Source organism: Panicum hallii, chromosome 2, assembly GCF_002211085.1.
Source record: "Panicum hallii strain FIL2 chromosome 2, PHallii_v3.1, whole genome shotgun sequence".
NCBI classification, from domain to species: Eukaryota; Viridiplantae; Streptophyta; class Magnoliopsida; order Poales; family Poaceae; genus Panicum; species Panicum hallii.
In genome coordinates, this window is record NC_038043.1 from 1,797,356 (window position 1) to 1,864,238 (window position 66,883).

The 66,883-nt window shown below is 44.8% G+C and overlaps 6 protein-coding genes and 1 non-coding gene across 9 annotated transcripts; 2 read left to right on the plus strand and 5 right to left on the minus strand.

Moving 5' to 3' along the window:
• The first annotated feature begins 11,774 nt into the window (after positions 1-11,774).
• On the plus strand, positions 11,775-26,138 carry LOC112882593 (187-kDa microtubule-associated protein AIR9). Its single transcript, XM_025947677.1, has 38 exons — positions 11,775-11,980; positions 12,278-13,037; positions 13,130-13,195; positions 13,409-13,474; positions 13,586-13,657; positions 13,744-13,809; positions 13,900-13,962; positions 14,116-14,181; positions 14,648-14,747; positions 15,154-15,255; positions 15,682-15,905; positions 16,520-16,634; positions 16,992-17,112; positions 17,231-17,406; positions 17,952-18,084; positions 18,823-18,923; positions 19,016-19,063; positions 19,166-19,350; positions 19,477-19,594; positions 20,185-20,312; positions 20,420-20,588; positions 20,991-21,109; positions 21,274-21,442; positions 21,599-21,683; positions 21,756-21,829; positions 21,934-22,053; positions 22,317-22,503; positions 22,589-22,710; positions 22,796-23,003; positions 23,187-23,260; positions 23,410-23,548; positions 23,625-23,806; positions 24,358-24,513; positions 24,675-24,806; positions 24,919-24,977; positions 25,258-25,290; positions 25,374-25,505; positions 25,603-26,138. Exons 2-38 carry the CDS (start codon positions 12,369-12,371, stop codon positions 25,777-25,779), a joined length of 4,956 nt encoding a protein of 1,651 aa, XP_025803462.1. The 5' UTR covers positions 11,775-11,980; positions 12,278-12,368; the 3' UTR covers positions 25,780-26,138.
• A 600-nt stretch (positions 26,139-26,738) lies between these two features.
• Positions 26,739-27,458, plus strand: LOC112882594 (photosystem I reaction center subunit psaK, chloroplastic). Its single transcript, XM_025947678.1, has 2 exons — positions 26,739-26,975; positions 27,073-27,458. Exons 1-2 carry the CDS (start codon positions 26,805-26,807, stop codon positions 27,313-27,315), a joined length of 414 nt encoding a protein of 137 aa, XP_025803463.1. The 5' UTR covers positions 26,739-26,804; the 3' UTR covers positions 27,316-27,458.
• Positions 27,459-32,510: 5,052 nt separating this feature from the next.
• LOC112883644 lies at positions 32,511-32,613 on the minus strand. The gene has a single exon (XR_003226898.1). It is a non-coding gene; the product is annotated as a U6 spliceosomal RNA (small nuclear RNA).
• Positions 32,614-32,839: 226 nt separating this feature from the next.
• Positions 32,840-34,234, minus strand: LOC112879679 (major pollen allergen Ole e 10-like). Its single transcript, XM_025944043.1, has 4 exons — positions 33,805-34,234; positions 33,357-33,698; positions 33,213-33,243; positions 32,840-33,109 (listed from the first exon to the last, which is right to left on the minus strand). The coding sequence occupies exons 1-4, from the start codon at positions 33,860-33,862 to the stop codon at positions 33,019-33,021; spliced, it is 522 nt and encodes a 173-aa protein (XP_025799828.1). The 5' UTR covers positions 33,863-34,234; the 3' UTR covers positions 32,840-33,018.
• On the minus strand, positions 33,918-37,542 carry LOC112879678 (pentatricopeptide repeat-containing protein At4g21065). Of its 3 annotated transcripts, none has more exons than XM_025944042.1 (3): positions 35,468-37,542; positions 35,200-35,318; positions 33,918-33,933 (listed from the first exon to the last, which is right to left on the minus strand). In XM_025944042.1, exon 1 carries the CDS (start codon positions 37,498-37,500, stop codon positions 35,716-35,718), a length of 1,785 nt encoding a protein of 594 aa, XP_025799827.1. In that variant the 5' UTR covers positions 37,501-37,542; the 3' UTR covers positions 33,918-33,933; positions 35,200-35,318; positions 35,468-35,715. The 3 variants fall into 3 exon arrangements, with proteins under 3 accessions (XP_025799827.1, XP_025799826.1, XP_025799825.1); XM_025944041.1 differs by lacking the exon at positions 33,918-33,933 and adding an exon at positions 34,818-35,099; XM_025944040.1 differs by lacking the exon at positions 33,918-33,933 and having other exon boundaries at positions 34,818-35,318.
• A 331-nt stretch (positions 37,543-37,873) lies between these two features.
• Positions 37,874-41,837, minus strand: LOC112880643 (CSC1-like protein ERD4). Its single transcript, XM_025945370.1, has 6 exons — positions 41,321-41,837; positions 40,657-40,835; positions 40,105-40,380; positions 39,094-39,944; positions 38,731-38,986; positions 37,874-38,619 (listed from the first exon to the last, which is right to left on the minus strand). Exons 1-6 carry the CDS (start codon positions 41,592-41,594, stop codon positions 38,239-38,241), a joined length of 2,217 nt encoding a protein of 738 aa, XP_025801155.1. The 5' UTR covers positions 41,595-41,837; the 3' UTR covers positions 37,874-38,238.
• Positions 41,838-48,852: 7,015 nt separating this feature from the next.
• On the minus strand, positions 48,853-59,967 carry LOC112880048. The gene is made up of 21 exons (XM_025944513.1): positions 59,433-59,967; positions 58,699-58,761; positions 58,340-58,411; positions 58,148-58,255; positions 57,981-58,061; positions 57,756-57,809; positions 57,544-57,669; positions 57,367-57,456; positions 57,149-57,268; positions 56,947-57,063; positions 56,723-56,839; positions 56,567-56,623; positions 56,284-56,455; positions 54,952-55,201; positions 53,990-54,236; positions 53,067-53,190; positions 51,766-52,109; positions 49,926-51,657; positions 49,387-49,628; positions 49,176-49,255; positions 48,853-49,081 (listed from the first exon to the last, which is right to left on the minus strand). Exons 1-20 carry the CDS (start codon positions 59,601-59,603, stop codon positions 49,196-49,198), a joined length of 4,347 nt encoding a protein of 1,448 aa, XP_025800298.1. The 5' UTR covers positions 59,604-59,967; the 3' UTR covers positions 48,853-49,081; positions 49,176-49,195.
• Positions 59,968-66,883: the final 6,916 nt, after the last annotated feature.

Here is a 66,883-nt window from a genome sequence, read left to right on the forward strand (position 1 = left end):
GGATGATGGTGACTTGCCCATCGTCGAATTTGACGCGGTATCTGAAGATGAGGCCACAGCCAGCGTTGGCGATGAAAACAACGCCGATCGTGAGGCACGGATGACCAGGAACAGAGCTCGCGCAGCCCGCTGAAGGAGGGTCAATGAGCGCATGCGATCTATGCATCGCGAGCTTGACGCCGAATTCACTGCCGTAAGCGAGCGGGGCTTCAGGACTCCGGTGGCCAACATTGCTAGGGTAACGGCTATACTCGAGTGCAGTAACGATCCAAACGTGCGTCAAGCACTTCGTTACGCACAGAGGGCTTGGATTTAGCTTGATCAACAAAACCCGGCGTCTACCGTTAGGGAGGAGCGTGTGGGCGAAAGCCGGAGCCAGGCTCACAGTCGAACGGCAGGCGGCCATCCTCAACCTCAGCGCAACAACATCAACGACAACGCCCGCGGGAGTCAGACCCCTGGCGAGAGGCAGCAGCCACCTCCACGGGGTAACCCGCGACCGGCCAATCATCGGCCTTCTCCAGAAGACCTGCGCCAGCGAATCAATGAAGGACGCGATGCGCGGTCCGTAATCGATTCCAGGCGCCGAGAGCGCGAAGTAGCCGAGACAGAGGGTACTGACTGCAGCGACCGTTTTCCAGCTTTCTCCGCACGGTTTAGCAGTTACAAGTACCCTGAGGGCTTCAAGCCGATCGGCATCACCAAGTATGATGGCAAGCAAGCTCCTCAGCAATGGCTACGTTGCTACTCCACCGCCATTGAAGTCGCAGGGGGCTCCAACATCACCAAGGTCATCTACTTCCCGATGGCTTTGGATCCTACGCCGCTCACGTGGTTGGAGAGCCTCACCAAGGTCTTCATCGACAACTTCCAGAGGGCGATCACTCGCGCAGGTACTCATCACGATCTTGCTCAATGTAAACAGAACGTAATGAGCTCCTACGGTCCTATACACGTCGTTTCTTTGACGTCCGCGCTACTATTGCGAATATCTCGGAGAAAGACATCATCGACTGCTTCTACAACGGCATCACCGACCCAGGCATCTATAGAGACTTTGGGCGGAACAGACCGAAAACTGTCGTAGGGCTTCGTGATATGATGCACGACTGGTCCGAGTAGGAAGAAAAGATGCAGGAGCGGTTCTCGAGGCGCAATGATAGCAGCTTGAGGCGTCCAAATGACAATCGCAACGACAAGAGCCAGCGTGACTACTCGGGTCCATCCCGAAAGCGCAAGCCAGACGATCTCGTCGCGGCTGTGGATCGTCCCTCGCGAGGCAAGAATACAACGACCCAGGAGGAGTTCGAAAAGCTCCTATAGAAGAAATGCCCATGGCATCCAGTTGCCAATCATGCGGCAATTGATTGCTACCACCTCCGTAGGACATTTAGCAGTCCCGGTGGCAGCAAGAAGAACAAGCCAGTAGACAAAGAACCCGAAGATGATGACCAAGGGGACAAAACGCACAACGCAAAGTTCCAAGATGCCTTAAAGACCGTCAACGTCATCTTCGGGGGAGATGGAGATTTCAGCTCCAGGCGGGACCAGAAACTGCTTCTCCGGGAGATCATGTCCGTCGAGCTGGCGGTACCACGACCACTCCGCGTTGGTCGGAGGTCCATATCTTGTTTTCCCTCGGCGACCAGTGGACAAGCTTCTCGGAGCCCGGTAAATTCCCCCTAGTCCTGGATCCGGTGGTGGCAGAAGTCAGGCTCACCAAGGTGCTCATCGACGGCGGGAGTGGTCCCAACGTCATCTTCGCCAGCACTTTGAGAAAGATGGGTCTGGACTTCATGGACATGCTGGTTCCGAGCAAGTCTCCTTTCTACGGCATTGTCCCAGGTGATGCGGTGCACCCATTTAGCACGGTGGTTCTCCCAGTCACCTTCGGCACGAGGGAGAACTACTGCACCGAGTTCATTAAATTCGAAGTTGCTAACTTCGAATCTTCTTATCATTCCATACTGGGTCGACCGGCACTCGTCAAATTCATGCCAGTGCCGCATTATGTTTATTTGCTTGTCAAGATGTCAGGACAAAGTGGGGTACTCACTCTCCGAGATGATTTGAAGAAGTCATATGATTGCAACCAAGAGGCGATCCAGTTCGCTTCGACTACGCATATGCCAGATGCTTCAGGGGAAGTACTCGCGGCCGCGCAGCAACTCTCCCAAGCCGGGCTGGAGATCCCTACGAGAAAGGCCAGCAAGTCGAGCATCCAGTCGACCGATGACGTGGCCCTCAAATCGATCCAGCTTCAGGAGGGTGACTCATCCAAGACCGCCATTATCGGCGCAGGCCTAGATGAGAAATAGGAACTCGCGCTCGTCAGTTTCCTTCGGACCAACCGAGATATATTTGCGTGGAAACCAGCGGATATGCCAGGGGTGTCCAGGGAACTGATCGAGCATAGTCTGAATGTACGCTCACAGGCTGTGCCCAAAAAGCAACGCCTTCGAAGGTTTGCTCACGACAAATGTGAGGCAATCAAACGGGAAATAGCAAAACTCCTCGCGGCTGGTTTCATTAAAGAAGTAATCCATCTAGAGTGGGTAGTTAATCCCTTCCTTGTAAGGAAAAATAATAATGAATGGAGAAGGTGCGTTGATTACGCCGTTCTCAACAAGCATTGCCCAAAGGATCACTTCGGGCTACCGCGCATTGATCAAGTCGTCGACTCGACGGCGGGTTGTGTACTCCTCTGCTTCCTTGATTGTTATTTGGGATATCACCAGATTGCACTCAAGGAGGAAGATCAAATCAAAACCGCGTTCATCACCCCGTTCGGAACATACGCTTACAAAACTATGTCCTTCGGGTTGAGAAATGCAGAAGCGACCCATCAGCGCGCGATCCAGATGTGCTTTGCTGATCAGCTACATCGGAATGTTGAAGCCTACGTGGATGACGTGGTCATCAAGACCAGGAATCCCGATGACCTGATTGCAGACTTGGAAGAAACGTTCAGCAGCCTACGCAGATTTCGGTGAAAACTCAACCCAACTAAATGCGTTTTTGGAGTACCATCAAGGAAATTGCTCGGGTTCATCGTCAGCAACCGGGGAATTGAAGCCAATCCTGTGAAGATTACGGCCATCACTGATATGGGGGCTCCGGCCACAATCAAAGATGTGCAGAAGCTAACATGATGTGTGGCAGCCCTGAACAGATTCATCTCCCGACTCGGGGAGAGAGGACTACCTTTCTTCAAGCTCCTGAAATGCCAAGATAAGTTCTAGTGGACGGAGGAGACCGAGTGGGCCTTGCAAGATCTGAAACATCACCTTCAGTCCCCTCGAGCAATTTCCTTGATGGTACACGCACCACTGTCGAGAGAAGATCTACTACTCTATATTACGGCGACAACTCATGTTGTCAGCAGCACCATTGTAGTCGAGCGCAGCGAGGAGGACCATGCGTTTGGAGTGCAGAGGCCCGTATACTTCATCAGTGAGGTACTCTCCGAATCTAAGGTACGATACCCGGCAGTTCAAAAACTTTTACACGCTATACTGATTACATCGAGAAAGTTGCGCCATTACTTCGATGAGTACAAGATCACTGTGATTACAGATTTTCTATTGGCGGATATTCTTCACAATCAAGATGCCATGGGTGTATATCAAAGTGGGCAGTGGAACTGGGGGCTTTGTCAATCGACTTCAGGCCACGCACTGCAATCAAGTCTCAAGCTCTAGTCGATTTTATGGCTGAGTGGAGAGAGAATCAAATTTCAACTCCAGTCGACAAGCCAGAGCACTGGACCATGTACTTTGATGGATCTCTCAAGCTCGACGGCGGCGGAGGCTGGAGTTCTATTTATTTCTCCAAGAGGTGAACAACTGAAGTATGTCCTCCAGATCCTTTGGGAGGTATCCAATAATGAAGCCGAGTATGAAGCATTGCTTCACGGGCTACGTTTGGCGATATCACTAGTCATTAAGCGACTACTTGTATATGGCGATTCACTTCTTGTCGTTCAGCTAGTCAACAAAGAGTGGGACTGCAACAAGGAGACGATGGACGCTTATGTACAAGAAGTGCGCAAGCTGGAAAATAAATTTTCCGGCCTGTAGGTTCATCATGTGGTACGGGAGCATAATGTTGGCGTAGATATACTGTCCAAGCTAGGATCCACCCGCGCACAGGTTCCAGCAGGAATTTTTATCCAGGAGCTGAAACAGCCATCCATCAAGTCCTCACCTCAGGTAACCACTGATGTTGGCCTTCATCAGCCTGATCGAGAGGTTATGACTCTTGGAGAGGACTGGAGAGAAGCTTATATCGACTTCATCCGGGATCAAAGACTACCAGCGGGGTTGGACGCAAGAAGCACAGAGGCAGCTCGTGTCATGCGCAGAAGCAAAGGTTTTGTCCTAGTTGACAGTAAGCTCTACCGGCGTGGCGCACGATCAGATGTGCTCATGAAGTGCGTCACGAGAGAAGACGTCTATGACATACTGCAGGAGATACATGAGGGCGTTTGCGGCAACCACGCAGCTTTAAAAATGCTAGTGGGGAAAGCATACAGAGCTGGTTTCTGGTGGCCCACCGCAGTGTCCGATGCTGAGGACCTCGTGCAGAGTTGCCAAAACTGCCAATTCTTTAGCAAGCAATCTCATGTCCCAGCTCACAGTCTCATCACCATACCGCCATCATGGCCGTTCGCTTGCTGGAGCCTTGATATGATTGGGCCCTTCACAACGGCCCCAAGCGGTTTCACCCATGTATTGGTGGCTATCGACAAGTTTACCAAGTGGATCGAGTACAAGTCGATAGCCAAGCTCACACCAGATCGAGTCATTGGTTTCATCTCCGATATCTTGCATCGCTTCGGCTTCCCAAACACCATTATCACAGACCTAGGATCAAATTTCACGGCCAACCAGTTCTGAGAGTTCTGTGAAAATGCGTGCATCGAGGCCTCTGTTGCACACCCAAGGGCCAATGGTCAAGTCGAGAGGGCGAATGGCATGATAATTGAGGGCCTCAAGAAAACACTCTATGATGAAAACAACAAGAAAGGAGCAAAATGGATACACGAGTTGCCACATGTCATCTGGGGGCTCAGAACTCAGCCGTCCAAAGCCACAGGGTAAGCACCGTTCTTTCTTGTCTACGGCTCTGAACCTATCTTACCGGCTGACATCATGTGGAAATCCCCAAGGGTTGAAATGTACAATGAAGGCGAGGCGGACGAAGCAAGGCAGTTAGAACTTGACTCTGTCGAAGAGGCTCGTTGCACTCTCTTGTTCAGTCAGCACGATACCTGCAATGGATCCGGTGATATCACGATCGCAACTTGAGGGAACGGTCGTTCAGTATAGGCGATTTGGTCCTACGCCACATCCAAGACGAGTCCGGCTTACACAAGCTCAACTCGAGGTGGGAAGGACCGTTCGTTGTCAAGCAGGTTACAAGACCGGGGTCGTATCGACTACAATACCCCGAGGGCCAAGACGTCCCAAATTCTTGGAACGTTCAGCACCAGCGCAAGTTCTACCCATGAGAAGACGTGCGGAGATAGCTGTTCTCCGGGCGCCTAGGCGGTCTTTTTCTTCCGAATCAATTTGGAGGCTACGTGTCACAAAATTCGGAATGTAAATTTTTTCTGATAACATACGGAGGCTATAGCCACGTTCATATTTTATATGAATCGAATTCTCGCCATGAGTTTTGACGGAGGCTACGGCCATGTTCATGTTTTATATGAATCGATTTCTCGCCATGAGTTTTGACGGAGGCTACGGCCACGTCCATATTTTATACGAATTGACTTCTCGCCATGGGCTTTGATGCTCGTTTGCGACGACGATCGCGTTTTTCCCAACAAGTTAGATCCGTTCGATCAAATCATATCTAACTTGTTGGACGAGCTCACATGAGGAGCTATTTCGACTACGCCCAGAGTCGTTGCGCTCGGGGTAGTTTCGACCTCTTGCCATAAGCACTGCAGTCACGTGACGATGCTCGCGTTCTTTCCTAACTGGTTAGACCTGCTCGATCGGGTTATATCTAACTCATTGGATGGGTTCCTACTCGGAGCTACTTCGACTACTTCCAGGGTCGCTGCACCCGGGGTAGTGTCTACTACTTAGCTTTTGAACTTGGATGACAATTCAGTCATAAGGCACATACAAGTGGAGACATCAAAGACAAATATATACAAGAAAAAGAGTACTTGTTTTTATGACATCTCAATCCTGTAGTACACTTTTTACTATCTTCTCTGCTACAGAGCACTCTGCAGCCACACCGTTCGCGAACGCCTCTAGTCGAGCCTCCGGGCAAAAGGATTTGACAAAGCTAAGAGTGTGGCTGACACACGCGATGGGGGCTTCAGTGAGGAAACTGAGGACCTTCTGCAGCGCTCCGAGAAGTCGCTCCAGCAAGGGCCGCTCATCTGCTTCGCCGCCTTCTTGTGGGTTCACCATGTCCACAAGCTTATGGGCGGCTCTCTTGAGGTCCTCCAGCTCCTTTTGCCGCTGCTCCTTCTCTTCGCCCAATGTCTTGATCTGCTGAAGGCAGTTGGCGAACTGTTGTTCAGTATCGACGATTACCTTCTGCAGCCTCTTGATGTCATCTGTACGGCGATACAACATATTATTCACGTCAGTAAGCAGCTCTTCTTTATATGTTAAGATTTTCCTAAGCTCTGTGGTGAAGATATTTTCAGAATTCAAGATAAATTGTTAAGTGAAAGTATTCGAGGGAAGAAAGGGCTTGCCTTGGTGCGCCTTCTTCTGTTCTTTGAGTTGTTCCTGGAGCTCTGATATGCGTTTATCCTTTGCGTTGAGTTCCTGGAGGCCACTCACGACTGCTTTCAGCTTTTCAGATTTCTGTTGTGAGTGTTTGGCCAAATCCTGTATAAGGGGAACGATTAAGACAAGCAACACGACAAAGTATAACGGTAGAGGAGTAACATGCCTTACCACGGTATATTGGTACATATCCTTGGAGATCTTCTGGAAGTATCGCATGTTGTTGACCGTTAGGAGTGGATCATCCACTAGATCTGTGAAGATGATGTACTGATATCCACTCTCGAACACCAGCAGATCTTCAGGGTTCCTTGAGGTACCCGTCGCTTCTTCAGTTGATGGTTGTGGGGTACCTGCAAGTCAAGATTGCATTCAGTATATGATGTTTGTGGTCTAAACAGTTAGCCATGAGAGGTCAGACACTTACTTGTGCCATCTGCAGGAGTGGCATCAGTAGCCTCGACTTGTTCCTCACCACCGGCACTGGCTTCGGGTAGCTGGGGCTCGGGGGTGGTTGGTCGGGCAGTGTCGTGTCCTCCTCGGGGCTGACGGTTCAGAGGTTGGAGTAGCCGACACAGGCTTTGGTTTAAACCTTATAGCAGTCACAGACCTAATGAAGCAGAATCAGTTATATTGTTACACAAGTCAAAAAGAACAGAACATGCATTATGCAATAAGGATCTACACTTACAGTGAAGATTTCTTCGTGACAGCTTTCTTTATTCTCAGGGCCCGTGGTTTTTCAACCACGGTACTCGTTGCCGGCGGCGGGGTCACACCAGCTGGTTGCGAGGTTCCCGCCGCGGCAATGGTTACCATCCTTTCTGAAGTACTCGATGGGTCCGTCCCAGCAGTTTCTGCGGCATCATCTGCTGGAACATCATCCCCAGCAAAATCGGTCCCGGTCACTTTTCGGCGCTTGGGGTCGGGTGGAGAAGCCGAGAGACTGCAAAACAGACAATGTAAGCATGCAACAACTTTGCTATTTGACAACTCTACAGGACAACAACTTCATACCTGGGGGGTTCGACTACATGCGCTTTGCGTTTGCGCACTATCCGACGACCCCGAGGGACCACTGGCAACGCTTCGACCAACGCCACGGATGATCCGGGGGAGTTGTTCTTCGCTTCCCCTTTGGCTTCCCTTTCCACCAGGGGGCTCCCGCTTTCAGTTGTCTCGCTGTCGGGCAGAGCCTCGGCTGCTTGCGCCCTTTTCGCTTTGGCTGCGGCGCTGGGGAGAAGGTGGTCCGGTCGGGGGATGTCGGGTTGTGGTGGATAGCTCCGGTACAACTCTGTGTGTCCCTGCAGAAGATTTTCAGTTAGCAGTGGCAGAACAGCAGAGCATGTTCTAAAAAAGTAGTCGAATACTTACCGGTTTTGGAGGATTTTGCGCAGAAAACAACAGCGGGATGTAGGGAACTGCGTTCACGTCCAGCAGCACTCGCTTAACCCGGATGAGCGCGGCGTCGTCAGTCAACTCCTCTGCGCACATCTGAGAGGGATCTTCAGCACCTATGTACTCGAAGCCTACTGTGTGGCATTGTTGGATTGGCTGGAGGCGTTTGAAGAAAGAAAACTTCACAGATGCTCCGGTCACTCCTATTTCTTTATGAGCTGCTATGATGGCAACCAACTCGTCAACTTGGTCCAGGTCTCCTTTGGAGAGTTCGGTGTTCCACTCTGGCCTCACGACAGGGGGTTTGCCGGATTTTTCAGGAAGCTGGGGGGCATGGTTCTCAATGTAGAACTAATGGTTCTTCTATCCAAGAATATTGGAGGGGAATTTGTAGGAAAGGTACCTATCGCCGGCTTATTGTCTAAGCTGGATGCCGGCGCCCACTATAATGGATGGATTTTTCGAGGTGGGCTGCGGCTTTACTCGGAAAAGGAAGCGGAAAAGATCCCAGTGGGGTTCAATTCCAAGGAAAGCTTCGCAAAAATGGATGAAGATGGCAATATGGCAAATTGAATTCGGGTTGAGGTGATGGAACTCAAGCCCGTAGAATAAAGAAGGCCTCGGAAGAAAGGGCAAGAGGGGAGGGCCAAACCCCGTTCGGCAAAATGGCAAAATGTGACGATTTCGTCTACATTTTCCATGGGAAGAGGTTCACGAAAAGAGGGGCGCCAGTTGACAAGATTTTTTTCTTGAAGCAAACCCTCGGAAACAAGTTTCATGAGATCGTTATTGAGCACTTACTGTGAGTCCATTCCCTAGACGGCGGCTGCGACTCCTTTTTCCCATCCTTCTCGTTGGATCTTTTGGGCGCTATTTCTATATCTGCTCGCCACGAGTTGCTCGGGGGCTGCGGAGAAAGGGGCGGAGAGATTTGGCTAGATTGGGGCTTTTTCAAGGGGGTGAAGGCGGAGCTACGGGAGCTCGGGGGCTTGTCAGACCCGGAGCTACGGGACTGTGTACATAACGTAGTTCAAACATGGTTAGGAGATAAGATTTGTCTTATCTCTTATTTATGTTGTTCTCTACTCGTATGAGAGTAGGACTAGTCGGTACAGAAGGAAACTACTCGAGTTGTATTCGGGTACAATTCATTGGCTAGTATTGGACTATGATTCATGTAACTCTGTCCTTCCGGATATATAAGGGAGGGCAGGGACCCCCTCAAAACATAACATCAACACCCAAGGCAATACAAACCACCATACAGGACGTAGGGCATTACACATATCGCGGCCCGAACCTGTCTAAATCTTGTGTTCCTTACACCTTCGAGGTCCTGATCTCGTTGTCTCCTTACCTAAACTTACCACCTCGGGTATACTTCTCGGTGGGCAGCCGGTAAAACACCGACAGCCGCTGCTCCCCCCTCATGCTGCCTGCGCTCCCAGGGTGGCCGCAATCTGTATTGCCGCTCACGAAGGAGGCGGAGGCAGCGAGGCCGGCGGGAGCTGGGATCCGCTGCCGGCACAGGGTTCCGGAGAGGTGAGCCCCTGAGAGATCCCCCGTGGTCACCGTGCTGTTTGTTACGGTGTTACTCTCTCCCCCCTTTCCGAATTTTTGAAGTTTTTGTTCCTGGTCGGGTTTGCTACGGCATTTCCTGAGTGACTGGTGCCCGGTGAGACTGTGGCGTTGGTTCCGCAGGATTTCTCCTCGTTTGGGTCTCGCCATGGTGTCTGGTTCCGTCAGGGACTTCTAAGTTCCACTCCCGCGGAATGCCGGTGAGGTTTATGCGGCCGGTGGGTGGGGTAGAGTTTTAGAGATGTTGGGACTCGATTTTTGAGGAGTGATTTGAGCTTGTATTTGACGCCTCTCGAGTTCATTTGGGATTTTAATCGCCGCGCCGAAGTTTTCTTTGGTCTCGGTTTTGAATTCCAACCAAAACTTGCGGTCAATGCACTGTTGTTTCTCTCTCTCTCCATGTGTAGATTAATTTTGTGCTTATTTCTGGTAAGTTTTAATGTTCTGAGTATATTTTTGTACGGGGCCATGACCATTGACATCATGCTTGCACGGTTCCATCCTTCTGTCCAACCAACAATAACTTCTTCGAGGCGTTGATGTGTTAACAATTCCGTTGGCAGTTTCATACTACACACAACTGTTTGATTACTACAAGTTTGTGGCAGCGGTGGATCTAGACTCTAAAAATTAGGTGTATATGATCTCTAGAAATATATTTTTACTTAACCATATTCTAAATAAAAGTTATTGTAGCTAATTTGAAATATATATTATTTTACAAGCTAAAAATCATTACTTAAACATACATCCCATTATAGCTTCTTAGAAGAAAATCTTGTGTATGATCGTCTAATACTTTATTTATAGGTTTATAGGTGATGTTAGTTGTTACATAGCTAGCATATAAAATATCTATCAATATGATATTTTGGTCCACTATATGATTTAATGCGTTGCAGGATATGTTTTCTAATACTTAGGCAGAATAAGATTTTTTAGCTGAAATAATTTATTATAATCCTACCAAATATGTCGTGCATTGCTATGAGTGATACTGTGAAGCATTTATTAACCATATCAGTTTAAATATCATTATGATAATATTAAATTTCATATTGTTCAAAATTTCTTTCAAATAAAATTTTGACCTCTAGCACTTCTTAACACTTTCATACATACCACCCATCCTCTTTCCTTAAAAAATCTCCTAGCCATTCTTCACGATGCCGGCTGTCGCGACCTTGATATTAGCAATGATGAGGGTACCCACCGTATTAGCATATGTGCTCGTCCTAATACTATGGTCTGATGACCTGCTAATTTACACCTGCTGGTCCGTGGAGCATTCACGGTTCACCCCTGTCCCTACTACCTCTATTAATTAAATTTTAACCATCGAAAGTTAAAATAATATAGCTAGATGCTAGAGCCTTACATTAGCTAGCGAGCTACTGTATTAGCAAGCTGCTGTATTGCACAAGTTAAAATAGCTACAAAATAATACTCCCTGCAGTTCTATTTCATCTTGGTACAATGATGATAAAAAAGAAGAACTTTGTGTATCATCTTATTAATCACGACTCCTCATTTTCGATGTTGTCGTATACTTACACTAATATTTTTTCAAGAGAAATCAATCTGAACGGGAATTGAACGATCATTCATATTATTACCAAGGTATCAATTTAAATAGGACCGTCAAAATAGAATGATTTAATTTTGAAAATAGGACTATCAAAAAAATAGAGAGAATAAAGCTAAATGTCCAAATATGCTTATCTGTGCATTTATTTATCAAATTAAATGCGTTTTTAGGCAAATTTTAGTGTATAATTTCATACTATGAATTTGACAACCGAACTAGATAAGTGTTATAGTGATGAAACTCCTCTAAGTTGCATGACACTCTCCCTTCTCTCTTCTTCCAATAATTCTGCTGTACCAACAAATTTACTGATATGATATAATATTTAATACCTATAAAATTAGAACTATTGTTATATCGATATATCGTTATCTATTATCGAAACTGCTGCCATGAAGTTATTATATGCTCTCTCGATAACACTTAAACATCTCGGGCTCATATCAATCCTCCAGCTTTTAGTGGCAGGCTCGCTCCGTCGCTCGAGCTCGGCTCATTGACAGCCCTGGCTCAGCCGCCCCCGCTCGGGGCCTCAGGTTCCTCCCTCTGTTTCTTGAACCTTTCCCTTCTCTCGGACTCTCTCCTCCCTTGCTCTTCCTTCCCTGGCGGCGACGACTGGGCGAGCGGCGGCGCCAACGAGCGCATCCTCCAGGTATGCCCGCCCCTTCTCTTTCCTTCTGCTGTGCGAGACGGAGCACCCCAAATCCTAACAAAACTATTTGTATTCGGATCTGAATACAGTTACAATATATTACCTACTAACTTCGATTTCGTTTGCAAGAATTATCGGATGTACATGTGTACACCCGTGTCCTATGCTGGGTCCGCCCCTGGTATGTGGTTTGTTGCATAATGTTGGGTGGATGGGCAATAATTCTTCTCCATCACCCTTAAAAAAAATCCATCTTTATGTCACTAACTCAGGTGTTTCTTTTTTTTGGGCAATCAGGTCACTTATGCTTCTATCATTAAGAGATTCTGGGCTTGACTAGGACGCATTTGGGTGGATCTGTTGAGGTTCCCATTATTGTTGGAGGGGAATGGAAACTCCATCAGAGGCTTCAAACTCAAAGGCGGCGGATGCTAAACCAGTGAAGCCACGGCCAGTGGCACCCACTGGTAGGTTCGCGTTGGGGACCGCCTCGTCAATCAAAAAGCATGCTGATGGTGCAGCTTCAGCGGAGGTGGCTGTTTCCCGGTCTTCCATGATGAAGTCTACTTCGTCGGTGAATGCCAGTTCGGTGCAGAGAAGCAGCAGCACAGGAACGGTTGGGAAGCAACAGGGCAGTGGGAGCTCAGTTGTTGCTAAGAAGGCTAGTCCTACGCTGTCGGATGGGGCAAAAAAGAGGAAGCCGGTGTCCGCCACCACTGTCAGCTCAAAGCCGGCAGTGGAAAAGAAATCATCATTGACTGAGAGGGCAACAACAGATTCGGTGAAGAAACCTGCTGTTAAGGCATCCCCAGCTTCAACACTTAAGAAGGTCCAGTCAAAGACAGAGAGCTCCAATGGCAGCAGTGTCAGCACGAGGAGAGTGGCATCCAACATTTCTCTGCAATCACCACGTTCTGTTACAAGCACAGCCACAAAGAAATCGGGTTCTCTGACATCATCATCTGTGCCTAGTCGGAGGAAGAGCTCAACTGCAGATAGCCGTGATTCAAGGTTCATGATGCTGCCACAGGTGGATTTGAAGGCTAGTGATGAAGTGGTTAGTGCTGTTCTTCTGCACTTTTTTAAACAATCCAGATAACAACATGATTTGGTGGTTTGGTCTGTTCAACACCATTTCCCTTACTGTAGAGACTGGATTCAAGAGGTCATAGGGTTCGTAGTCTGAAGCAGTTGAGATTATCACCTGCTCTTGAGGTAAGCTTATCCAGCTTCCTGTCTTCTCTTCTATTTCCTAGTTCTCTCTGCTTTCTGTTCTTTGGTAATAAATGAACAGTATAATGCTGCTGATTTTATGCAAGCTTGCAAGTAGCAAATTCTATGAAGTGTGCATGAAGAAGACAACCTGTATTAGTTATGTCCATGAAATAGCAGAAACTTCTGCTGACCAACATTTTTTTTTGTTTCTAGTTTGTGTATCTGAGGGACAACCTTTTATCGAGTTTGGAGGGCGTTGAGATTCTCAAGGGGGTAAAGGTATTCCTTGAGCTTAATTTTATTGTTTTTCCACCATTTGCCATGCCATATATAGGCTAATCGCTTGTTTGATTCTGAGCTACTAGCTTATGTCTATTGTAACACTTGCAGGTTCTTGATTTGAGCTTTAATGATTTTAAGCTCCCAGGTTTCGAGCCTCTCAGGAATTGCATTGTCCTCCAGGTTTGTGCTATCCCCACCATATTGATTGGGATTGTAGATGGCTTACATGCACTTAACTTTTTTTTTTTGTATACTATACCATGTAGCAACTTTATCTTGCCGGAAATCAAATAAGTTCACTTGCTAGCCTTCCTGAACTTCCTAACTTGGAGGTATGCCACTATTGCCGACTTGATCCTAGCAGTTAATCTTTACTTCCTTCAACATTTAACATCTTCTGCCTATCTCTCTTGCTGCATCAGTTCCTTTCTGTTGCTCAAAACAGGCTAAAGTCACTCTGTATGGCTCATCAGCCTCGACTTCAAGTGAGTATGCTAATTGTTTTTTAATTCTCTCTCTCTCTCTCTCTCTCTCTCTCTCTCCCTCCCTCCCTCCCTCCCTCCCTCTCTATCTTCTTTTTGCCTTGAACATATCAGAATCTTCCATGATGGCATTAACTGGTGTTTCTCTTCATACAGGTGTTAGCGGCTAGCAGAAACAAAATATCAACTTTGAAGGGATTTCCACATCTGCCTTCTCTAGAGGTCTGTTTTCCTATTTGAGTCTCTGTAGTCATGACTCACAAACCATTTACATCCTTATGTTGTTATTGTTGAGCCAGTATTTCCACAAATATATAAATCTCTTTGATACTGGCCTTTAACGACAGGCTATTTATCCACCTATTATGTAGTAAGGTGACACATGAAGACTAAAGCTTACTATCGTTGCTAACAATGCATGGAATTTTGAACGTGGATATTAGGTAGTCTACTGATTAAACTGGATAGTAACTCTGTTGTTCTTGAACTATGATGTTATGGACAACTTATATGCATCAATGGGGCAATTCAAATTATCCATGAGCACAAGTTACCAGTCTTTATGGGGTTCAAACACTTCGAATCATAATTTTCTGTATAAGAGTTATGTAATTGAATCACTAACATTGATATGCCTAGATGCTAGTCTGGTACAGCATGCTCACCTTGGATGTTGAACTGACTGCAGCATTTACGCGTTGAGGAGAATCCACTGCTTGAGATGCCACACTTGGAAGCTGCTTCTATTCTGCTTATTGGTCCTACTTTGAAAAAGTTCAATGACCGAGGTATGTCCATACATCTTGTCACTGTTTGCTTGATTGGCTGATTTTGTAGTGAGAAATATTCATCTTCATGCCCTAACAGCTTTGGGCCATTATGCATATAATCCATTCAGATTGGTACTAGTGGGGATATATCCAGATAATCCAGCTTTTTGTTTGCATAAGAAAGGTTGCACATCATTGTTGTGATTTTTTTTGGAAAGCTGAGAAAAGACAATTTCAATGGCCCATCTGCATATCCATGAGCATGGCATCAGTAATGTCTACTATAAAGCCCTAGCTATCGACAAAATTGCTATTATACTACATGTTCTACTAGAGGCACGCCCTAAGTTGTCTGGTGCATCTCGAATGTCATATCTAATTACTTCTATACATTTCATATTTCTGAAGTGGACATCTGATGCAGATCTGAATCCCAACGAGGCTGAGGTATCAAAGCAATATCCTGCTCATACAGCTATCTGCATTCGCGATGGCTGGGAATTTTGCTCCCCTGAACTTGCTGCTGGTATGATTTACTGGAGAAGAAAGACTGTTTTCTGACATTTTCTTTTTATCATCAAAAGCTCAAGGCTGATCCCGCTATTTCATTACTTCAAAACTGTGTTTTTGGTTAGAATCGTCTTCATTCTAACACAAATGGTTTGAGGAAGGCAGTAGTTAACCAGTTTTTTTCCCTCAATGCATACATACAATTGTGTTGTGAGATAAGAACTTCATGGCCATATAGAGATTAGCAGGCATGCTTCCTGGTTTTTCTTCTTGAAAAGTTACTGGCCGTTGTATTCCTTTACTTTTTTCCATCATGAATCAAAACAGATTGTTGCATGTCAAATCTTGAATTCATTGCATGGACTAAGGTTGTAAATATATGTCTACCTAGTTTCTATGTGTCATTGAGAGTTCTAAGTGCAAAATTATGTTGCCTGGACAGATTCAACATTTTCTTTCCTAGTTGAGCAATGGAAGAATAAGTTGCCTCAAGATTACATGGTGAATAAAGCTTATGTTGACCATCCATTTGAAGAGGATCCATGCCATTGCCATTTTAGCTTCACAAATCTTGGTAGTGAGGGTGAGCTAGTCCTCAAATACCAATGGTTTCTGGGTGGCAAAACACCGACTGATTTTGTGCCTATTCCTGAAGCATTGAGTGAGGTATGATACTCCTTTAAGTGATCTGCATCAGACAAAAATATGCTTTAGACTTTTGTACAGTCATCCATGCCTTCTCTAGTCTCTATGGAATACTTATGGTTTCTATTCGATTTATGGCTGTATCCATCACGATTCCAGTCTGCTTCCTCTATTTTGATCAGCATTGATTGAACGGGGTTTAAATGACAAAATAACCTTGGTATTGCGAGTATTTGCTATGATGGTTAAGGTCAATTGGCCAAGCAGTAAGGCGACTTCTGTCGTTTGATCCCTTGTTCACCAGAAATGCCTAACTGTATTGATTATTACTATTATATATTTATATGTTATTTGGACAAAGGATTCAGACCATAAATCCTATGACATGAAATCGAGACCACATTAATATCTTACAAAATCTTCAGCATCAAGTATGCATCTTATCTCGTTTAATGTCATTTTGGTCTTAACATATACAAAAACTTGTACATGATACTGCCATCATCTGCAAATTAACTTGTACATGATACTGCCATCATCTGCAAATTCTAATTTCCCTGTCATCATTGTCACACCATTTTGCTGTTATGCAACCTTTTTGCCAGCTCTAAACCCTTGCTATATGTAAAAATAAGGTTTACTGGCCAAAGCACGAGGATGTTGGAAGATGTTTGAAAGTTGAATGCACCTCGATACTGAATGGTGCTGAATTTCCGGCCATTTTTGCTGTATCTTTACCTGTTTCTCCAGGTACAGTAAAGTCTCATTTTATTAAGCAGTATTTGTTAAGCCAGATTTGTCAGGCTAGTTGTTTGATCGAGGCCAAGTTTGCATGTAGAATTGTATATAGTAGTATAGCACTATAACTCTCCTATTGTAAAATTATGAAACCCTTTCAGTAGAAGTACTTCGAAAGTTCATTTGCTGTCCCACAATATTTTGGGTTCTTGTTAGGGAGGTGATTTGGCATTCTTATCGGTGGTAATTGATTTACTGTCCTGCTGGCTGCTGCTAGCAGATCACTTAGTATAATCGATGCACCTAATCACTTCGAATCAAAACTGTAAAGTGCTGCTATATGTTCCTTAATCAGTTTTTGTTTACCAGGTACTGGATGTCCAAAGGTCATCAATTTGACAGTCAGCGGTGAACTAGTGGAAGGAAACATACTAACTGGAGTTCCTGAAATTGCCTGGTGTGGTGGGACACCAGGAAAAGGTGTTGCAAGGTTTGTTTACCCTATTTACTCTGTATCTATCTTGGCTAAATGAACAATCTAAATGTTCTCAATTCTAAAAATTTCATGTCTAAGAAAACTGATTTTGTTAATCCTCTTTTGAGTCTAGTTGGTTAAGGCGAAGGTGGAACGATAATGCTGTAGTAATTGAAGGAGCGGAGGGGATGGAATATCAGCTGACAGTTGATGATATCAATTCAAGTTTGGTATTTATGTACACCCCTGTTACAGATGAAGGTGTCAAGGGGGAGCCCCAATGTACAATGACAGATTTTGTAAAGGCTGGTATAGTACTTTGGCCCTGCAATTATCCTATGTTTTCGATAATACTCTTGTACTCTTTTAGTTTTCTTGAATTTCCCCTCTATTAAACTAACATGTATGCTACATATTTGGTTGGGTCAAAAGCTTCTCCTTCATTTGTAAAAGGGTAGCAATGCATTTTAATTTAAGCCAAAAGTAATGGGTTGCTTAAATTGTTTCACGTGCCCATGTGATATATTTTCTCGAAATCCTGCTGACGGAAGAAGTTCCTCCTTTTTCCTAGAAAAGTCTCTAGAAAGTATGTTTTCAATAATATATGTACATTTGTATATACAGCATTGAGCATTGGCAGTTGAAAAGTGGCCGATGATGGTTCATCTGGTTATATTTATCAAATCTTCAATTCTTTATAGAACTGTTTGCTTGTTTCGGTATTTAATGTAATTTTTTATATGGGTACTCATGTCAGTCTCTCAAGAAAGCTGTTCATAAGCCTGTAGGGAACTGTTACCAACATTTATATCCTTTCTTATGTTTATAGCTGTTTGCCTATGACATTGTTTCAGCAACACCATCAGTCAGCAATGTACATGTTCTGGGAGATACTGTTGAAGATAACGTTATCATAGGAAAGGGAAAATACTTTGGTGGCCGAGAGGGACTAAGCAAACTCCAGTGGTTTAGAGAGAAGGAAAATGGGTATGCGCCACTACTTGTCATCTCGAAGTATTGAATAGAGGAAAAACTTATGTGTTGGCTAGAATTTTCGTCTCCAGCAAGCATCAGAGTTCTTAAAATCACTGGCATTTTATGATATACAAGGATAACCTGTTGTGGGCCATTGATAGCACACGTTTCCATGCTTCTTGAAGCATTCATCCTGCTTACACAGTGAAGTATTTCCTATATTTACATAATACTTGAAAAATCTGTAATGGTTGAACAATTACAAGTTAACAACTAAGAACACTTGAACAAATAGTGCAGCTTAATACTTAGATAGAGATATGTCCTTCTGAGACTTTTGTGCTGCCAAAACCTATTCATCTTCATGATTGAAAGGAACCATTCTTATGATTTCACTAGAAATGATTACTTGCAGCAGCTATTGTTGGAGTTGTCCAAACAGATTGGTAGACACAGCAAGCAGTATTTGTGGACTGAACCTTTTTATCTATACGCTTTTAAGGAGCAACTTCTGACAACCAAAGTCAACTTTGGGTCTGCTGAATACTGATTTGTAAACAAAACAGGGGAAACAAAAAAACATCATGTATACAAGTGGACTGGACACCATATAAATAACATGTCATGTAATCTGAACTGCCAGAGAACTAGATGAACACAAGTGCAAAATCATAAGTAATCCATATAACTAAGTCGAATGATTGTGGACACATATTTTGTGCTAATGGGAAATTATTTGTTTGTATGCAGTGAATTTCTTCTTGTGCTGTCAGACAGCATGGAGTATACACTTACTAAGGAGGATGTGGGCAGGCACCTCAAATTTGTATATACCCCTGTCAACCTTGAAGGTCTGTTGAACTGGCACGCATTACCTGTAACATGTCTACTGCTTGTTGGCACAAAATTATTTTGCACTAACATATACTGATTACTTCTCCAGGCCAAGAAGGTGAATCTGCTTGCGCGCTAACAGATGTAGTTAAGAAAGGTACTAATGTAATGTTTGACATTTGTGCCAGTTCTGACATTTTTTCCTTCTGCGATAAGACTGAATATATGTTCAATTGCTTTATGCTCGTCATTTGGTCAGCCCCTCCAAAAGTCTTCAATTTAAAGATTGTTGGGGAAGCAAGGGAAGGAAGCAAGGTATCTGCTAGTGCTACTGTTACAGGTGGAACTGAAGGGTCCAGCAGGGTTCAATGGTACAAGGCATCTTCCTCTGAATTTAGGAATGAACATGAGCTTGAAGCCCTTAGTACATCAAAAGTTTCTAAGGTAAGATCAGCTTCGTTCTCTACTACTATCATTGATGCACTGCTCAAAACTCTAGCCATTTTTGTTTGTTTTATTATGTTTAATGTGATAGAACTGAATTGCAACCTTCTTTCAATTCTAAATTAGACATTCCGCATTCCTCTCGGTGCTGTTGGATATTATATTGTTGCAAAGTTTACACCCATGGCACCTGATGGTGAAATCGGTGAACCAGCCTATGCTATATCAGATGGCGTTGTGGAAAGTAAGTGCATATCTGTCAACCTTATCATTTTTGCTAAAAGGCTTCTATTTAGTGTCCATTCTGGCAATTATGTTTATTATGTTCACATGTCATGGCCATTTGTACTTCCCATTGGTCCACTATCTTCCCACACTCACTGGCTTATTTGTGCTAAAATGCTTTGTTTGAGTGTTCAGGCAATTATGTGTACTATGTTCATATTTCATGGCCATTCATAGTTCTGACCAGTCACTATCTGTGCGCACTTAATGGCAACTATCGGGATTATTTTATCTGAATGACCTAGTAGGGGAGAAATGATAGTGCTTATTCTTCTACTGGAGTATTTCCATAAATTTAGGTGCCAGTAAATTTTCCTTGGATATTTCTGTAGCACCGTTTGAACTGAAATTAAATCAAGACTTAACATTCATGTTTTGCAATATATAGGATAAGTGAAACTCTGAAGATAGATAAAATAATCTGCAATCTTTTTTCTGTAGAAGTGACTTGTAATCCTTTTGTTTTTAGCTGTTAAACCATCATTTGGGTCTGCCAATCGTGCTGCCATTTCTATTTTTAAACAACACCATTACCTTTCCTTGTTGCAGCACTGCCACCAAGTCTGAACTTCTTAACAGTGACTGGCGAATTCTGTGAGGGTCAGATATTAACAGCATCTTATGGGTATATTGGGGGACATGAAGGAAACAGTTTATATAGTTGGCATCTGCATGAGGTATGTTACGTATGTACTGTATTTTCTTGGTTTCCATTCAGTGCTGACTGCTGAGCAGCAGAGCTTGTTCTTTAGCCACTTTGCTTCACTGATATAAAATTTGACAGACTGAAGATGATGAAGGCACTCCAGCTTTGGAGGCTTCTGGTTTGCTACAGTACCATGTTTCAAAGGAAGCTATTGGAAAGTTTGTTTCTTTCAAATGCATACCTATCAGGGATGATGGTATTGTTGGTGAGGCAAGAGCATTCATGGGAAAGGACAGAGTTACTCCAGGTGCTTCTGTTTTCTATATCTGTCTTGAACAATTTCTTTCAAATGGAAGACATCATTCTATGTCATGAAAGAGATCTCTTTATTTGGTTCCTTGGCCTGGATGACAGGACATGCATATTTAGAAACTAACTACTGAATGAACCTGGATTCCCTATGAAAACTCAAAGATGTGAAAAATAAAAGAAATAGAAGAATGATTGCATTGTTAAATTCCTTTGTAGTTTCCTGCTTACTTTCAGCTCTTTTTTGTGTTCAAGAAAAAACTTCAGCTGTTTATTTTTGTACGTATGAATCCATATGTCTTTCCTTGGTTGCTGTTGCGATATGTTCTTGACACCTATGATTGAACAAAAATTCTTCATACATAACAACTTTGTTTCAATTTCTTTGCGCTGCTGATAGGAATGCCAACATTACTTTCTCTTGAAGTAATTGGTGAGGCCATTGAAGGAAAAACTATGGTTGCTTGCAAAAGATATTGGGGAGGAGAAGAAGGGGACACAATGTTCCGCTGGATATTGGTAGGCTGCTCTTATTAAGTACTACTTTTCCTTTTTACTTAGTAGTGTATGTAATTACTAATAACCAGATTATACCTTGACTAATTACATCCCCCATATAAATTCTTCCTAGGTTTCAACTCTTAGGGCACTTTGGACTGAAAGCTTTGTTGTTGTTGTTGTAGGCAAGTTCTGATGGAACCGAGAAAGAAATTGAAGGTGCAACAGGTTCATCGTATACCTTGAAATGTGATGACATTGGCTTCTACATATTTGTCTTGTGCAAGCCTGTTAGAAATGATGGAGTTCATGGTTCTTTGGTGTCCACAGAAATGATTGGTCCTATTATACCAGGTAGATAAGTTGACAACTATTACATATTTGGAAAATATACAATTTTCTTTATTGTGTTGCTTTGTGCACAAGCGCACTCGCATGGGTGACTTAAATTTACACCAAGTAAACGAACTCGTCACATCTTTGATCTTTGTGTAATTTACTTATTTACAGGGCCACCAACATGCCAATCTCTTGAACTAGCTGGCTCTATGGTTGAGGGTGGTCGTTTGACCTTCCATGCTGAGTATACTGGAGGGTGAGATATACACTGGTGTTCCAGGTTATCATTAATATTATATACTTGCTAAATTCTTTCTTCTCATTCTAGTTTGAGGGGAAGTTGCATCCAAGAATGGTTCAGACTACATGGTGATGGTCGCAAGGAAAAGTTGACTGCTGATGGTCAGTTCATAGTCTTCTTAGGACATATGCTATCACACACAACTCCAATATTTTCTGTCCTTTTCTTTTTGCAGAATTAACAGCTAATTGTTTTCTCATAATAGAATGTCTAGATCTTGATCTAGCTGACGTCGATTGCCGGATCGAACTGGTATATACACCTATACGAGAAGACGGATTAGAGGGATCACCTAGGAGTGTTATTTCGGATACCATCTTACCTGGTTCGTGTTTTTTCACAAATTGCCTTATTGTAGTTGTAAAACATGGCTTGTAACTTTGTACTGTTTGCCACAAAAGGCTTATTATTTTTTGCTTGGGGGTAGGATTACTACAATATTGTGGCATAAGCAACCATTTTATGTGATACAGAGATACAAATTCTGTGCTGTGTACATACATGATAAGAATATAAGATAAAAACAATGTGAAACAGTATCCTACTAGTCTATGTATTGACTATATGTTAACACGTCCTTTGATGCAGGGGAGCCCAAGGGTGTCAATCTTATTCTACCTGAGTGTTTCGAGGACAATGAAATTTCTCCCATCAAAACCTACTTTGGTGGCAAGGAAGGCACTGGAAAGTATACATGGTTTCGAAATAAAGAGAAACCTGATAACTTGGAATTTGATCTGATCGCTGCATCTTCAGAAGTTGTTGGAGAAACCTTGTGCGTTCTTTTACTTGCTGTATCAATTTTTTAGTGTTGGATGATTCATATAAGGAAGTAATCCCCTGATGGATTTTGTAAACAGAAAATACAAGCTTTCCTTGGATGATGTTGGTTCCTACCTGTTTCTTTATTGGGTTCCTACACGATATGATGGAAAGACTGGTGACCCGGTGATGGCTATCACTGATGACCCAGTCATGGCAGGTTGCCCCTTAATATGTTCCTGCTTGACATTTTTGTATGTTTTTGCACTGCATCCAGATCCTAACTCTTTTCATAATACATGCAGCTTTTCCGTCTGTTTCGGATGTTCACTTGGAGCAGAAAAATTCAGACGTATATTGTGGACTAGGAATCTATTATGGTGGATATGAGGGATCAAGCTTGTATAGGTGGTACAGGGAATCTAGTGATGGAACCAGAATTCATATAGATGATGCTGATTCAGTCACATATGAAGTGACGGATGCAGATTACAGCTTCCGCCTATTGTTTGGGTAAACCACTTAGTCTATGTTGATATTGTATTTACACACTTTTTATATGACTCAGTTGCATTGCCATATTCCATAGTAGTAAGGTAAAACAATCAATATATGCACTAGTTTACAATGAATACTACATAAAACAGTAGAACATTCTAACAGGATGACTTAATAAGCGATTTTGTCATTTGGCAGATATACTCCTGTTCGCTCAGATGGGATAACTGGTGAAGAAAAGCTGTCTGAACCATCTGATGTAATTTTGCCAGGCAAGTCTCTGAACCTATTGGATGTTGCTTTATGTGACCCCCACCATGCTTACAGCTCTATACCCCAACATAACTTCTCTGGCCCTGGGCCGTCCCACATCTTTGCAGTTTTGTGTAACCACATGTATTCCTTATCAATTTCCTTTCAGAACCACTCAAAATTGAGACACTTGTTTTCAAGGGAAATCAGGTTGAGAGAGAAACACTAACTGTTATTGAACAAATTCCAAGCAGTGAGGTCCAACAACATATATGGAATAACTATAAGAACGAGATGAAATATCAATGGTAAGAAGCAAATCTCCCTCCCTCCCTTACTTTGCTTAATGTGTATGTAGCACTTACTGTGGATCTCTGGACGCAGGTTTGTTTCCAGTGGATCAGGAGAGAATCAGTCTTTTGAACCATTGGCAACCCAGTGCTCTCGCTCATACAAAGTACGCTTTGAGGATATTGGTCGTTGCCTGAAATGCGAATGCTTTGTTACTGATGTATTTGGACGATCTAGTGAGCTGGTATCTGCTGTGACTGCTCCTATTTTGCCAGGTCTTTTGTTTTCCACCTATACCTCGTTTTTCTTAATACTAATATAGCTTGCATTTTACAACTCATGAAAATTTATTTCTGTAGCAAGCAAAGATTCTACTTTCATAAAGCATTTTACAATTTATGAAAGTTACTTTTCTAGACCAGTATGATTTGGATTTTAAAGAAGTATGACCGACTCCAAATAGGATCTGTTCTAGGCTGATACCACTGCATCGTTGACTACCTGTTGGGGTTTGGGATGCGTTGTATTTTTGTTAGTCCAATATTTGTAGGTCTTGTCATCTTCATCGAAGTTCTTGTTACTCTGGCACTTTATTTTGAGCTTCGATTTTTTTTGTTAGTTCAGCGTATACATGCTTCTGTCATATTTCTTGATGAATTTGATCATACTGCACACTAAAGAAAACACTCTTGGCTTAGCGTCTATGCATTGTTGAACTCTTACTTGAAAGTCAAATTACATTGGTTACAGTGTTTGCCACTACGTTTTATTAAAGAATGATGGAATATGCATTATCATTAAACAGTTTGATATTTGGTTTTAATAGGAAGGCCTAAAATTGAAAAACTGGAGATTGAAGGAAGAGGTTTTCATACTAACCTATATGCTGTTCGGGGTATCTATAGCGGAGGCAAAGAAGGCAAGAGTAAAATACAATGGCTGAGATCGATGGTCGGAAGTCCTGATCTCATCTCTATACCTGGTATGATTTTGCTGTAAATCTATAATGCTAGGGATGTGTATACACTTTAACTGTATTGTAATGTTTAACTTTTAATGTGCATGAATGTTTGCCCAATTTTTGGTGCTTGTATGCAATATCCATGCACTCCGAAGTTAATATAACTGAACTAACTTGTCCAGGCGAAATTGGAAGAATGTATGAAGCTAATGTTGACGATGTCGGGTATAGACTTGTTGCAATTTATACACCTGTGAGAGAGGATGGAGTTGAGGGGCAACCTATTTCAGTTTCAACAGAGCCGATTGCAGTTGGTACAGTCAAATCACCTACCATACCGTTTCCTGTTCATGTTCATTTATTGTTGATTCCTGCAATTTTATCTGGTTTTAAGCAGCACTAAGTACTACTGCTGTCATCTTGCAGAACCTGAAATTTACAAGGAAGTGAAACAGAAGCTGGATGATGGTTCAGTGAAATTTGAGGTGACACTGATTTAATTTATAATGGTGTTATTTGCTGGTATTTTAGAGCCATCATAGTGAGCTACTTGCACTGCTGTTGGCTGTTGCTGAGAATGAGCGTTTCTTAGTCGGCTATTTCCCCTCCAAAACCTAGTGCTGATAAACTCCACAGCAGAGTGACCATTTCTTTGAAAAGCAGCAATTTCAAGCCTAACACCGCCCAATTTGTGCTGTTTCCACAACAGTTCTGTACCTATCAGTTATCTTCAATGTAATTTATTCTTTGTTTCTGCCTGAACAGGTTCTGTGTGACAAGGACCGAACACCCAAAAAGGTACGCCATGCCATAACCTGCATGCTCACCCTGGACTTCAGCTATTCCTAACAACTAACGATTCCATTTTGCAAACACAACAGGCTCAAGTAATGGGACATTTGGAGCGTAGAGTTTTGGAAGTCAACCGAAAGAGGATTAAAGTAGTAAAGCCTGGATCCAAGACATCATTCCCGACTACTGAAGTACGAGGAACATATGCTCCACCTTTCCATGTGAGTTCTTCACGTGACTACTATGAATCTATTACAGGTAGATATCTTCTCGACTTTTCGATGTAGAGATGACGGTAAAAATTAATTGATCTTGCAGGTTGAGCTGTATCGCAATGATCAGCACCGCTTCAAGATTGTGGTCGATGGTGAGAGCGAAGTCGACCTGATGGTGCAGACGCGGCACATGCGGGACGTCATCATCCTCACGATCAGAGGCCTCGCCCAGAAGTTCAACAGCACCTCCCTCAACACGCTTCTCAAGATCGAGGCATGAGGGAGGAATAGGGATACCTGCCTGAAACACCTGACAGTGTGAAACCAACTAGTACTAGGGAAGCCGTTCCATATTACAGTTGCCGGTTAGAGTGCGTGTATTTAGTAGGATTTGAAGCGTGGCAGATTGTGTGTGTGGGTGTGGGATGGCTGTGCGTGTTGCGTTACAGGTTTTTGCTGGTTGATTTATCAAATCAGGAGCAGCATCAGCTGGTTGCTCCTCTGACTCGTCATGAAATGTACATAGGAGTGTCTAGAGTGAGAGAGTGGTGCTGCTTGGTGCTGTATTTATGCACAGGTTGTGTTCGTCAACTGCCATTTCTGACGCTAAGCATGTTGATGAGGTGGTTTTGCTAAATTTTTCTCGTGGTCGCCGGCTTTGCGTGTGTGTACGCATAAAATTTAGTTGGTCCAATGCTGGTCAGAGTGCCTGCACACTTTTTTTCTGTACGTGCAATAGTACTCTACGAAGCTGTATTTGCATACGTGTTACGCTGCGAATGTAAACTCATCTGTTCATAGGAAAAAGAAAACCATCGGTCACGCGAATTTGTGCCGGCCAATGCGAGGTTGTACTGGTTTTGTTTGATGCAGTACTACTTGGTAAAGCCGGGCTTATTTTCTGTGGATCGTAATGTTTACAACAATTCGTGTTCCATCATTTCCTTGTGTCTTCCTTTCGCTCGCACACTGACGGTATCTTCACCAAGCTTGTTGACGACCAGCTCACCAGCACCTGCAAAGCCTGTACCTCTCAGCCTCTCAGGGTCAGGCCTCAGCAAGCAATGTGCGAGCAGTATCTTATCCAATCCCACGTGGCAGCTCCCCTACTCTTACCAGGGCGCGCCACGTCAGAGCCGAGGATCCGGAACCTATCCGCGAGTGGCCGCTGCCGGCCACAAGCTGCCCCTGTGGCTCCCATGTCCCATCTCCCGTGTCCAAGCTTTAAGACACGCGCACTCCACAACCGCCACGCCTGAAGTACCACACGTTCAGCTCGGGCAGTAGAGCAGCACAGACGTCGCCATGGCCTCCCAGCTCTCCGCCGCCGCGTCCATGTCCGCCGCCGTGCCGCAGTTCCACGGCCTCCGGAGCTACGCCTCGCCCCGGTCCGTGGCGGCGCTGCCGCCGGTGAGGGCCGGCAGGAAGCGGGCCCAGGGCATCCGGTGCGACTACATCGGCTCGGCCACCAACCAGGTAATACCAACCAATCCTGATGAGCTAGCCTTCGCTTTAAATGAAAATTTTGTTGCTGGTTACATTCGACTAACTAATGGTCGGGGATCGATGCCAGATCATGGTGCTGTCGACGACGCTGATGCTGTTCGCGGGGCGGTTCGGGCTGGCGCCGTCGGCGAACCGGAAGGCGACGGCGGGGCTGAAGCTGGAGTCCCGCGACTCGGGCCTGCAGACCGGCGACCCCGCCGGGTTCACGCTCGCCGACACGCTGGCCTGCGGCGCCGTCGGCCACATCATCGGCGTCGGCATCGTGCTCGGGCTCAAGAACACCGGCGCGCTCGACCAGATCATCGGCTAGGTCTATTCACTCGTCACTCGCGCCGCCGGGCGGTGACTATGTAACCTGCGTGTGTACATCGACTGTGCGCTCATGCATCTCGTTCCAATGGACATAGCTTGTTTCTCCTTTTGGCCCCAGAGCTATCAGGTTCAGTACGTTCTTGACATTCTTCCGGAGCCAGTTTACAGAATTTTCAAACAGAGCATCCCTTTGTTGATCTACCAGTTTCCGGCGTACAAATTTTGCTGGAACAACCACCGCCAAAAGAAACGAAGAAGATTACCAATGGGGAAAAAAACTAAAACCAAAGAGAGTAAAAGATACAACCCAATCCGAACAAAGAACAAATAAGTCACGAAAATTAGAAAGGAGAAGATGTTGTGTGGAAGACAGTCGAGGAGTCAGAGTTGGATTGATAAGTCACCATAACAATCCGCCATCGACACGGACAGTATGACTGGGCGTCAGTGCGATTATCATCACCCTCCTCGCTGTCTCTCCCACAAATATTTCTCAACGAGACCTCCCTGTGATCTGCTAGTCGACCTCCACCAGAAAAATTTTGGTAGAACAACAAACTTAACAGACACAAAAAAGGGAACATTCCTGGTGAAAAAAAGAAACTGAAGGGTGCAGGAAAGATGAAGACCAAGCAAAAGAACAAATAATGCAAAAGCAAACTTCAAGGAAAAAAAAAGTCAGAAAGGAGCAGACGAGGAGTCAGAGTTGGAAATATAGATTGCGAGGGCCGAGGAGCGTGAACCACGGAGCGGCAGGGCGCTGCCGGCAGGCGGCTGCCGCTCTGGGCGAGGCTGCGCCCGCGACACGCGAACGCGCCCCGGCGAGGCGGCGTCACGGTGAGGGGCGCTGCCGGCCTGCCGCGCAACCGCGCTGGGCGAGGGCAGCAAGGGGCGAGCGGCGAGCGGCGAGCCGGCAAGGGCGCTGGGCTGAGGCTGGGGGCGAGCGCCGGTGAGCTGGCTGCGGGGCGCCGTGTTCGGCTCGGCCGCGGCCAGCCGCCAGCGGCCGGGTGCGGACGGGGGTCGGGGATGGGGACCGGGGAAGCGGCCAGGAGAGGTCTGGGCGAGTGGGTGTGGCGGCTGGGCGGTGGAGGATGAGGTGTAGGTGGCTGCTCTCGTTGCGGGCTGGGAGAATTGGAATGGACCTTTGGACCTTGGCTGCTGTGTTTGGTTGGGCTCCGGCGCTCCGGCTCTAGTACTGTAGACCACTGCAGCGGGGTCAGGAGCTCCACCGGCTTGTTCTGTCCCCTGGGTAAAAACAAGCGGAGCAGGAGCTGTTTTTCTTACCGCTACATAGCGAAACAGCAACACACTAACGAAAGAGCTCAATCTGACGGGAGAGGAGCCCCACCAAAAAGGCTCTAATACTGGGCTCTTAGGTAAACGTCAGATAGTTCGGAAATTTTGGGTACCGGTGGTGTATACTCGAATTTTTCAAATTAAATTCGGATTTTTAAAAACATACCCGAAATAAAAATCGGGTATTTTGGGATCAGGTTCCAGTATTTCAGGATTAGAAAATTAAGACACGGACAGTATGACTGGGCGTCAGGGCGATTATCATCACCCTCATCGATGTCACACCATAAATATTTCTTAATCTTAACAATTAATAACATCAAGACAAATAAAGGCCACGAGAAACAAAAAACCCACCGCCAAAGTGCAGAACACCAGCTTTACGCGGTAGGCTGTTTTTTTATATTAACTCTAAAATTGATTTGCAGTGGCGGTGACGCCACCACCAGCCCATAAAAATATTTTTTAATTTTATTCCGAAAATTTATTTAAATCTTTACCTATAGCAAAATAAATAAACGAAAGTAAACTGAGACACTATGGTTATTGTCAACTATAGATAAAAAAATATATCAAGTATATTTTAGTGTATATAAAGGTTAAGATTATGAAATATCAAAATATGACTTGAGTTGTATGAGATACTACGTAGTCATAGCTATATATAGGGTATAACTATCAAATGATTTGATTCTAAGAAATCTTAAATAAAGAATGTATAAAATATAAAATTTTAAAATTTTAGATCTTACCACTACAACTTTTGATATGGAGCTACTCTATATCTGAGGTTGTTTGGAAAAAAAATCAAAACTTCTAGATTTAAAAATTAGAGAAATTACAATAACCATGCTTCATTTGTAGGAGCGGATTATTTTTGATCTACTTAGAAAAAACGGAAAATTTCGATGAATGGATTCTGAAGTAGCGGCACCCTTTGTGCTCATCTTGCACTGAAGATTTTGCTCCAAAATAAAGGAGGTGCTCAAGGGCCATTACTTAGGCTGGTGCCAATGGGGGCGGTACCGCCCCCCTGTCGGCCCGGCTTAGGCAGGAGCGAGGCGAGAGGCGGGCGGGAGGGAGAGAGAAGGCAGGAGCAATCCCGCCCGCGTTGGCAGGCGCGCGGGGGCCGGAGGCGGGCGGTAGCGAGACGGTGCGCTGGTGTCGGCGTGCGCGGGCGAGAGGAAATGACGTGGCGCGTTTTGATTGGTCCACGCGGACTATCCGTTGAACTAGCCGTTATTTGACCGTTTGAACACCAAAAAATTCGAAAAAAATTACAAAAAGTCCCAAATTTCATCTCCAACCCCCTATAAATACCCCACCCGGTTTTCACTCCTTCCAAACCATGACCGGTTGGTCTCCAGATTTCCACACCTTCACCGATCTCTTACAGTCCGACGGGTCACAAGCATCTCTCTAAGATGACCCTTCTCCGATGCATCGCTGCTCCGATGTCAATTCTTCGCCGCAACCCCGGGCATTATTCCCCCCTGCTGCACCTCCGGCTCCGGGGGCACCTCCACCGCCATATCATTATCCGTACGGTCCATACTCATACCCACCACCTCCATATGCTCCACCTCCAGGCACAAGGAACGGGACTGAAGGTCTGTACCCACCACCTTCGTACGCTCCACCTCCATACGCTCCACCTCCATATGGTTCATACCCACCACCTCCGCGCGCGGCACCCACGGTTCCAAGCTCCGTCTCCGTTGAGTCTCAAAATGAAGGAGCGGGAGCGACTGAACCAAAGCGTCCAAAGAGACTTGACTGGACGATTGCGGAGGAGGAAAATTGGTAATTTAATTAGTGTTCATGTATTTAAATATCGTGTTTTTTCAAATAACTAACAATATGTTCGGGCTAGGTACATGCTTGGGTTTATCACACGAATGACTCTATCACCGGCAACAACCAGACCGGTTTGAGTTTTTGGGGCCAAATAGCGGAGACCTTCAACTCTATCGCGGAGCCGTCCCGTCGTCACACCGCGAAGCAACTGACGGATCATTGGAACGTGTGCAACCGCGAGGTGGCTCTGTTTAATGAATACTACATCCAAGAAGAAAGAGTATGTCAGAATGGAGCAAATGATGCAATGGTCATGGAGGGGGCAATGGCGAGGTACGAGAACGACCCGAAAGTGACGACAGCATTCAAGCGCCATCATCGGTGGAGAGCTGTTCGCCACGAACCCAAGTGGGCAGCGAAACATGATCCTGGCAGTGGATCCGATGTGAGTAGCAAGAGAACCCGCCTCGGAGTTTCGGGTGAGTACAGCTCCGGCAGAATAGAAGACACCGAGCAGGATATTGAGACTCGTCCAATAGACCGTGATAGGGCCATGGCGGCTAAGCGGAAGGAGAAGGCTAAGGGGAAGGAGAAGAGAAAGGAATCCTCATAAAGCAGTGCAGTAGCAAGTAAAGCATTTGCAATGAAGAATATATGGGGTGGTTTAGTGAAGGCTAAACTGTTCAAGCGATGGAGCGTAATGAAGTCCCGATCAACTGCAGATATAGACGAAGCAGAAAAACGTACTCATTTCAAGACCGTCAAGATGGTGGAAAAAGAGCTTGGACTAGACGAGAATTCGGAGGATTAGAATTTTCTTTTAATTATTATGTATTTTTGCTATTTTTAATTGCGATGTAATTTTCTTTTTTAATTATGATGTAATCGGTAATTTTTTTAGTTGAATAAAATTAGTTTATTGAATTATTTTGCGTACGCGAATAAAAGAGTGTGAAATAATTAAATCTGGAAAAGAAAAGCTGACGTGGAGGAGAGACAAGTGAGAGCTAATCTGTGCATTGGAGGGGTGGGGTGAGAGTGAGGTTGAGAGATATCTCCCGCCGCATTGGAGTCAGCCTTATGAGCAACGTGCGGGGCTTCCGGTGGGCCCATTTCGCGCGTTCTGAAGCCGAAGATGCCAAGGCATTCTGGAATAATCTGGAGTGGTTGGCAGCCGCGGCGTGCCGCCGGATCATGCAGGCGACGGTCAGGATCCATCCATCTTTACCCACAAGGGCGAAGCCAGAAACTACGGCCATCGGGATCATCATCGCGGGCTCGCGGCCGTCGTGGTAGGGTCAGTAGTGCTCTCTGGAGGCATTAAAAGGTGGCAGCCCGTCGTGGCCGATGCGTGTCCGCGTGGAAGCATCTGAATGACGCATGCTTACTCGTGCTAGGAATCGATTCCCAACTCTTTCCTTTTTTAAAAAAGAGAGACGGCCATGAAAAGAGGTTTGGGTGTATTTTTAGTGTATGAGAAATTACACGTGTCGAACAAAATCAGGGAACGTGCTTGTACAAAAACATAGGAGCCGCTTTGCTGGTTGCTGCAACAAAATGGCTAACTGAAAAAAAATGATCAATTTTAGGTAGGCGTATCACAGGCAAGAGCTTAGCTGCGTCATGGCAGAATAGTATTCCTAGCTACGTGCATGAGCAATGAGCACCTTACCCGCTAATTGGGACAGAGCAGTGGTACACGATGATCGCTACCAAAAAGGGATCGCTAACTGTGATGCAGAACTTCCACCCGATCGAGGGCTCAAGTGCAAGTAGCAGCAGATGATTGTAGCTCCAGCCTCTAAGAAGCATCCGAGGATCAAATTGTGAACAGAATCGTGCCTCAAGGGCAGAAAAGAGACGCCCTGGTGGCATGCCTGATGGAGTGGACAACATCCAATGGTCGAAACGAAAACATAACGGATACACCTGTAAGACAGAGTAAGAAGCAAGGGCCTAACAGCAAACAAAAAAGTTCCGGGGTCAAAACTCGAGGACGAAATCGTGAAGAAAACGTTGAGCGGGAGGGCCAAGGAGAGTCCCGAGGGCATATCTGCAAGAGAAACCGGAAGCGCCGGGGACCAGTGCGCAAATTCTCAAAAAAATTTGGACCATTTCTCGATTTGTGCGTGTCATCCTTGCGCAGGGGCCATGCTAATCTTCTCTGTATCGTTCCAATTTTATCGGATGTCTCCGAAGAGACAACTCGGTTGGAGCGCTCTGGATTATAAGTTGCGCAGGCTATCCGTGGGTGGCCGAGGTGGGACTAAACGTTGGCTTGCTTCTCCGCAGGCCGCACGACTGCTGTATGGGCTTCGGCGTGGTGCTTCGTATTAGGGCCATGGGCCGTGTTTCTCCGTGGCCATTATCTTTCTGCGAGGAAATTTTGGCAACACATGCGACCACACGCTTTGCAAAGGGCAAATAAGTTTACAAGAAATCCTGAGACTAATATGAATGTTAACAAAATTTATACACGAAAAAGTAGCACCGTTCCTTAAAGAACCACAGAAGGAAACCACCATAACACTGACATTTCGTCGCATCACATTTTTTTTTTCGCATCAGTGCCTGATCAGACCGTGTCTACATCACGAACCGAGAATTTCTAAACTATCAGCCGAAGCGCGATTAGAGATGCAGCGACCATGGCCGTCCACGCCCTTCCCAGTATCGCCGAGGAAGCTGCTGCAGAAGTCCTGCACCATCCATCCCAACAAAGTTTACCACCCGTCACACGAGTCATGAATCATCATCACAAGTCAGAGGTCGAAGAAAACATTTGCTGCCGACTTCACTTACTCAGATGCCAGGAACTTGCATGATCCGAAACCTGAAAAGAACACGGCGAAGAGCGAACAATCAGAATCCAGATCGATCACTGAACAATGTGATGATCAAAACGAACACATGATTGATGGAGCGCAAGGCACGAAGTTTACATACTTGGATCCCGCTTGACGAGGGCTCCGGCGCCGCCGAAGTTGCAGGCGATGTCGGAGTTGCCGTTCTGCTGGTAGAAGATGTTGAAGGCGTAGGAGGCGTGGGTGAGGAGAGTGTTCGGCTGGTAGCACCGGCCGCCCGGCTGCAGCTGGGAGCAGTCGGCGCCGCCGGGGCCGCACGCCCAGTCCAGCGCGTTCTGGAGGTCCTCCTGGGAGGCACCCGGCCGGGCCACGCACCACGTCACGCCGTTGATGAACGTTGTGTTGCCTTCCGGTGGCGACAGCGTCGGGATCGGCGTCACCGACTCCGCCTTCTCCTGTGGTGGGATGCGGCCTGCTGCAGAGGCTGAACATGCAGGAAACGGCAGAGTTGTGATATGAATTCAGAGAAATGATTCTGTCATCAAACATTGTAGAAACAACCATTGAAGAAATCTACCAGTATTACCAACCTATGAACCATCCAAGAATCAGAAGACCGTGCATGATCATCAGCTCCTTTCTCTTCATGGCTGAAGCATAAGTTACAGAACCTGAAACAGTTCCTGCTTTTCACTCTGCCCTCCTCCGTGTGTGAGTGTCTAGGGAATATAACGAGAGTATGTGTGAAGAGCAGCTGCGTCGACAGGAAAGCAGACACTGTTCATGGGAAAAAGGGCTGGATTTCACTCGGATCACTAAGCAAGACGTGCACACGGAAAGCACCCCCGGGTGCTTGCTATGGTGCATATTTATGGCCATGGGAGGGAGGTGGCATGGAAAGTGGCACAAAGAGCCAGTTTGCAGAGAGAGATGCATTTTGCACCTAACAGAGGACCAGTCTATTGGATCCTCAGGCCATGTGGTCTCAGTTTGACCAATTTGGCTCTAATTAACACAATTTACTGCTACTAACATTTGATGCTCATGACATTCAAATAAAAGGAAATCAGTGAGCTTTATTATGTTTATTAAGAATCATGCATGCAGGTGGTCTGCTCAGGTGGTATTGCAGTTCTTGCAACATGTCTGAAGCAAAGTAGGCTAGGATTATATCAGCATCTCACTCAGTTTTTAGACTGTATAACCAGTACAGGACCTTTATGAATACAATAGAATATTGAGGGGGAATGACTTGAAGGCCAGGAAACCATGGGATTCTTATGCTGATATGCATGCATGGGCATGATTTCTAGAAGGACAAAAGGAAACTTAGCCACTAGATTCCAGGAGATGTGAAGGGGCCAAGTGCATGTTCTCATACCTTTTCTTCGTCGTTTCATGGTAAATAACTTGGGTTTAATGAGGGGCTTTCCTTGTGTATTAAGGGAAGAACCTTCACTTTACAAAAACTGAAGCTAACGAAGGGGCTTCCGTGAACAAGGGAAAAAGTTAAGAATAATTGCCTCTGTTGCACTGGGAACTAAACTGGAATTCTGAAACTGGAGGATGAAAAATGATGAACTGTCGGTGGTGCTGGGGAAACTTCCATAAATAATACTAGATAGGAAAGTACTGCAGTAAGTGACAAGCCTTCACTTTACAAAGACTGAACCCCAATAAAGGTGATTCAGTGAACAGAATTACAAGGAAAAAGCTACATTTTTTTCCTGAGCTGCATCTGAACAAAACTGGAACTCTAAAAATCTAATGGAACTCTAAAAATCTAAGGATGCCAAATAATGACATGCCAGGAAGAAAGTTTAAAAAAAAGAAGAAGAAGAAATGAAAGTAGTGCATCAGTGGCAATCCTAATGAGCTGAAACAACTGAAATAAAGCAACACCCATCAAACAAGGTTAAAGAGACTGTATAATATAAGCTACCCTTTGGTGCATGGTGTCATGAAGAAAGCAGTTATATTCTAACCTTGCTCGCTACAAGCTTTATCAGGTTGTAAGGGTCTTCAGTCTTGCATTGATGTTGTTGGAAAGATAGTCTTGAAAGCATGGCCTGATCATTTCATGCAGACCTATCAGGATTCAGATCTGTATCGGGACACAATTGCAAACATTTGTTATTTACCCACCAACATAAGGGAAGCTAGCAAACACCTCTTTTGAACCAGAATAAAACTTAATAGGATTAGAACAGCCAGATTCCACATTTGTTCAGTGAAATGGATAAAACATATTACCATTTTACAAGGTAGGGAACATCTTGCGTTTGAAAACTTGAGGGCAGGGATGTGATAATACAACCTATAATATATGAGGCTGCCTCAAAATTCCCCCCCTCCAGTGCAACAAAAGCTGGATGCGTTGGCTGAATCCATATATCATTTGCCATTCCTGAACTTGAACAAAACTTGTCGGCTTGCACAATCAGAATCCAGTGCAACTTATCTGATCATAGGACAGTCAATTCATGTAGTATAGTAATCAACTACCAGTAATCTTTACATGAACATGATCCACATTTAAAATGGTGGAACCTACTGCGATCCCGCACAATGATTTCCCGATCATAAATCTTTGATATCAGCTTAATTGCCGTATGACAATCCCCACATACCCTTAAGTTCTTCACTATCCTGATGGGTGTACTAGGGAGAGACTTCAGCAAGGCAAATGCAATGGCCAACCTCTCGCTATGGTAGTTCAAGGCAGTCTCCTTCTCTTCTTCCTCTATATCTGCCAATACATTGCTTGTGCGAGGGATGTAGCCTTCACGTCTGAGTCGCTCAGCTATCTGAGCAAGCATTTTGTATATCTGTTCACTCTCAGGATGAGACCTATCACCCATAACAAACTCATATACGGAGTTGCGGAGCTCCACAAGGCTGCGCCCAGGGTTCTTCCTCACCCCATCCTTGACCATTGTTTTCCTAAGCACATGAACATCCGCCCATCTCCCAACAGCAGCATAAAGGTTTGAGAGGAGAACGTAATCTCCACTATGCCCTGGATCAAGCTCAACCAGTCTTGCCCAAGCAGCCTCCCCAAGTTCCATCTTCTTGTGCATTGCACAAGCACCCAGCAAGGTCCTCCACACGACAGCATTGGGCTCCAATGGCATGGTGACAATATAATCATAAGCTTTCTCGACCTTACCAGCTCTCCCCAACAGATCCACCATACATCCCAAATGCTCAATCCTTGGTGTGATGCCATACTCCTCTTTCATCCTATCAAAATACATAAACCCATCATCAACCAGCCCACAGTGGCTGCAAGCGTACAGCACTCCTACCATCGTTATTTCAGTGGGCACAAGCTTCTCCTTCTCCATCACACCGAACAGTTCCAGCGCTTCCTTCCCAAAACCATTCACTGCCAAGCCCACAATCAACGAGGTCCACGAGACAACAGTTCTGCCCATCCCCATCTCCTCAAACACCTTCCTTGCATCATCAACACTGCCGCATTTGGCGTACAGATCAATCAGAGCGTTGCCAACATGCGAGTTACCCACCAACCCAACCTTTGCAAGATATATGTGCACCCTCCGCCCAAGAGCAAGCGCGCCAATCTCGGCACACGCTGTCAGTACACTCACCATAGTGAATCCATCTGGTGCGAAGTCAACGTTGATCATCTCCCGGAATACAGTGAGCACCTCGTTGGGGCGGCCATTTGCCGCGAACCCGTTGAGCATCGAGTTCCAGGAGACGAGGTTGCGCTCGCGCACGGGTATTTCATCGAACACCCTGTGCGCGCTCTCGAACAGGCCGCACGTGCCGTAGAGGTGGACGAGCGAGTTCTTGACGAAGACGAGCGTGGCGAAGCCGTTCTTGGCGGCCTCGGCGTGAATGCGCTCGCCGTCGCGGAGAGACAGGAGGCGCGCGCACGCCTGGAGCAGCGGCGGGTAGGTGTGCGTGTCGGGCGGCGCGAGGCGGCGGGCGTGGAGCGCGAGGGCCACGCGCGGGCGGGGCGAGGACGCGGCGATGCGGAGGACGGTGTTGAGGGAGAACGGGTCCGGGTCCGGGAGGATGCGGGTGAGGATGGCGACGGCGTAGCGGAGGGGAGGGGCGCGGAGGGCGGCGAGGTGGAAGAGAAGGTGCTTGGCGAGGAGCGGGTGGGAGGGCGCCACGCCCGCGCGGAGGGCGCGCGCGTGGAGCTGCTTGGCGGCGGCGAGGGACGGGGAGGCGAGGTGGAGGCGGAGGAGCGCGACGCAGTGGCGAAGCGCCGGGTGCGTGGACGGCGTCCCGCCACCGGCCGCGTCGAGCATGAGGCGCGCGCGGTTCCGGAGGGAAAGGGCGCGAGGAGCTGCTCCGTCTTCACGCCTGCACTTCAAATTGTTCCGTCCCCCATTGGTTGATCAGTTTTCCAAATTGGAAGAAATCAAAGGCTGAATTTTGGTCAAATTTGCTTACGAATCCCTTGAAATCTAGGGAAAGACAGATTTTACCAGCACAATGAATATTGTCACAAGAGACAAAGAAAAAACGCTGGAAAAGTTTGCGTACATCTACTGCATGGTTTTGCGTTTCGGCAATTGAAGTTTTATTTCTCATGGACATCAAAGTATCACACAAAACAGCACCGGGTGCAGCTGCCAACAGAACTGCTGGGCAGTTGCGCTGCAAATATTGAATCAAGGAAACATGAACTTTCACCAGTAACAGCAACTAAAAATAACAGTGGTTCTGATTAATGTAGTTACAGAGCATTAGGCAAATCGACTCACAGATTTGCTACACAGCAATACGAAAGATTGTCTACAGTAACCACACACGCACGGGTAGAAATGAAGAGGCACTCAGAACCCCAGATATCCACAGCAGCTACCTACAACGATCCATACACGTTCAGCAGACAAGATCATCGAGTATGTACATTTCACATCAGATTCCTATCCTGAAACAATAGTCCAGAGGGTTCATGCGTGGACGGACACCCTGCATAAATTTAACATTACGGGTCTGGATTTTCTTCTGCACTGTTGTGATGGACGAGAAACCCCAAACTAAATGGACGGCGCTCTGGAAGTGGTGTGCGACTGAGCATCTTCAAAGGCATCCAAATCCTCGAGCTTGTCAGGCTTCAAGCACTGAGGGATGTATGCAGTGTAGATGGCATCCATGTTTGGCGTTTCCTTCAGCTCATGCTGTGCCACCTCCAGGGGAGTTTTGGCGAATGCGGGGTAAAAGCGCATATGGCAGATGTAGGCGAAGATGAAGCTGATCGGGAGGAGTGGCAGAAGGATAGGTGAATAATAGAACTTCTTCAGGCCAATAACGCCAATCATGGTGGCCTGATAAAGGAGTAGAGCTGCGATGATCCTCGTGTGCATGTGTGGCCACATCCGCCCATTGCTCTCGTAGCAAGGAACATAAACTCTAAGAACCTGCATTGGAAGAAAAGTATGATAAATCAGAAACCAACGATATTATCTTGATAAAAATTGAGAATCCCTCTGATGTCTCATATCTTTGTATTCATAGAACACCAAGCTCACCTGATTTTTTGCTATAAGCCATCCAAGGGCAAAGTATGCAACACCAAATAGAACAATCAAAGGTGCCATGACCGAGTAGCATAACACGACTGTTGCGATGAGCAGGTCATTTGGAACTCTGGTGCTATATCCCAGGTCTCCTGGAGCCCATGCTGTTTTCACTTCATCCTCAGTCTTGCAAAGATACTTCCTTTTCAGGTGGAAGATGATGAGAGGAACCAGGCGAGAGAGCTCGAGCCCATAACCAACAAAGAATCTGACAATATCAACAATGGGAGAGTTACATTCCACCGCAGTTAAAGATATTTAGGTATTGAAAACTGGACAATAAGTAATTGCAAAAGCGAGACAAAGGGGAATTACTTCAGTGCAACGAATGTGAGGAAGAATGTTGCACCTCCAGGCAGGCTGGTGGCCAGCATATTTATGATCACATTGATGTTAGCGTTATCTAAAATAGTTTTCAAAGAGGCGAACAAGGTCTTCCCAAGTGTATAGACAAGGAAGACATTGAAAACAATGAAGTAGAAATATTTTCCTGATGTTGCCCTGACTACATGGCTCTGAGAAGGGATCCCCTCTCCTTTTGAGAGAAACATAAGAAAAGCAGGCAGCAGTGCGAGGAACACAATAAGTGCAATCTGTGGCAGGTAAGCCTGCAAGACAGTCTTGATCACTGGAGGGTCCACTACCACCTTCAGAAAGGGCAGCACCTTCCTCAGATTTTCCAGAGTTGAAATAGCAGAGACAGCAGTGATAGGAACCATATAGAAAACCACCGCCAGAAAGACAATGGAATAGACCACAACCTGTCTGATTTGCCTCTCATAAATATTCCTTGAAAGATTGGGCCATATTATATCACGTGGTTCAGGAGCTTCCATAACTGTCCATTTATCAAACACCTGAGCATGGAGAGTTTGAGATGCAGAAACTGCGGCAGATCTGCTATTAAAGAAGACAATGGCAGCCCGCTGCTGTTTGTCACGAAGGGTAGTCTTCTGTTCGGCCTCCAGTTTGGGCAGTAATTCCTTAATCTGCTCGCTACAGTATTCAATCGTGTCAACCTTTTTACCAATAAGACCAAGGAATCCAGTCCTATGAGTAGGCTTAATGCCCTCAGGGTTACTTTCAGTTGTCGAGTTTGCATAGACAACCTCAGCGCGAGCAATTTTCTTCTTGTGCTCTTCGATCTCCAAGTATATTTTATCAGCCTGCAACACCATGTGATCACAACAGAAGTAAGTTCTCCTCCTTTGTGTGTGTGTGTGTGTGTGTGTGTGTGTGTGTGTGTGTGTGTGTTTTTGGGGTGGGTGATTATCTTTAGAGCAGATGTAACGGTCAAAGGGGATAACATTTTAAGAATAGAAGTACCTTTGTGTGGTCTGTCACAACCATTGATCTGTAGAAGGTGTTAGGGTGAAGTGCTCGGAAATATGAATCTACAGAGTCCTTTATAGTTTCATCTGGATAGGATCTAGGGACATCTCTCACCAACACCGCAAACTCCTCTGGTTTAACATCTGGTGTTGATCTTGCAGTCGCTCTCAAATTTGAAACATGCTTGTATGACTTCCACAAGACGAAATAGGTGACAAAGGAAACCCAATAGACTGACAACAGAAATGCCCACAGCCTCATACTTCCTTCCTGCAGAGTGTAAAAACATGCTGATTTCAGTAGTCCATGTGAATATATGACGTTCAGGACACCTAATGATAATCTTAACCAGAGCATCTTCAAAAATATACTATTGATAGAAAGGTCATATGCAATGAAAGTATTTTCATGATGCATATAGTTAGTTGACCTTATATTGACAATATATACACATAATTTTTGTTTACTGATGGTCACAGGACAAACTTAAATTGACTTATATTTGAGATTGGGGGTAGTAACAAAGGCAAATCAAAAGTAGATTACTTGGATATTGCTCAATGCTAGTCTTTGAATCTCCGGGAGTTCTGGAGCTGAGTTGTTTTTGTCATCATTTTTTGGCCTGATGCCAGCAGCAGCAGTAAGTTCCAGGCCTCGATCAGTTCCAGCAACAGGGAGGAGAACCGGAAGCAGCACAATCCCAGAATACACCAAGATGGACAGCACTGGAACATCAAGGGTCAAATACTGTTAATTGCTGGAAATTCATCCAAAGTGTGCGCCTGACCAAACCCCAACCACCAAAATGCATCCTAGTTCTATTTTTAACCACCTTCATCTAATGCAAATAAACCTTTCAAGGACAATCTGCAGAATAAACTTAACTCGAAAGACCCTACAACGTGCGAACAACCAAAAAATATGTATTTATTTTATAACAAAAGTTCGTCATAAAAATGAGAACAGATTTTTTTTATAACAAAAGAAATTTCACTACAAGAAGAAATAACGTGAGAAAAATCTTGCAAAAAAGTTTCCTTTGAGCAAACAAAAACACTAAACAAACGCTAAGACATACACACACATAACCTACAAATCAAGTACCCGGGGAGCCGAGTAACCGCAAGTAAATCCCTCCATACTGAAAAAAAGTTTCTGAAAGGGGGAAAACAGAGAAAAGAACTGAGCAGCACCCAGTGGCTGGCCGTACCGGAGGAGAGGAAGACGAGGTAGACGGCGGCGTCGACCCCTCCGGCGGCGATGACGTCGGTCTCCGACGCGGAGAGCGCGTCGCGGATCCACCCGAAGGGGCTGCGGGTTCCGCGCCGGCGGCCCTCCCACGGGTCGAGCCCGCGCAGCAGGAGGCTCGGGTAGTACACCGGCGCGTTCCCCGGGCGGCGCGACAGGAACGTGAACACCAGCACCAGCACCACGAAGATGACGAACGACGTGAGCACCGACGTAAGGAACGACGCGAGGTCCATCTCGCCGCCGCGCCGCCGCCTCCGCCTCCTGCTCTGCTGTTTCTTGAAGCAGCCGGCTCCCCGGGCTTTAAACCCCGGAGATTGTGGTTAGCGGCGGGATCCGGAAGGGGTTTAGTGGTGGCGGGAGCGATTATTGAGGCGCATTAGGGTGGGATTAAGGAGGGAGGGAGGCAGCGAGGGAAAGCATTAGATGCTCTGTGGTGCCGTGGTGGCGAGCCGTGGAGGTTGGCAAATGAAGGAAGCGGCCAGGGGAGAGGAAGGGGATGATGGGGCATTGGGAGAAGGGGAGATGAGCAAAATGTCTGGATTGCCCCTGGAGGCCTCTTTTTTGGAGTTCAAAGCGTGCTGGCAGTTTTTTTTAAAAAAAGAAAAAGGTTCTTGTTCTTGCAAAGGGGACTGGGATCCTCTTTTGACTTCTTAATCCAGTGACCATTTTACCCTCCGAGCCATGATGGTTGCTAGGTAGGGCCTTTTGCAGTCCTACGAGGTTGATACTGCAAGCACTAAATGATTTGTTAGTATATAACTGCCACAATGTTTATTTGCAATGGAGTGAAAATAAACAATCTCATAAAGTCATAAACCTTACCAATCTATGAGGTACTGCTAGAACCAACACGAGAGTTGGTGTTGCAGTCGTTTCTCCTATCAAAAAAAAAATCATCTTTCTATTGACACTTACCAAAGTACCTAGAACTAGTTTCGTGTTGAACCGGGTTAAAAGAAAAAGTTTCTTTCAAACAATCCGGCTACGAGCTTCAACTCATGCGTTCCATCTCAGCATTTTTTTGTACAACGATTAAACATTAAGCTAGTTTTTCTCCCAATCCTGTTGACTCCTGGCTGTACATACCAATGCAGCAGCTGGACGAGACGGCTGTTTAAAAAGCTAAAACCTGTCGCGTTCACTGGGGCCAGGCTTTTGGCGTGAGAAGCACTATGCCCCGCGCAGGAGGGCAGGCAGCTTGCGGCTCGGCCGACACCCGGGAGCCCCGCGGGGGCATTTCCGTCCGCTGACTTCCCGGGGAGGAAGGTCGGCCGGGGCCAGCGGATAAGGCGCTGCCGTGTGGGCCAGGCCGCTTTCGCTTTCGCTTTCGCCGGGCGACACGTGGAGGGGACTCCCCGCTGCCGACACCGCACGTGTCCGCGCTTCGCTGGCCGACGGCGACGACGAGGAGGGCGGAGCGCGGCTTCTACGCGGCCGCGGGACGGACTCGCCGCGCCAGGTGTGCGTTACGGTGCGATGGGTTCGTGGAGCCGAGAGAGCGTGACATGCTTCAGGATTTTGTGTCGACTTGCGCGGGTATCGTTTTCATGTCATCACTGCGTTTCTTCAGGGAAAAACAGATGATTTGTGATTTCTCGACGAGACCACAGATGCCAAAAGGATTTATGTTGCGGCTAGGAAAAACAAAGAAAAGACTTTTGGATGTTGTTGTTCATGGGGAAATTGAAACATGAATACATGCCTAACATTTATCTGATGCCGTGCGCGAGGTGATCATAGACCAATCACACACTTCGTGTTGGCGTTGTCGCAATAACAAAGCATGTGAGACTGTACTACTCAGCATGGATATTCTTTTTGCTACTAATAAGAGGAAATGTATAGCACAAAGGGGTGCTTTATTACTAAAAGGTTGGTTTTTTTTATGTGTTCATATAGTGGGAATGAAGGGATTCAACTAAGGGGGTGAAAAGATTGCAAATATAATTTTTTTTGCAAGTTCACAAAAAATCTATCCATACGTGAAACTTGAAGTGTTTTGAAATTTTATGTGTGTTAGTGTAAGTCGAGAGGATAATTCTTTTGCCCTCCGTACTGCATATGCTCCTGAATTTTCTTTTCATATGTTTTCTGAATGTATGTCTCGACACCATCTACAGCTATGCTGGAATTTTCTTTTGTACAAATAGAATATGCCATGGACTCCTCGCAAAAAAATGAAGAATATATGGTGTACTTGTGGTGTTTGGTGCACTAGATTTGAGACAGACTCTCGTAAATAGGCTGGGCCAGAGCTCATAAGTAGGGTTTCTGAAAAAGAGAGACTAAATCTACATGAGAAAAGGAAGAGTGAGATACAATAGAGAATGGGTTGGACTTGTCCTGGAAAAACTAAAATGTGGTCGATTTTTAAAAATAAAATAGAGAATGTTTAGTTCCACTGCCAACTGCATCTATAAACCCTCAGCCGGTGGCTTGTATCCTGACACGTTCCACGACCCACTGGCCGCCACGTGGCGCGCCACCTGCACGCGAGATGTTCCATTCGGTGGGCGTTGGGGGCTGGCCTTGCCTTCAAGTCGCCCTGGATTCACCATTCACCAGCACGAGAGGCAGCAGCTTTTCTTCGATGCTACTGTGCTGGTAGCTTCTTCAACGCAACGCGGGATCCACGCGCACGCTGATCGAACCAGCCAACAAACGGATCGTGAGCCAGCTACGCTAGAGAATGTTTGCAGAATCCGCATGGATCACATATAAATATAAATGTGATTTGGTCACATTCTCATCGATCTGTTTCCAAATGCAAGACGCGTTTCAGTTTTATTTCAAGTCAAGATTTTCAAACAAAATTACTATAGCTAGCTAGTTGTCCTAATAATAATTTGATGTGGACTCCTCAAGTTATATATATGTGCCACCTAACTAAAAGAGATAGATATTTTTCCTTGCTTCATTCTTCCTTATCAACAAAGCAAAGCAATGCTAATGATCCTCACTAGCTCCTTTCATGCAACTTGTCCAGATGCTAATAATCAATCGTGTCTTGCTAGCTTTCATGTAGGGACGGGACGGTGCCTATCACATCTCAAGATTATTGTTCTTGCCTACATAAACCAACCATTCCTTTTCTTTTACTGTGCACTTACTAACGTGACACCATGCCGTTTTCTCCAGCCACTACTTTTTTAAAAAAAAAAGAAGGAGAAAGGCAAGTATAATCTTGTTGTTTCAAGTGGCTCACGCATAACCAACAGTTGAAGAGTGCTATCACAAATACAAAAAAATTACACAAGGCACATAGCGAATAAATGCTCTTAAACAAAAGTAAGTTGGGTGAGAAAGATTAAGGGAGGGACGACGATGACATAAATAATTAGAGAAATTGGTCAATGGGCAAATGCCTCTTGATTTGCAAATTACTTACCTCTTCAGGGAAGGAACAATAATTTTGTCCGATCTTTAGCTGTCTTTTCCATTTTTGTGTTGTCAATTCCTTCCTTCACATGCTTAAACTTAGCTGGGCACACGTATCTAGATATATGTTTACAAAATTACAGGGCCGAAGGGACAAAGAATAAAAACTGATCAATCAAGTACACGAATAAAAAGAAGCGCATCATTTCCTCCATTGCAAGAATTGCAGCTCAAACTGTACGCGAGGGAGGAATTGCGGATGCGTCTATTCCTAACGCGCGCGACCAGGCGCAATGCTGTCGCAGAAGGGGCGCGCAGGTAGGCTCAAAGTGACCAATTTCTATGTATGAACCAATTGATAGCCAAATCTTATTGGCATGCCTTGATTTTGGCATGGTAAAAATTGATAGCAAACCGAAAGAGCCCATAATGTAATGTGAAGTTATGGCTACATTTGTGTAACAAGAGAAGAAGTTTTGGAACATTTTCCTAAGTTTGAAATGACAGAACTTTTCATACGGTTTGGAACATTTTTATTTTTCTTCATACTTTTTGGAAAGTTCAGGCTATGTAGTAAGAAACATTTTATGGAATATTTTCCTAAGTTTGGAATGACAGAACTTTTCATACTGTTTGGAACATTTTAAATTTTTTCACGCTTTTTTAAAAGTTCCGGCTATGTAGCAAGGAAATATTATATTTTGTGGAACAAATTTCTAAGTACGGTGGTCAGCTGCGGCCAGCAGCAGCGATGCAGCGTTACCTTCTGCACGTGGCTTTCCGCATTACTGGGCCGAAATAACGACTCAGCGCGTCGTGCAGACGCGCGCGTGATAAATAGACTGGTACCTTGCGCGCATTTTTACTAGGATTCTGTTTGAATATACATAATTGTTTGCAAATAGTAGAAAGTAGGATGACTATTAAAAAGAATATTTGAAACTTCAAATATAGGCAAACTATTACAACAAGCAGGCTGGAGAGACCAGTTAAGTAGAAGGTGCAACTGAAACCTGCAAGTAACAGGTGATAACTAATAACCATAACTGATTTCCAAAGAGCCTGCAGAAACAACTGAATCATGAGTTCATCACAGTCCTCGCTTGCTCTGAAGGCACATTACCACTTATCAGGTGCATCCTGCACTAAGCGTTCCTTTTTGGTAGACTGTGTTTCAACTGAAAATCCTCTTTCCTTCCCTGGTCCTCTTATCCCTCTCTGATTTACCTTCTAGCATGTCTGATGGATATTGATTTACAAATTAACTAGAAGGTAAATAATCATGAAACAAGGATGACTACAGTATAACAGCTTGTATTATTTAAAATCTCAATGTCATATGCAGGAAGATGACTACACTCCCTTGACTGTGCCCATACATTTTCTTTAAGCAATTATCGAATTCTCGAGAAAAGATGCATTTGTACAGTATGGTGTATGAACTCCTCACTCTAGAAAATCTAGCTACAAAACTTTACCCCCTTGAATATTAACCATTCCTTTTCTTTTACTGTAACTTACTAACGTGACACCATGTCGTTTTCTTCAGCCACTACTTCTTTTTTTTTAAAAAAAAAAGGAGAAAGGCAAATATAATCTTGTTGTTTCAAGTGGCTCACGCATAACCAACAATCGAGTGCTATCCTATGACACCCTAGGTGTCTAAAAGATTAAACAAAGATTTCAAACCATGAAATCAGGCATTAAAGAGAAAAAAATATAAAACAAACTATCAGATCTACCTTTCAATCAAATGAATATGTGTATATGCATATATGCATAAATATTTGAACTCTTGCAAACAAACCCTTGTAACTTTCAAAATTGATCACAACTAACTCTAAAAATTTAATGGCACATCTCTCATAACAAGAGCAACAAAAGTCCAGTTGAACTCAAGTGCTAAAAAATGCAAAAATTCACATGAAATGATATATCATTTAAATACTAGTTTTCGGAAATTCAAATTAACTTTTTATACATTGCTCAAATAAACTTAGTCATGAAAGAGAAAATGTGTATCTTGAAAAGTTGAGAAAAAATAGTTTTCAAATGTTTTTGATTTGGTCTTGAGAAGAATGAGTTTTAGCTCCTTTTTCACCCAAGCCCCCGCTGTTTTTCTTCTCGCACATAAGTTCCATCACCTTCTCCCTCCTCCCTCCTCCCACTGCCCTGTCCCATCGCCGGCTGACCAGCTGGCCGGCGCACCCCGGCGCAGCTGTGGCCGCCCGGCCAAGTGGGCCTGCCAGCATCTAGAGATCTCCCGCTGGCCCACAAAATCTCACCCTCCCCCTCAGGGAGCCTCCACGCGGCGGCTTTCTTCTACCGCTGGCGCTGCTGGCGCCATGGCGAGCCCTGCCGGTGCCAGCGAGGCAGCTACGCCCCCGGTTTTGCCCTCTGGTCGGGCCTTCCCCTACGGCTCGTGCCCAGGCCGCCATCCTCCCTCTCGCGCCTATAAAAGCCCCACTCGAGGCCCTGAGCTCGCCGCCCCAACACCAACTCCGGCGAGCAGTCACTCGCATGTGGATGCACTACTCCTACAATCTTGAACTACCCTCTCTGGCACTGCAAATCTGCAATGCAAAATGGGGCTGGAATGAAGCTGATTTGCTTTGCTAGATCAGCTGCAGCCAGAGTTTGTACTGGTTTCCAGTTAGAGTTAGCAGTTCCGGTTGCATAACTGTGCTAGCTAACGAGAGTTCCGTTGCATGTTAACCCACTGAACTACTAGGAACTAAACTGATTTATGAGTATTCCGACGTTTCTTGTAAATCTCGTCACCAAAACCATGGCATTGCCCGGGTAAACAGGATTTTGCATTATTTAGGTATTATCGTCTGCTATCATCCCAGGTTAGAGAGGGATAGATGAAGAATGAAGCGATGACAGACATGCTCTAACACCAAGAGGGAAGCCCTGGTGCGCCTCTCGCCTTGTGCCGCTCAATCCAATGGAATCTGCATATGCAGATACTTCCTTCATCATAACAAACAAAAAGGGACATTATTCAACGCTTCTCGTGGATATTTAGCTTCACTGATCAGACCAGCTTTTCACGCGTTGCAGGATAGGATTCGTATCACTTGGCACCTGCTTTTCAGAAAGAATTGGAAAGCTGGCAGTACAAAACCGCATGCAGTTCAGAGCATAAGCTTAATATATGGAAGATTAAGATATCTTAAAATTTTGGCACCGCCGGCACAGCCAGCGAGAAATCGAACTTTGGGTTTGGGGGAACGTAAATTAAGTGTCCCAAGTATCCCCTAATCCTAGTAATCTAGCTATCAAAAGCACAGCCCATGGCACATGCATGCCGTCATAAATATTGCAGCGAATCGCATATTCCTAATCTATTTTCCATTTTAATGAACAAAGAAATATGCCTCCAAACATGGTAATACGATGCTTCTATGGACGCAAGAGACAAGAAAACGAGTTGCCCGTTTAACCCAACCATGCATCACTTCCATAGTTCCAATTCATTCGAACGGATTCAACATAGTACATCATAGTCCCATAGTAAGTTTCCACCACCTTTCTACAAAGGCAACTTCAGAAACATGGCGTACCGTGTGCACAAATAGTCTGAGCGTCTCATAAAACATACCATAGATAGAACATGGTAATACTACGAGTTACTTAGATAGAGGTCGCCGGACCGGCGGTGGAGTCGGCCAAGATGACGATGATTGGGTAAGGATGGTGGTAGGGGCGTGGAGCATGGACAGCTTTAGCGGTGGTCGAGGTGGAGGGTGCGGGAGCTGGGCCGGCCTGTCTGCGGTCCGCTTGTTCCGATTTTGCAACGCACGCTCGCAACCCCTCGTCCACCCTTTCTTGGGGTCCCAAGCCGGCCAACCGCTGCCCAGCTTCCCATACCTCCTCTCTCCGAGAACCAGACCCCACCTCACCGCGCCCGTCGTCTTCCTCCACACCGCGCAGCGAGCCTTCCCGGACCCTATGGCCATCCCCCCTCCTGTCCAACCAGCCAGGGCATAGCGTGGTAATTTGGTTCTACGACGCAATGGAGAGGGCATGGTTGATTTTCTCATGATCACGTTGCTGTAGCCATCTGTTACAGCGTAAGTACGCACACAGCACGCATTTCTAGCCTTCTATTCTAAATACATATTCTTCAATCGCGCAGGTCAAAGACAAAAAGATGGCAAGTATTGAATTACAGTCTCTTGGTGCTGAAATCATCTTATAGAACATTAGATAAATACAATAACCGAGCTGACATAGCTAGAGACGGCAGGCAAACTCAATCATCTGCGCACAAAACTACCTAAACTTATTCCATTCCTCCCGACCACATGATGGTTTCCGAGCTCTCCACCGCGACCTAGTTTCGCAAATAAAAGAACCAGTTTCGTTCAAGTAGACATTCACCAGAATCATATGAGCAGAGAGAAATCGTTGGCAACTTTTGAGTATACCAAATGTGAAGCCCTGAGGATCAGCTCCTGCTGTGGTTTGCCCTTTTCAGCAGCTTCCGGCTGGGTGGGGCGTGATCATCCTGCAACATGAGACAGAATGGAATGCGCTAAAGAGGGCTGCATGATTAAGAAATTTGCTGAAATGTGCAGCCAGCCAGCAAGGCATGAGCAAGATGATAGCATAATTAGACGGACACGAAGCAGCCCTTACCTTATATAATGAAGCCGCAGAGTCTGACTGCATTGTCTGATTCTGAGCTTGGCCTACAGACTGCAATGTCTCGATGGCGTCCACTGTGAGCTGCCAGCCAGAGAGCGCTGTGCTCGAACCAGTATTAATACAACATGCGGCAGCAACATTTCCATTTACCCATGGGCAGTAATTGTTGTGGTGTTTTATTGGATCGAAATCTGGAAGATCTGTTTCATAATCGTTTTCTCCATTTGTTGTTCCTGACAATCAAATGTAAGAACACGGTGAATGGCATATCCAAATAAAAATATAGTTCTGCTGATGAAAATGCGCTGGAATGTCAAAAACAAACATGCATGTAGAATGGAAGAGTGCAGTTAAGAAATATGCAGCAGTTTGATGAAAATTAAGACTATGTATGAACATAATCGCCTATGGCAAACACAAAGTTTTTCATGATCCAGACGTGAATGTAGTTCAACAGAAGGGTATATGCACCGTGTAAGCACAAAAATAACAGCAATCGTATGCTAGGGAAAAGTTAGATGTAGAAGTACCTAGCCCATTTCCTGGATCGTAATCATCATTAGTAAGCATTATACCAGTCACTTCCTCTTTCGATGCATCAATGCCAGAAAAAACTCTTGCGTTGCAAGAAAGAGAAGGATGTGCACTATTCTCAGGACCTATGGCATGACTCATCTTCTCTCCACTCTCAACAGAATCAGCTTTAGTTGAACCACAAATTTTTGAACCACTGTCAGCTCGAACCGCTAACCGAGACGCCATATCTTGGCTATCACCATGAGGATCTTCTCGACCAACTTCTTCAGGGGCAAACTCATCCATCAATGCAGGTCCAGGGGCTGACTCGCCAGTGTGGCCCATAGTCTCAATGAGCTCAGGAATTGGATCAGCATCTCCAACAACGCTACCAGTTTTATGCTCAGAAATATCAGTCCCATGAATTTCAGCTTCATGACTTGCACCCATCCCGACACTACCTCCACTAACCCCCAGGCTAAACTGATCTCTAGCAGAAGCAGGAGTAGCTTCTGCATTGAGGACTTCTTCCCCTCCATTCATACTACTGCCCCCTATCTCCCTTGCATTACTTTCAGTTTCAGCAGCAGGCTGTACAAAACTGCTTTGCTGTGCTTGGTTGCTATAATTGAGATCCAATGCCTCACTCATTCCACCACTCCTGAGTGCACTAGAAGGCTTATTAACATCATCACCATCACATGGATGGTATTCAACACTCTCCATTGAATTTCCCTCCCCACTGTGAACAGTATCCATTGCAATAACAGAAGATGCCCTCATAGAATCCTTTGGAAATGGGTTGTGAAGGGCAGATGGGCCCTCAGCATTAGATGTATCAAACCTATTAACATCTATATCCAGGTCAAAGCTTAAGTTTCTGCTGGGACCAGCTCCTGAAGAAGATGGGCGATTGATATCAAAAAGATTAAAACCACGAGGCCTTTTGCTCCGAGCACCAGAATCTTGTGCGGCATCATCAACTTCATCACCATCACGGTCAATGACAGTTCCCTCTATGCTGTCAGCAGGCTGAAGCCTGTTTATTGGCTTGTCAGCTGTGCTCCCACCTTCCTCCAGGTTACGCTTCCTTGAACTGGGGCCCCGAGACTCAAATGAGGCTGCATGGCCACCAAGCTCACTTCCAGTAGGCTGCCCAATAATGAGATCTCTTCCCATTCCTCCATAATTGAAATGTCCAGGCATCGGGGGCAATGCAGAATGGTTAGATGGCAAACCTCCTGCCATTGTCAGATTTAAGTCAACTTGAGCATTTGACACAGACTTACGCTCATCAGTACCTGCCTCATCACGTCCTTCAACATTTTCTTTCTCCGCTCCTTCAGCAACCAATCCATTGATCCCACTAGTAGCACTAATTCCACGGGTCAACACAGGCTTCCTTCCTGTATCAGGCATGTCGATGTTATTCAGACTAAAATGAGAAGGGCGTGGCACAGATTTGAAGTCCCAAATTCTCACTGTAGCTCCACATAAGCTGCAATCCAGCAAAGGTGATCTCATGCTGCATCCAGAATCTTTGACACGCATTTTGCCTTTTCCCTTCTCTTTCTTAACTGATGCAGAGTATGAACTTTGACGATGCTCAGCAAATTGGGAATGAAATTGGCCATCTGGTTCAGCTGAGCCTGCATTTCTGGCAGAGCGTGTCGAATTTTCTTCCCAATCTTGAACATTTGGAAGCCATCTAGGCTCCCATCCACAAACGCTAATAAGCTTCTGTGCCTATATCAATCAGAAGGGAGTGGCCTAGATCAAATAAAGCTAGAAGTTCTGAAAATAAATACAGCAACAAAAAAGCAACAAGAAGGCATCAATGACAAGAGATAATACTTTAGAGTAGCAGCAGGTTTCATCTTGTTGGCTGATATCAATCCCTGTTGTACTGTCTGTTCTATAGCCCAGCTCCCCAGACAAAATTGTAACTGACTGGGATAAGACACGATCAATTTGAACGTTTCTAGTGAGCTTCATACTCTCAATTGCAGATGAGGCAATAACAGGAAGAGATACAAACTGCAACAATCCATCACATCGATCTTTAAAACCACCAACAAGAGCTGATGGGGTAAGGTGGAACTGCACCAGGCCATCAGCACAGCTATTCCCCTTCCAGGGACAATCATTCTGGTGTGATGCATCAAGCTGCTCAGCAAAAGCTTCCCCGGCATTTGCAACTACAACATAACATAGAGGTCAAGGAAGTTAGGGCTCACAGGACAAACATGTTTCATTTTATGAGGAAATAGTGAAATACTAGCAATCTATGTCCAGCTTAACTAAGTAGCAAAAAACATAAGTAACACCAGACAGAAATTTAGATATTGTGGCTCTATCAATAACTTAACAATTGTCCAACAAACTCAATATTGTTAGCAGTCAGATAAAAAAGATTCACAACAAAGAAAATATATTTATATATGTGCATCCCCTGTCGCATAATTTTCACAAGCTAATACCCCTTGCCCATGCAAATAGGCATTAAGCAGCGTCAAAATCTCAGGGCCCTTAAGAGAACAAGCTAATCAAGCAGTTGACCAGTCAGTATTGGTTGAGGCGCACTCAAGCATTTGTTATTAACAAACCAAATCAAGGAGATGCTCCCTTCTGCATTTTTTTTACTAGAGGAAGCTTACCCATCTTTCGTTGGAAACAAAGTCTACAGGGCAACATAGAAGGAGCAGGTAAATGCTAGGGATTCCAGCTTTATCATACAAAACAGATTGAACCATAATCTGAAAACAAGTTGGATCACTTTAGCTTGCAACAAACAGGATAAGCAAATTTGCCATTTCTTGTCATATGAAGTTTAGACAGAACACAAAACACACTCCCTTCCTCCACTGAATTTTTTTATGGTAAATTCAGCAAACGGTTTCTTGTTTATTTAGGGAAAAAAATCTAACAGTTAACAAAATAAGCAGGGAGCTTGCAATATGCAACAGATCATGACATCATGTAATAAAAATAAATCTGTGACATAGAACAAGTAATAAGTTCCCTTATTTGCAGCACTCACTGGCTCTGATTAGTCTCTAGAGTTAGTTACGACATCCTTGCACCTAACATGGTAAGGAAAACCTGATGGCCTAACTTGAAAAAACATACAGGAAACTTTGTTGTTCAGAGCATACCTTCAGCAGGGGACCAGGATGTCAATGCAGTAAATATAAGATGTGCACCACATGATTCACACTCAATCTTGTCCACGTCAATGTTCACCCAGCCTCTTTGAGCACAAGCCAGTGAACTAGCAGCCTATAAAAGTTAAGTCAATAGTGTTCTTTTTCAAATAAACAGTTGTGGTCTATTTTATCTTCTTTTAATTTTGAGAACTCAAAAATGGCAAATAAGTAACATGGGGGTCATACATTCTTCCAAATAGAGCATAGATAAACCATACATGTAGAAATAAACGTTTTCAACTCGCCAGATGCTTAAAAAGGATATGTTCAAGTACAATAATGTCTCAATGAAGATAAGGAATATAGTGGAAAAATAGCGTGTTTTCAAGTCAAGAACTCAGAACATATTCAAGACAAAAATTATTCCCTATATTCTTTTGTAATTTATATTTTAGGAGGGAGAAAAGGTTCTTTTTTCATTTGATATTATTGGATTTCAATACAAGAAATAACCATATCTTATAAAGTGGTCCTGCCTCATTTATATGTGTTATGGTTACAAGTTCATGCACGACAGAATTTAGTAACATAGAAAGACACATAAGTTTATTAGGGGCAAGCAATCATCGTGTGCAATTGTGCAAAATTCTAAAACATCATATATAACTTAAAACGGAGGGAATAACATTGTAGCATATATTCTGATAGGAAATATATGCCTTAGCCTGAGATTGACTGCCATAAGCAAGTTTGTCACAGTTCTGATTATTCAATTGTTCCAAGACAGCATTTAGGGGGGAGAGGGATTCTAAGCAAATGTACATAGGAAAGCGCAAGAAAAACACCACATCAGGAATCATCAGTTGATGACTGGTTAGTTTAAAATTTACAATACAACTAGCTAAGAAGAGCCCAGTAGACAAAGAAATGACCTTTGGCTTAGAGGCCCATGTTGAATGCTTAAACGTGGCCAGCCGACGAAGCAAGTCGCCTCGTTCCCATGGTCTACACGATGATTGAAAGAAATCCGCAGCAGCTCCATCAGCATTAGTACTAAGTGCAGGCTGAGAAGCAGGTGGAGCAACATGAGACGACCCCGCCTTGGAGACTTGGTCACTGCCTAACCAATCTATGCTAGCTATATTAGCTTGTGAAGGAGGTGATGAAGCACCAGCAGAACTGCAAAAAAAAGAGGGGGGGGGGATTCAGTACAGGCAGGCAGGAAACAAAATGATACATAGTATTATGGCACATGCTAAGCATATAACAACACAGAAACGATTACATTGTAGTTTGACTTGGGTTAGATTTTGTATCCCCGCCCATACATTTGCAACACTGTACTTGATCCCATTGGCTCAGGAAATGGATATACTTGAAGATAAATAAATAAAAAATGGGTCAATTCAGCTGACATTTTCTATCGCTGTAGTAAAACCACAGAAACTGGAGAGCTAACAATTACGTAAGCTCATCATGTTAGGTAGCAAATTCCAGCATCCACCTCAGGTACAAAGACGGAACAGGATGAACAAGAACCCCAAAATCACTTACTTCGACACAAGGCCGGCGTGAACGGCACCGTGCGTATAAAGATAAATGCTACAGAAGCCGCACACTCGATGCCAGAATAACCAGCAAGAAAGTCAACTCCCAAATTCCGCACGAGGCCCCACCAAAAAAAGGAATTTTTCTCAGATTGCCGGCTCTAGGGTTTAACCAACGCCCCCACCCTCCGACCTGCGCGCCTCGCAGCAATTGCTAGGGCAGCGAATCCGGATGGGAAACTCGAAATCCTCCAGGCCCGGAGCGCCGCGCCGCCGGTGGAACCCGATCCGGCGGCCGGCGGGCCCAGCAGCAGCAAGCGGGCCGCGAGAGGAAGGGTGGGCGTTACCTGGCGACGGGGGTGGGCGGCGGCGAGGCCGAGCGCGCGGGCGGCGGGTCGGGCGGCGGGTCGGGCGGCGCCGCCGACGAGCTCCGCACCTCCTCGCGCATAGCGGCCGCGCTCGCTCTCGGGGTCGTCGGGGGGAGGAGGCCGCGTCGGGTCGGGTCGGGCGGAGCAGAGCAGGCAGGGCGAGCGCGGCGTGTGTGAAGAATCACAGTGATGCGATGGCGATGCGAGCCGGGGATCCGCTCCACCTCCACTAGTCCGGTCCAAGCCACGACGGGCCCGCGCGCATTCACTCCATGGCGTGCAGCGGCAGCCGGCCCGGCCGGCCGGCCGCTTACCGTGGGCTCGCGCCGTTGATGGAGCTCACTTGGGCTTTCAGCTCCTGCCTGGCTGGGCTATCGACCCGCCAAACACTTCAGGGGCCACCAAGAGAGGATGGGGGGGAATCGGGACATCGGCCCAGTGACCAAATTTGGTTAACATGTCTTTTTAGTTTTTTATTACACACTTGAAAAGCAAGTGTCGTCCTCTCAAAAGAAAAAAAAAAGTGTCGTCCACACATAACAACACAATTTTTCACCCCTCCTCTCCGCCAAAACCAAAACTTCGTATGTGTAATGTGCTGACTGCAAAGAACAACTTCCGCATCGACACAAACGGGAGATTGATAAAATAGCAAACCGTTTGTTTCAGCTTATGGCCGCTTTTCAAGGTTTAGATTTTGAAAAATTTTAAAATCAGATGACTTCTAGAATCGAGAATCCATAATCAGTTGGATTTTCGATTCTCAATTATGGAAGTTATCTAACTTTTAAATTTTTTAAAATCGAACCTTCAAAATCGACCTGAAACAAATGCGGCTAAAGATTCTCGGGTAAACGTCCGGCCTTAGAAGAGAAAAAAATCTCGCATGGCCCCACTGTGAGCAGGCAGGCCAGCTCCACCGACCATGAGGGAGGGCAACAGCTAGTTTGCAGGAGCAGCAGAGTCCGTGTAAATTACAATTGAATTCTTCAGATCATGCATCAGGCACCGTCCAAGTGAATCCTTTTGTTCCTTCAGTGACTACTACGAAATGATTCAGGATCGCCATTTTTCCGTCTCGGATCTAGCCATTTCGACCGTAAACAATGCAGAGATGAAAATTTGGTAACGTTACTTTGACAGAAAACTCTGCACATTCTTTCATTCCCATTACCCATACTTCCGGTCTGAAAGCGCCTCTACACAGAAAACACCTTAAACATAGACCAGTCGCAAGCTTCTTAGTTCCACCAGTTCCCTGACTAGTATATCTGCAGCGCTACTTCTAAAAAACTTGGTTGCAGATCCATCACGGCGGCCTCCGGTGCCGCACCTCGTCGCCTTCCACGATGCTGCCCTCCGGCTTCCACATCACGTCCTTCAGCCCGTTTGAGATGTTGTGGTAGAACTTGTGGAACTCGAGGGTGTCCCCGTTGGACTTGCGCAGCTCCACCATGTACAGCGAAGGCGTCACCTCGAAAACCTTTGGCATCAGAAGTAGTTGTGTTTCAGTCTAAGCACCAGCCAAGAACAGTAGTACAGCAGACCATATAGGATTTTAGTCCAGATGCAATCATGATTCATGAAGCAGTACCTCTGTTGCAATGGCCAGCTGACCTTTCCTTCCCGGGTTCTCTCCTTGCAGCTTCAGCTGATGATTTGGTTCAAGTGAATTGTCATCAGAATAATGCTCAGATCGAATGGAACTATGCAAATGAGGTGCTCCATCTTAATTCTTAACTTCCAGTACCTTGTAGTTGCGCTTCTGCACATTGAAGCCCATGGGTCCTGCTGCTGCTTCAATTTTCGACAGTATCTCATTTGCAGGAAGCCTTGATGCAAATCTTGTTTCTTTCTTAACAGAACCCTAGTGATCATTGGTGGATGTTTGATTAGGTAAAAGTAACCTGGTTGTTGTACTATACGTTTTTATCTTGGATTTAAGTTCAGAGCCACCTAACATTATGAACATACCATTTGCTTCTCAAAGAGTGTGCCGAGATTGAGGCCTTGAGATGTAGAGATCAACTCAAAAGCATTCATCACCGATGGTCTCTCTTCTCGCCTCTCAACAACAAGTTGTGCTGGGTCCTGCATTAATGGAAGCAATTTTATTTACCATGCCCATACACTGCATTGCGAGTCACAATATGAATTGTATAATTCTTAAACTTACACCAGATTCGTCAAAAATGGAGTTGACATCATCTAAATTAACATCCACTGTCTCAAATCTGGGAGGCTGATACCCCTTCTTGAACCACTCATTGTTAATAAGCTCTGCAATTGTTATCCTCTGCACAAGCCATAAAAAATGATATGAGTTACCTATCATGCAGAATAGATTTTGAACAGAAGGGATGATAAAATGGTGACAATGACTAATAAACATACAGTGCTAGGATTAGGATCTAATATCTTCTTGATGAGCTTCTTCGCACTTGTGGAGAACCAAGACGGGCAACTGAAATCTGCCTTGAAGATCTGCATGAACGGTCAGACTAAGTTTCAGGCACCAATTGAGCAAAAAGGAAACTTAAGGGCTTCTTGCCATGGTAGAGAGTGACCAACCTTCTTGTAAAGCGACATAAGGTTTGAATCTTCAAACGGGAGGTACCCTGCCATGAGGACAAAAAGAATCACCCCACATGACCATAGATCAGCCTTGGCTCCATCATACCCTTTGTTGTTTATAACCTGTACATTCAAGAGCATTGAAACATGAGAACAAAATACTTAATCAAATGAAGTTGAGCACATAAATCATGGATGCAGCGAAGTACCTCGGGAGCAACATAATTAGGAGTTCCACAGGTTGTGTGCAGCAGACCATCCTCCTGCAAGTTAACAAAAGGATATTGAAAAATATTGCAATCATCAGGTGAGAGTGCAAAAATGGAATCAACACTGAAACACCAACGACTTCATGATAATATTGTTTGTGTTTACTTTATTATCAGGAAAAGCCAATTTGCCTTTTTTTGCGAGGAAAAGCCAATTTTACTTACTCGAACTTGTTGAGATAGTGCACTCAATCCAAAATCAGACACCTTGAGTGTGCCACTAGCATCAAGCAGAAGGTTTTCAGGCTGAAACAAAAAGGTAAATCCCTATCAAACATAGTTTCCTGCTGAACCTGCAACTGTTATCTATATGAACTGTAAAAAGCACTAACCTTGAGATCACGGTGGTAGACGCCTCTGCTGTGGCAGTAATCGACAGCATTGATCACCTGCTGGAAATATTTCCTTGCATCATCCTCTTTCAGCCTTCCACGCGAAGCCTAATTCACAGAACTCAAGCAAGTTGATCACATGCTCACAGGGAAAGTGTAAACTTCAGAAGTTGAGAAAAGACCCGCACTCACAATCTTGTCGAAAAGTTCACCTCCGGTGACAAGCTCCATCACTATGTAAATCTTTGTCTTGCTGGCCATCACCTTCACGAGAGGACACACATAGTTTGTGGACAGGGACACCAAAGGCGGGACAAAAGGTAAAACCCATCGAGCAACAAGAAAGAAATAAAATCAGTACATACAGAACACAGTATAGTCCAATATCATGACTTCATAATCGATGAACAAATAATTTTAGTAGGAAAAAGGACAGGAAATTCAGGCTTGAGCCATTTCTACTCTGTTTTCCTAGTTTAAGGTTGCAGAAACCTCAAATTCATTTTCGAACGATTTTCCATATAGGATTAATGCTTGGAAAAAAGGTGTACCTCGTACATCCGGATGACGTTTGGGTGCCGGATGAGCTTCATGGTCGAGATCTCGCGCTTTATCTGCAATTGCAAACATCACGGACACCAAAATCAGAAAGGAACTAGGCATCAAAGTCAGAGGGCAAATTTGACCATCCCAACCAACAAACGAGTAACGACGCACGCGTCTCAACGAACACGCACGAGACGCGACCGAGACGCCCGTGCTCACCTGCCTGCTACCGCTCCCAGTCCCAGCGGGTGAATTAATTGGTGGTAGAAGGATGTTTTACTGCTGGATTTCATTTATCTTTCACACGATTTCAATTTCATATGGTGGTAAATCGAGAAATCTGTGAAAGAAGATAAATTTCTGACAGAGCTTGCTTAGCAGCGAAGGAAGAAAGGTCTATAACGGAAAGTAACGTAAATTTCACTTTCACATAACTTCCAGCCCTTTCCGTACAAAAAATATCCATAAAATCGACAAGAACTGATGAGGAACGGCGCGTGATGGCAAGACACAAGAACGGACGCGGCAAGAATTGAAGACCGTCTCTTGCAACCGAAAGCAGTCATGATTCATCTTGAATGAATGGAGAAACAGGCACGCATCGAGATCGAGAGAGAAAAATCTTGTCTTTGGCTCCAATCTTCAGAGGAGAAAACTAGATGCCACAGGAAGACGAAACAGGGCAGGAACAAGAACACGGCGAGAGGGAGAGATCGATGGCGCGCGTGTGCATCCATACCTGGGCGATCATCTTGTGCTTGAGCACCTTCTCCTTTTCGAGGATCTTGATGGCGACATTCTCGCCGGTCTCGACGTTCCTGGCGAACTTGACCTTGGCGAAAGTGCCCTCCCCGAGCGTCCGGCCCAGCTCGTACCTCCCCACCCGGGTCCTCCCCACGGACACGCTCATCTTCCCCGGTCGGTCCCCGCCGGCCGGTCGTCCTCAACGCCGCGCGCCGCCGCCGCCGGCAAGCCGAAAAGACGGCGCCTTCACGCGCGCCCCGAGTGGATGAGTGGATCCGAGGACGGACTCGGCTCAAGGCCTAAGACCTCTTCTTGTCGCAGGGCCTCCACTGCACGAACAGCTCCTGGTGCTCCTCCCCCTGCTGCCGCTGCCGCATCAGGCCTCGCTCTGCTCGCTCACTCGCGCCTCAGTGCAGCGCGCGGCTGCCGCGGGCATGGGACGGGGTTGGGGACTAGGTGGCGCGGGAATCAGGAGGCTAATGGCGGTGGTGGGTAGCGGGGAGGTCGGAAGGGGGGAGGGGGGTATCTATAGGCGGGCGGGCGCGGAGGGGTGTGGGAGGATGGAGATGGAGAGAACCAGGAGGGAGGAGAGCGGAGCGCTGCGCGCGGTCGTGTCGCGTGACGACCGGAGCGACGCGGGCGGGCGGCGTGCCGTGGCGCCTTCCGGGAGCCTTCTCTGCTTACCGCATCCTCGGGATTAAATTAATCGCCTCTCGGTTAAAGCTAATAGTAAACTACTATATTACTTTTTATTTTTTTCATTGAAAAAATCTATGGTTAATAGTTTTGTAGGACTGAAGTAAAAGCAATGTTTCTAGAGGCAATTTGCCTATACCATTTATAACATATAATTTCGATTTTTTGTGGAAAAGAAACAGTCGTTAAGGCCTTCAGGGTAACTTTGTTTAGGACTGGTCCTCCGTGTGTGTAGTGTGCTCGTTTGGAGCAAAGTGCAGTCAGGATTCACTGATGCTGACCGTGTTGGCCCGGGAGGACGAAACCGTTGGGGGCACCCGGAAGTGCAGCCCGGGTGGTTGCTTATTTCCCTCTCCGCGTTTTCACTTCACCTAGGTTGATCCTCCTTGGGTTAAAATAAAAAAAGGTGAAAAGATAGACGCAAAATCAATTTTGTTTTTACAAGAGACGGCCACGACAAGGAGTGGATATAGATGATGAGTGGTTGATGCTGGGACGTGTTATGTTAGATGATGTGCCTCCCACATCCTTTTGAAAATGAAATTTCTGTTGGTGAGTGGTGACATGGGCGCCTCTGGTGCTAAACTAGGGTAGGCTCTTTTGGTTTGTTTTTCTTGTATCCCTCTTTGCTCCATGTTGGTGCTACAATCACGCGCATTCGGTTTTATATGGTGGCATTTTGTTTCTCGCGTGACTGGCGACGTCTATTAATTATTTTTCTTTTTTGCCTCGTCTTAACGTGTGCACTCGATGCTAGCTTATAAAGTTAAGTTACGACAAATATTACGTGTGCGTGCTCATCGGTGCCTTGTAAGCGTTTGTTTCTTTAGCACCGGCTGACTGCCGACCAAAAAAAGTAGCGCGTCATTATTTTAGATTATTGTGAAATCTCGTGGAAAATACGAACATCAATCCATGCTGCTTATCCACATATATTGGCATTGATTGCTCTAAATTTGTCATGGCGTTATGTATATTCGCTTATTTCGCTTTGGCTCTTGGCTTGGCGTCATTTTTATTTTAGCTTGTGCTAATTTGCATTGATGTGTATGACAGATGGGTCTTGCTTAACTCGTGTTCTATTTTTTAGTTGAATTGATTTTGGAGTGTTAAAAAAATTGCACAATGACCACCTACATTATGTTACACCGCTCTTTTGTCAAATGGTCCCTTCTTTTGATGTATAAAAGGAGTCCATAGATTCTACTGCATTATTCTGTAAGCAATTAAGGATGCGATTCGTTATATTATTATTATTATTATTATTATTATTATTATTATTATTATTACTACTACTACTACTTCTTATGGCGGAAGGTAGAAGAATGTATTGAGATATTGTAACAAGTTTTGGAAATCAAAGTTTTGAACAAGTTAAGGATACAGGTTTTGAACTATTTGGAAATCAAAGTAAAATTCCACCATTGCAGTATAATTTATAAGTCATCACTCTGTATGCCAATATATGAAGTAGTGTACAAACAACTTCAGCTACTAACATGCCATTATTGTTGGACAACTAGACCATTTGCTTGATGTAGCCCATTACATGGAGTTTCCTTTTGTTTTGGAGCAAGACCATTACAAAGTTATTCCATGGGTAACCATAGTGAATTACACGTGGCCAGCACCAATACAAATACAATATTATTTAAATAAATTTGGCTTTATATTATGCTCGCAGATGTACTGCAAAACAGTGGATGTATTCCTTGCCAATTGGATGAATCGAAAAGTACCGTAGCCCTATCCAGAGTTGTTCCCTGAAGGGTGACCGTAGCCAATTGCACACGGGCTGGTCGGCTGGAGAAATAATCAGGATGCAGAGCTTTCGCAGACACGTGCATGGTGCATGCATCATGTTCGCTCGTTCCAGAGCTGGGCTCCAAATTTCTAGAGGAAACTCTCCCGTCTGTGTACACATACAATGGATCTCCTGTTCCTAATAATTAAGCCACAGGGTTCAGCGCTTGCATGTAGTGTACTAAACTCTAGTAAATTATTCGTGCAAAGAATCTAGCTAGCTAGCCACTGTGCCAATTTGGCTTGGAATAATTAATATTTCTTTCAGTGTTACTATTACTACTCCAATTGTACTAAACTTTAGTAAATTATTCGTGCAAAAGTATGCACGAGAAATTTGGCATCTGATCGAGGTTTCCTAACATGCATGCATAAGCGTAGGCCTGCCGTTCGATCGGTAGAAGGAGCTAGCCAATCCCAAGTCTACTCTCTCTCTCTCATCTGTCCCTATCCGTGACCTGTTCTTGGTTTTTCATCTCGACATAGAAATGGACATGTTCTCGGTTTTCACCTAAAAAGGACGAAAATTCTTGGTTGTGTAACTGGCGTGCTTTATATTTATAGGAACAAATGTGTGGCTGGGAGAGAGCGCCGTGCCTGCACGAAGATGCTACTGGCACGTGTCACTGATAGTTTCATAGTAGCTTACTGGGAGCTGATCAAACTGTCGGTTAGTTGCTCTCTTGTTCTGGCGAAGGATCGGTTATTTACTCAGTTAATTGCTGCTCAAAGACCAATCACCGTGGCGACAAGTGGCTGCTAATTAGTCTATCAATCTAGTGACTTAAGTTGATTCCTTCTTAAGGCTGTCTCCAACGGTGCCCTCTAAACCGTTCTCTACCCTATATATAGAGAAGATTCCGTTCTCTATTGCTCCAACAGCGTTTTCTAAATGGTCCTCTAAAATAGAGAACGCTACAGGTTTCCTCTATATATAGAGATTCTCTCTCCTCTTCTCTATTTTTTATTTACGTTTTAAACACTGAATTAAATAAAAATAAAATATGTCCATAGCATTTGAGATATGATAAATACGTACGTATAAAAATTTGGAACAAAATACGTTTTTAATATAGGGTTTAATGTATAGAGAACGAGATTTAGAGAACGTTGTTGGAGAGAAATGAGATATAGAGGAGAGAATCTTGTAGAGAATTCTGTAAATGAAGTATGTATAGAAAGATATAGAGAACGACGGTTGGAGATAGGGTTAAGCCTTATCCAGCGGTTGTATTGACGATGTGTTGGCTTAGTCTAAGCTGGTGGTGAGAGAAATCGTAAAAAAACCTTGCGCTAGCGAGTATTCCATCGCTAGCTTCTGGCACGCTTCCCCAGGTGCTGTGTGAGCCGACGTGCAAATCGAGAAGCACAGAACTTATTTTCTCTTTTATATTGTTTCTTATAGCCACATCAGCTGACGACGTCAGTGTGTTTGGAGGAGGCCTTACATCTACCTTGGTTTATTTTTAATTCAAACATTATTTTTAATTTTTATGTTGTTATATTCAAACGTTATTTTTAGTTTTAATAGCATGAATAGTATAAGGGAGTACTACCTTGTTTTATTTTATTTGCTCTCTGTTGTTTGGAGATCCCGCGCTTAAAGTACACTTGTGCTGTTGTGCACATGCTTAACCGGCAATTATAAAAGAAAAGCTAGTCCTTATCGCTCTGTTCATGGGCGTACTCTAAGCTAAATCATAGCTTCTTGCTGGGAGCTGAAAATGTTAATAGACCAATCACTGCGGTGATAAGTGGTTGCTAGCTAGCTAATTAATCTATCAATCTAGTACCTAATAAGCTGATTTCTTCCACACATTTGGTCAATTCAATGGAAATTTGTAATTACATGAATAATATAAGAGAGTCGTTGTACTTGTTTTATTTGATCTTTATTGTTTGGAAACATCTCACTTATGTACACTTTTGCGCATGCCTACATACGTCATCCTTAAAAGGCGATTGGAAAAAAAAACTGGTCGTGGATCATCTCGTCACTAGCTCTCTGTTCATCGACGAAGTACTTTAAATTAAATTAAAATTTACAAGAAGATATATAAGCCTTTTGTGTAGAAATATGAGAAAATTTGAGCTGCGGATGATGAATAATACTGAGCCAATGACTGCGAAATGGAGGATCCCAGGCTTGATTGGCGTCTGAAGACTTCTGAGACCTACCATGGAGAATAGATCAGACTACCGTTGGATATGGTCAGGGCACCGGCCACTGCAACAGCAAACGTCGTCGCCGATCGCCGCCGCCGGCAAAGACGACCGTACCGTACGACCGATCGAGGCAGAGAACGAAATCAAGAACTGCAGCTGCTGCAAAGAGCACAATCCAACGAACCCTACACGATGGTGGCTCCTCCGTGTACACAAGCTGACTATCTGACAAAAAATATTACTAGTATACGTTGTCCTTCGAAAAGAAAAAAAAATGATACTATAGGAGTATCCAAATTGGTGATCAAGCTGCATTATCCAGTATTATTGTAGGGATGACCAGGTAACTAACAGGAGCACGCTACTCCATCCGTCATGAAATATAAAGCATTTTGCATTGGTTTATCCTAAGTCAAAATAGTCTAAGTTTGATGACCAAGATTATAGGTAAAAAATAATATTTTAATATGAGATGAGAATAATTGGATCCATTATGAAATATATTTTCTTAATTTACTTATTTGATGTGCTAGATGTATATATTAAGGAAGTATTAACTTGCACGTGCACATTACTGTGTTCAGCAATCATAGGTTTGGTCAGAGGTCACACACGGACCACTACTTTGCTGACAAGTGGCTGCTAGCTAGTATCTTAGTAGTGACCTAATCAAGATACATGCATGACTTGTTCCTTTGCTCTATTCTACAGTATTATTTAGATGGGACGAATGATTGCATAATCTACAACATAAGATATATGCACGACCTGCAGACAAAACTGCACTTTTGTCTTCATGGGAGACGGGATTCACTAAACCTAGGCGTATTTTCATTAAACTGCAACAATTGTATGATTTGCAACTAATTATCTGTTCTTCTGTGCAATTATTTTAATTTTTTACCGGCAAAAGGAGTAAGGCGGTGTCTCCACGTGTCCAGAGGAAACTAAATTAGATGAATGAACAGGCTCCTAGTCTGCTAGTCACCCGTCACCTTGTGCTTTTGGTTCATCTTGACATCACTAGCGGCCACGTGCGTGCAACGATGGTAAATATCTTAAAAAGGAAAAGGATATATATATATATATGCAAACAAAAGGAAAAAGAAAAAGAGTTATGGGTGAGTTCATAGGGACCATTAGTATGGGCTCGCCGGCTGCTAGTTTGGATTGGATGGAGTCAATGGTGGCGACGCCTCCCGGGAAATTGAAGGACTGAAATGCAATCATGCACGCGCGGTGCATGGGCACTTGTCTGCAGCGACAGATTCTGCACGCAGCTAGCAGCTACTACTTGACCGTGTGAGAATATCCCCAGAACTGATCCCATATATGCATGCATCTCCATATCCAAGTCCGAAACTTTCTGAGACGACGAGATGCGTATACTGCAACAACTGCCTAATGTTACGTTCGTGAGCATATCAATTGTACGGATATGCCTACGCACACATACGCAACTGTTTCAGAACTCAGTCTACTCCAACTAACAGTTGGTTGCAGCTGACTTCTTCTTCTTCTTCTTTTTAAGACACGACCAGCTGATCCTGAGAGAGATAAACATAGAGAAAATAAACATGTAATTACGTATCACGAACTGCAGTCTGCAGCCCAACCAGCCCTACACGATGGCACCCTTCACTGTACGTAGAACCTGACCAGCCACGTTATCACATTGACCATTAGCACAATAATGAGTGCTTATATATAATCAAGGTGCACTTGATTTTTCCCATATATTCAAAAAAAAATTCTGTTCCTGAAAGTTCCGTATATTTTGTGTTCTAACATTGATCATCAGCTAACTATGAGAATATGTTAATTTAGCCAAACGTCGATCCATACTCAATTATATGGATCTATCTACTTATAAAAATCCCATCAATTATTGGATATTTTTTTAGTTTTTATCAGTGAATTATTGCAGCTACATATACTTTCCGGCCCGTACACGCAATCATCATCAGTGCAGGACAGAACAGACATCATGCATGTGTAATCCAACTAGATTAATTATGAACATTGTCACCCCATGTCACAATCACACAGTGCTTACTGCTTAAAACAATTGCAAGGCTGGTCGCTGCCCACGCACCTTGCTACTTAATTCCTCCAAGATAAACATGGTACTATAACAATGACAGGAATTAAAGTTAATTTACGTCGCTAAGAGTCTCATGATTGTCGTCTCATGAGGTATTTAGACCATAGTACACAGCTTAATTAAGTGTATCTAGTCATAGTTAAGCACGCGGGCCAAATCGCCAGGTACTTTTCATCTGTCGTTCTTATTGTGGCGTGTAACCGGTCGATGCAACCAAACTTATTGCATGGAAAATATTCAGCAGTAGGCTAGCCATCATCTTCTTCATTGGTAGTCTCCTCAATTTGCAACAATAATTGTACTAGAAAAACCTACCCCCCAGAGGAAACTGATGGCTCCACGTTATAGGATAATGTTAATTAATTGTTGGCATCTTCACCGCTGGAGCAATGCGGAGTATTCTACAACGTTGACGCACACAGCAGCTTCTGTTACTATATATGTCACTGCTAGGCTGTCAACCGAAAATATCAAGTTTATGTGAAAGAAGTTTGTGTTTGATCAGATCTTTTGGTCACTATATTTTTGTCTCGCAAAAAATAATAGTAAAGTGATGAAAAGACATGACCACACACATAGATTGACTGATTGTAATATTATAGATTCCCTTAACCCATTATATGTCTTTTTTGTGCCAAAATTAATTCTTGAAGAGTGTTTCTAAAATTTTTCTGTCT

Coding starts and splice junctions, on each gene's coding strand:
- LOC112882593 (XM_025947677.1), top strand. CDS start 12,369: ATGGAAACTCCATCAGAGGCTTCAAACTCAAAGGCGGCGGATGCTAAA. Junction 13,196..13,408: donor GATTATCACCTGCTCTTGAG/GTAAGCTTATCC, acceptor TTTTGTTTCTAG/TTTGTGTATCTGAGGGACAA. Junction 14,748..15,153: donor GAAAAAGTTCAATGACCGAG/GTATGTCCATAC, acceptor CATCTGATGCAG/ATCTGAATCCCAACGAGGCT.
- LOC112882594 (XM_025947678.1), top strand. CDS start 26,805: ATGGCCTCCCAGCTCTCCGCCGCCGCGTCCATGTCCGCCGCCGTGCCG. Junction 26,976..27,072: donor TCGGCTCGGCCACCAACCAG/GTAATACCAACC, acceptor GATCGATGCCAG/ATCATGGTGCTGTCGACGAC.
- LOC112879679 (XM_025944043.1), bottom strand. CDS start 33,862: ATGAAGAGAAAGGAGCTGATGATCATGCACGGTCTTCTGATTCTTGGA. Junction 33,699..33,804: donor GATTCTTGGATGGTTCATAG/GTTGGTAATACT, acceptor CTGCATGTTCAG/CCTCTGCAGCAGGCCGCATC. Junction 33,110..33,212: donor TGCAAGTTCCTGGCATCTGA/GTAAGTGAAGTC, acceptor TGGATGGTGCAG/GACTTCTGCAGCAGCTTCCT.
- LOC112879678 (XM_025944042.1), bottom strand. CDS start 37,500: ATGCTCGACGCGGCCGGTGGCGGGACGCCGTCCACGCACCCGGCGCTT.
- LOC112880643 (XM_025945370.1), bottom strand. CDS start 41,594: ATGGACCTCGCGTCGTTCCTTACGTCGGTGCTCACGTCGTTCGTCATC. Junction 40,836..41,320: donor CCTCGTCTTCCTCTCCTCCG/GTACGGCCAGCC, acceptor TTGATGTTCCAG/TGCTGTCCATCTTGGTGTAT. Junction 40,381..40,656: donor TAGCATTGAGCAATATCCAA/GTAATCTACTTT, acceptor TACACTCTGCAG/GAAGGAAGTATGAGGCTGTG.
- LOC112880048 (XM_025944513.1), bottom strand. CDS start 59,603: ATGAGCGTGTCCGTGGGGAGGACCCGGGTGGGGAGGTACGAGCTGGGC. Junction 58,062..58,147: donor TCTACCACCGTGATCTCAAG/GTTAGTGCTTTT, acceptor TTTTTGTTTCAG/CCTGAAAACCTTCTGCTTGA. Junction 57,457..57,543: donor TTATGTCGCTTTACAAGAAG/GTTGGTCACTCT, acceptor CCGTTCATGCAG/ATCTTCAAGGCAGATTTCAG.